Source organism: Antedon mediterranea, chromosome 4 (assembly GCF_964355755.1).
Source record: "Antedon mediterranea chromosome 4, ecAntMedi1.1, whole genome shotgun sequence".
NCBI lineage: Eukaryota > Metazoa > Echinodermata > Crinoidea > Comatulida > Antedonidae > Antedon > Antedon mediterranea.
In genome coordinates this window covers 18,405,469-18,475,550 of record NC_092673.1, presented here as the reverse complement: position 1 = coordinate 18,475,550, position 70,082 = coordinate 18,405,469, and the positions used below count along the sequence as shown (strand labels likewise).

Genomic DNA, 70,082 nt, shown 5'->3' with positions numbered 1-70,082 from the left:
GCCTTAAACAGTCGCTTTCTGTAAGGTGACAACTTAGCTTTACCAGTATGTCTATCCTGAATGTTGTTGTCTCTCATATACTTTGATACAAGATCTTTGGCCTGTTGGATTTCAGATGTATTTGTAATCTCTAACAGCAAGTTAACATTGGTTGGTGAGATGAAACCTTTGTCTTCAAGTGTATTGAGTAAGTCATGTCCATTGAAATCTTTATTTGTAAGGTCCCCGACATCCAATTGATCAAATAGTAGGAACCTCAGCCAATGGTATCTTTCACCATCAAAGTACCCACTGAGACCACCTTTTAGGTCTTGGAAACTGTTCAAAGTTTCAGAATCTGCCATTGTATTTCCTGCAAATGAAAAATTAATGAAATATTGAAAAGCTTCATTTGTCCATTATCATAATAACATAACAATAGAAATTCTTCTTAAAGATTGGCAAATATTAGTACGATAAAAAACCGATATATATAATATATAATATAAACAAAAAATTAAAATATAGAACACATACATTATTGCACAAAATCTTTAAAAAGCGATTAAAAGTTAAAATATGATAAAATGCATATGGACAATTTGGTGTCTCATTATCCAGATATAATAAATGACCGCTTCTTCTATATCTCACTTGTCTGCTTAATTCTTAAATAATAATGACTTTAAATGTTTTTTTTTCTTCTTGTTTTATGTGTAATTCTTAAACTGTTTAAAATTTATAATATTTATTTGAAAAAGTATGTGAAATTTATAATTTGTAAAAATTTAGCCTTTGGAAAAAATCTCCAATTCAGCTTTTTTGGATTGGAATAAAATAAAATAAAGATACCAAGAGATATATATCATTATTGTTTCCCCCAATTCTGACCAAAACCAGTTTGAGATGCTGTAAATATTCAATTTGTTTTATTTTCTCTCTCTTATTTTCCAACATATTTCAATCAATTACCTTGATCCGTTTTTCTTCCTTTCCTTTCTTTTGGCCCACTTTCGTCTGCAAATAAAATAAAAATATTTATCCACTTTACAAGATGTCACAGCTATTATCAATAATGATTCTGATAGTACTACTACTGGTAAGAGGAATGAAGATATCACAGCTAATAGCAGCATGTTGTAACAGTGTATAGATTATCAATAATGATTCTGATAGTACTACTACTGTTAAGAGGAATGAAGATATCACAGCTAATAGCATCATGTTGTAACAATGTATAGATTATCAATAATGATTCTGATAGTACTACTACTGGTAAGAGGAATGAAGATATCACAGCTAATAGCAGCATGTTGTAACAATGTATAGATTATCAATAATGATTCTGATAGTACTACTACTGGTAAGAGGAATGAAGATATCACAGCTAATAGTAGCATGTATAGATTATCAATAATGATTCTGATAGTACTACTATTGGTAAGAGTAATGAAGATATCACAGCTAATAGCAGCATGTTGTAACAATGTATAGATTATCAATAATGATTCTGATAGTACTACTACTGGTAGAGGAATGAAGATAGCACAGCTAATAGCAGCATGTTGTAACAATGTATAGATTATCAATAATGATTCTGATAGTACTACTACTGGTAGAGGAATGAAGATATCACAGCTAATAGTAGCATGTTGTAACAATGTATAGATTGTCAATAATGATTCTGATAGTACTACTACTGGTAAGAGTAATGAAGATATCACAGCTAATAGTAGCATGTTGTAACAATGTATAGATTGTCAATAATGATTCTGATAGTACTACTACTGGTAGAGGAATGAAGATAACACAGCTAATAGCATCATGTTGTAACAATGTATAGATTATCAATAATGATTCTGATAGTACTACTACTGGTAAGAGTAATGAAGATATCACAGCTAATAGTAGCATGTTGTAACAATGTATAGATTGTCAATAATGATTCTGATAGTACTACTACTGGTAGAGGAATGAAGATATCACAGCTAATAGTAGCATGTTGTAACAATGTATAGATTACCTATAATGATTCTGATAGTACTACTATGGTAAGAGGAATGAAGATATCACAGCTAATAGCAGCATGTTGTAACAATGTATAGATTGTCAATAATGATTCTGATAGTACTACTACTGGTAAGAGGAATGAAGATATCACAGCTAATAGTAGCATGTATAGATTATCTATACTGATTCTGATAGTGCTACTACTGGTAAGAGGAATGAAGATATCATAGCTAATAGCAGCATGTTGTAACAACGTATAGATTATCAATAATGATTCTGATAGTGCTACTACTGAGGAATGAAGATATCACAGCTAATAAAACCATGTTGTAACAATGTAAATAAATCCCTGTCATTTGATTGGTTGATTGTTGGTCACATGGAGTGCAATAGTAGGCACTATTAAAATGATTGTTTAATAGTACTTTTTTTCGTGTACAAAAAAAAATAATTTGCATTTGGATCAAAAAGGCATTTAAATTAGCTTTAGATTGTTTGTAGAATTTTGATCAATTAATGGGAACATCTCTACAAGATGTGGAATCATTGGAAAAAACATAATTAGCCTAGATGAGTTCCAGTTGCCTGTCGAAGTGTCTGCTGCCTTTCAGCCTAGCTAGAGTAAGAGTAGGCCTAGGCCTGTTAGTATTAGGCTAGGCCTAGTCTAGGCGTTTTAGCCTTTCTATGCCTAGGATTGTTTGGTTGTTTGTTGACATAATTAAGAATACAGTAGGTGTGTTTATAAATCCATATAAATATAATATTTAATATTTAATATATTATAAAAAAACAAATGTTACTGTTTTAATCAATGTGAATCAAATGTAGGCATTAGGCTAGGCTTACTTTTTATTTGATTCAAATGACAGGATTCTATTTAGATGTTATAAAACAAATAATGAATGTTTTATATTTTTGTAATGGTACAAATAATGGAATTTGGTGATTGATGAAAGGTTATATATATATATCAACTCGACTTCGCCTCGTTAAAATATATCCTTTCATCATTTACCTCATGCCATTATTTGTACCATTACACTCATAAACATTCATTATTTGTATATTTTTCTGTAATTACATTATGTAATAATCATATTGTTCATTCATTTGTTGTTTTTTGGTCAAATAAATAAATGAAAATAAATTTGTATCTATATTACTCTTACCTCCAAATAGCCGCTGGTAACGTGTAACATCCATCGTAACAGACTTGCCAGTTTTGGTGCATGTCAACTTCTCGTCCTGGAAATTTTCAAGATTTTGAATGTGTTTCTTTTCTGATGTATCACTACATACATCACAAAGTATGCATCTCTCATACTGAATCCCTCTTCTACCACCATCTTTAGTAGGTTCAAATGACTTCTGGATCGTTAACAAAACCTACAAATACAATATGACAATAAAAACACAAAAGTTTCACAATACAAGAAAAGGGAAAATTAAACCAATAAGAAATAAAAAAAAGAGATAAAAATCTAAAATAAAAATCTGAATTATCACTTTCAAAATATGACATGCCTCAAATGTTATAAATCCAAAGATTTGGCACCTAACCAAAAAATACTTCATTAAAGTTTCAATTGCAAGCATTGAGGTAATGATTTGGTATAATAATTAATTAATAATGTTGACCGAAATCAATAAAGTTTATAAATAATAGATCTTAGCAATAATTAATAGTTTTCAATTCTGATATCTGGGGCGGATCTAGACATTTTCGGTTCCCAGAAGGAAAGGGCACTTCCGAGAATGAGTATTTGAACCATAAGCCCCCACCCCCACTCCCCCTTAATAGTCAGATGTGGTGAAGGGAATTTTGTTTAAAGATACCCCTAGATGGCTGGAAAAATTCATGATATATGGCACCTTTAGTTTGCCGGAAATGACATTCCACTGAGCGCGCTAGCAAAAAGCAAAACGATCCCATTCTTTCCACCTTCACCCAATATATAACATTTTTTGCGTTCAATGCGAACGTCAGGGCAAGCCCTGATACAGGTACTTCCGATATGATTATTCTAAACGCTAATAAGGCCCCCAAAAAATTGTTTTTGTTTTTTGTTACATAAATCATATCTTTCGCTACTATTTTTAATCTTATTTATAATGGTTTCACGTGCAAGTTATTCTCACAAATACGCATGCGTAACAGAGCGTAAGTAATGCAATTGAATTTAAGAGATCGTCTCAAGTATTAGACTTAATAGGCATATTCCCCACAATGTGGTGTGTGGCCCTCTGTAGTATGTGAAACTAGACAGTTTACTAGAGGTATCATGCTGCTTCTGATCAGCAATCGGAAATTTCTATTTGATTTTATTTATTTCAACAACAATTTTTTAGGGCCGTCCAGCAATGAAGCTCACATCTTGGGAAATTTCTTTTATTGTTTTGCCGCTGTGAATACTAACAAACACACAAACATGTCACACAAATAAAATATTGAAACTCTAAAAAAGGGCACTTTGAACATTGGAAGGGGGGGGGGGGGTTCCTGACCCTGTGGGAAACCCTTGGATCCCCCTTGAATATATGAAATAACAAACCTCTTTACAAACGTCAGAAGAGGGTTCATCCTTACTTGTTTCATTACAAGCAGGAGTTTTTTTAATAGTCACCTGAAAAAAAAGAAGAAAAGTGATGTGATATTTGAATTTGAGTTTATGTTTAGATTAAATTATGACTTGTTCACAACAAATTATATGATACAGTACCTTTAACAAGAACTTTCTTTCATCTTCCATAGTCACAAATTTGACAAGAGATAAGGTCACATGATGATCTTGGTCGAAGTAAAGTTCAGCATGATTATACAAGAGTATTGGATCAACACCTTTCTTTTGAAATTTGTTGAGGAAATCAATAATCATATATGGAAACAATACATCTGGCAGATATCCCTTAAAGTCGTAATAGATACTGATAGCTGGAAATTCATCAGGCGTTTCTGTCACTTCACTTGCTGTCTTGAAAGCAAGGCGTAGTGGAACATAAAATGATCGCTTTTCAACAGATTCCTGAAATTATTGATTTATAAAATGCCATTTAGATTAAGAAAATTAAGATCATTACCTGTACATGTTAAACATCTTCAGCTGAAAGTTTAACCAAAATGTCATAACCCTACAAATATTTTGAAATTTGATGTAAAATTTCACCATTAAATTACACAATCTTGTATGCAAAATATGTTATAAAATATAACTCAACAAAACCTACTGTAGATGTACTTGCCACATCTTGGCTGCTGGTTGTCTTTCTCTCACAAATGAAACCTAATTGAATCATCAGTGCTACAAGGAACTCAAAATTATTTCCTTTGTCAACTTTACGCTTTTTCCACAATTTTCGCAACAACTTTTCTTCCAGTATGCCCTTGTCAAGTTTAACAAAAGCTTTCTTAAAAATGGGCTTCTAAACCAAAAAAAGAAGTACCTCTATGATCAAAAACAATTTTTTCACAAGGAACAAGGAACTGCACCGAACTTTCATAGGGGTGACAGCAGAAACACATATTTACAATTTGGAATATACATGGGCCTACCTACTGTACTTACTGGAAACTTTGGTGGAAGGACTGTTACAAAAGCAGTAACAATTTCAACCAGCTGCATCGGATCTAACACCGCTTTATCTCTTAATAATTTGTTGTCATGCATGTAAACAATTTCACCAAGATCATACAGGAAGTTAAGGATTGATTGTTCTTTTTCAATACCATTCTTAGTTGCCAGTATTTTGAGCTAGAAATAATGGTTATAATATTAGATTTTTAAAACATAATTATTAAATAGGAAATCATATTCAGTTTTTATAGCATGGTAGAGATACATTTACCAACGTAAGGTATAAAGTATTTTTTTAATCCCCCCGATTAATAATGGATCGGTCCATTTCAGTGGTCAGAATGAAACTACTGTAGTAAACTCAGATTTTGAAATCCGAGTTTTCTATACATTTGGGTGTGGAGTTCCTCTGATTTGGCAAAATATGGTTAATGAAAGTATTAATTAAGTTCTAATGCTCAAAGTAAGATTATTAATGTGGTTACAAAATAAAGTTTACCTCTTCTAAAGGACACAAAGAAAAATGTGTTTTCGTCCTGAGGTCATGAAGGTCACATCGAAAACGCATCCACTTTAAAGGTTTATCTTTTTCTAAAGCTTTCATAAGATCATCAATAACCTCTTTGAGATCACTAAAGCTTTTATCTGTTGTTTCTCGGCTGTTTTCAATGGAAAAATATTGATATATATGTTCTTCATACAGTTTCCCTCTAAGTGCATCTTGAACCTTCTCAAAAATGATATTTGCCTGGTTGTAAATAGTTTATAAATATGTAGAAAAAATATATTATGTAATGAGCATATTACTGTAGTCATATATTGTCATTTATTTAAAATATTTAAAAATTGATTGATTGATACTATATGTCTATATGAAGTTGGTTAATAAGGTGTTTTTGGAGCAGTAATATGTTTTTGATTATGGTTATTTTTAAGGTACTGTAGCTATAGAAATATATTTAGTACTACCTCATCATTTTGTTCTTCTTCAGTCTTACCAAGCTTACCCTTATGTGTACCCACAATAAGGATAGTTGGTTTGTGAACTTCATTCTTCTTGTCTTCTTCCACAATACGACTATGAGAATAAACTGTCTGGATGTAAGATAATATGAACTGGAGGTTGGTCCAATGATGTTGACGCTTTTTCTGAAAAAAAAACCAAAAAATATCAAAAAAACAAAAATAAAATTGTTTTCTTGTTCCAGCACAACTACTACAATACCTTAATTAGTCTTACAATACTTACGCCATTAGAATCAATGACGATAGCACGATCTTCAAGGTTCACACTGAGATCAAACACTACGATGTAAAGTGCTTCTGATGTTACGAAGATCTGGAAAAAATAATGTGCTTGTTATTCAAATATTTTATTAATATTCTTAAAGGCCTATGAACAAGTACCATTTATTCGGTAGTGGTCCCTAACATAAATAAAGACTATTATTATATATTACATCTATGTAAATACGCAAACTTGATTGGTTGAAACTGCATCACATGACTAACGCTGCGAGGATCGTAAATCGTATATATACTCAAGAACGATGATATTGACTGAGTAATTTTCGCGTAATTATCGTTTCCCTGTCATTAATCATATAAATTCTCGAGTACGATGATATTGACTGTGTAATTTTCGTAAATAAACAAAAGTCATCTACTGGATCTTGTACTCGCGATGAAATTGTCCCTCCATCACAAGACAACGCTTCATGCGCTCCGCCACAGAACTTGCTGGAAGAAATTAATCAACTAAACTATTTAAACTATGCATACATAGCGCCCTCATTTGTTATTAATCCTCCCTAGATGTGATGAAAGACTGTTTGTGATTGGTTAATACTCACAATAGTAACCGGTATGCGCGCGACGCACTGAACATCTGGCAGGTGATTCGGCTCGATCGAAGAAGACGAATTATTATTTATTCGGCCTACCTGATAATATTATTATAATGTATTGATGGAAATTATTATGTTATTATTTAAACGACCTAGGCTAGTGAATATTTTGTTGCCAAGGAATCATTAATTAGTAATTATCTGTATATTATTCTTCGAAATGTAAGGTGAATGGGCAGCCTGTTTACATACAATACAAAAAGGAGGCCTAGCCTAGCTACCCGACCCAGCAGATATTCTACTTGTTGTTGGCTATGTAATATAACAGATATCGCCTTTTATATCGGTAAAATATAAGATTAGACATCCCCTCGGGAATGATATTAAGTTCTCGAGAATTATATATTTCCCTCAGCTGGCGCTTCGGGAAATATATATTCCCTCGAAATTTCTCCATGCTCGAACATAATATCATTCCCTCGGGGATGTCAAATCTTATATTTAAAGCCCCATTCCCTACGTTTTTTAGATCTAATTTAAGATCACAAACTATATTTAATGTAAAAATAATACTATATGGTCCTATTGCGATAACTTTTTTCGTCTTTAAATGGTTAAAAATGTGAAAAATAAGTCGATTCTAATAATTATAGCGGCCCGCTATAAATCCCAAAATGCATTGCGCGCGGATTGATATTTTTGTTTTTCACCTGTAATTCGCCCACTTTTCGATCGATCGTGAGGCCAAAACAAATGAAAGACTCCTAACTTTTCAGCGAAAATACCGGGTTTTCCCCAATTTGTATCAACGGAGTCTGGCAAAAATAGAAAGACAATTAATGCAGCAACTATACAACGTCAGGCTAGGTATATAGCTCGCGTACGATGTTCGTACGTTACCGATGTTTACCAGCTAGGCCTACAAAACTAAGCCTAGCTAGCTGCTAGGCTAGGCCTAAGACCGTCCACGAGAGGTCGATCGCCGCGAGCTACTTAGGTAGTGCATTGTTTCTCACTTTTTATCATAATTTACCATAAAACGTACATTTAAGACAAGAAATGACATGGTTTAATGTTTTTAAAGTGATATATATGTATTATTTTCCAAAAAACGTCCAAAATTGCAGGGAAGGGGTCTTTAACCTCTAAGCAGTCAATATATGTGTACTGCGATAGGTATATTCTACAACATTTTAGCAGGCCTATACGATATTGCTCCATATTTCTCTCTTAGGAAGATATCATGGAGGGTTTTAAAACGAAATGTTTGGTTGCATCGGTAGATTTTTAAGTGTCGGTGGTAAAGTTAGTTCCGGGTTCAAGGTGAGTCAACATCTTGTAACTAAGTTGGCCGTTACCCATTTTAGTTTTTTGTTTATTTTCGGACCGCGGGTGTGAAAGTATAGTAGTTAAATATATTCATAAAGCATTGGAGTATATTGTGGGGAATAGTATATAAAATTACATCAGGAGAACTGATGATAAGACCTTTTGTTTAAAATCAAGTGAATCCCAATAGCCGAGTTGTTTAATAAGCTGGCAGGTCTGTATAACTTTTCAATATCTGTGTCTCATTAGGACCATAGGATATACTTCTTCCCATGTTGAAAGCCGTCTAAAACTTCTTTCCGTCTTAGGCCAAAACGGCCCACTGTATCACGGAAGTTAGTTTCAAAAGATGTTTAAACTAAAATAATGTATTAATTATACCAATTAGGATGGTATTTATTTGAATAAACACCTCCCCAATAAAACATCACTTAAAATAACTTACACGATGAATACCATGGTATATCAATTGTCCACCATGATCATAGATGTTGAATGTTTCTTTCAATGTCTCTTCCTTATTTTCCTTAACTTTCTTGATCACATCTTTATCTAACTGCCGGTCTGTATCAAATTGAATGTCAGTACCTGTAGTTAAAACAGATTTTTTTTTGTAATACTCCAAAAAGCACCATTGTAGTAATCTCATTATCATAGTTATCATCACTATCATCATTATATAGTCATTAAAAATTCATCATTGTTGTTGTTATTGTTTGTTATTATAATCAATGTTGTAGTTTTCATCTTCATTATTATCAATGTTGTAGTTTTCATCATTATTATCATCATTATCAATGTTGTAGTTTCATCTTCTTTATCATGAATGTTGTAGTTTTTGTCATAATCATTGTCATCATCATCATTGTAATTGTCAACAATATATATACTCATAACAATCATTCTCATCATTGTTTTTGTATACATAATCATTATAGTCAATGTTTGAGTTGTCATTGTTTTAGTCATTATCTTTATAAATTATATAGTAGTTTTTAAATTATTTTACTCACATTTAATCATATAAATATACAATAAAATGTCTAAAAGTTCTTTAGTCAAGTTTGAAAATATTTCTATTAGAAAAACAACAATTAATTTATAACTGCAAATAATTAATTAATATAGCAGATACAGTATTACCTTCCAATTTAATTGTTGTAAAATGGTACGATCACGGTACAGTATAAACTCCACTATATTGTGAATGGGATCAAATCTCAGGATTGCACATGTTATGTTACAGTCATTAAAAAGGTTCATCATTAATATTACATAATTCTTAATACTATTGTTTAAAAAAACAGAATTTTAAAAGTTACAAAAAATAATCATTACCATGACTGCTCTGTTTGTCATGATCATTATCACTGCTCTGTTTGCTGTGGTTGTCATGATCATCATCTTTGCTCTGTTTGTCATGATCATCATCTTTGCTGTGGTTGCCATGATCATCATCTTTGCTGTGGTTGTCATGATCATCATCTTTGCTGTGGTTGTCATGATCATCATCTTTGCTGTGGTTGTCATGATCATCATCTTTGCTATGGTTGTCATGATCATCATTTTTGCTGTGGTTGTCTTTCCTACTGGTGTGTTTGTCATTAATATCATCATCATGGCCCTCAATATTTCCAGACTCATCATCATCTTTAGGTGGTTTCTGGACAACCTAACTCATATAATGAAAACAAACCTTATAAATAGTTAAATATTCTTTATAAATCATACTGTTAAATTATTGAAACAGTGCTCATATTCGAAACATGATCTCATAATCGCGTCGAGCATAGCTCATCGCCGATGAGCGATATTGATTTAAATATTCTTTATATTTTTACCTAAATAGAAAATACATTTACTTTCCAAACCACATTATTTTTGATTTGCTTGTTAAAGAATCATTGATTTACATTAAGAAAACAAACCCCTCAGTTTAGGCTAGTAATAATAGTATAAATGCGGATATGAATATTCTCATCCAGGTAGTGTAATTTTTATTTGGAAGGATATCAATCTAGTTCACTGAACTTACGTTAGTAAGTAAGTCCAGTGGACTAGATTGATATCTTTCCCAAAATAAAAGAAGTATAAATGCTCTTTGTATTATTTTAATGTTTTAAATAAAATGTTGTTGACATACCTTTTCAGTTTTCATTGTTCTCATTTTGTCAGCGACAAATTTCGTAAACTGTTTTGAGGGATCACCTGAAAATAACAAACAAAGTTATTTTTTCTGTAGGTCCTTGTGTTGATTTAAGTGAATAATATTTGATTATTAGGTTACCACTTTCAAACTACTTGATAATGTTAATTGCATGAAATACAATCCTGAAAGTAGCAAACCATCAAATGTTTTGCATCAGAAAAGATCAGGAGTAACAATATTTAATAAGTAAAAAAAAAAAAATCATGCAGAAATCAGCCAGTTACACGACTGTTCATATCAACATTAACATAGTATCCAATAATATACTACTGTATGTCAGTAGTGGTATTGATCTCCAATTATCTTTCAATAGTTTATCATAATTCACTGCAAGAGGGATGAAAAGCTAAATTAATTTATGTTTACCACTATCGTCATAATCTTCTGTCCATGTTGTGCTTACAGTTCTTATCACTGCTATGCCATCTGTCACATCATGTTTGGGGTTAAATCTGAAGTGAAAATCATTTGAAACCAATAAAGAACTTGGGTCACTTTTAAGTGCTGTAAACATTATGCTTGGAGTTAAATTTGAAGTGAAAATTATTTGAAACCATTAGTGAACTTGAGTTACTTTTAAGGCTGCAATATTAGGGAATTGGTTTTTAAAATGAATCATATTTCTTTAATAGTTAACTCACATATTTCATAGTTCATTTCACTGTCCTTTAACTAGTACTTACTTGTTTCCAAGACCAGCATTTATGAGGCATGTTTTACCTACTCCTTCCTGCCCAATCACTTTAAGCATTCCAAGATTGATTTTGACAGATCCCTCAGTCAATGCCTTAGTGTACACTTCCTGAACATCTGTACCATGAGCAGTAATAGCAGATGGAATATTCTCATCTGATAAAATATAATTTTATTATATAAAAACCAACCATGCCATATAAGGCTAAGAAATAAAAAATCAATAACTGTTTTCTTTTGTGATAAATAATTATCTATAAATTAAAATTTGTTTAAATCAATTAATGCAATGACTTCAAATGGCAATTAATCCAGCAAGAATTCATTTAATGTATAATAGCAGAGCCCCTCTTTTGGTAAGCAGACACTTTCCTGCACAACAGAGGCAATATATGTTTTACCACTACGGCCAACCCCTACTCAGTGGACACTCCTATTAAGATGACAATTTACATGAAATGCATGTCTACTTAGATGTTATATAAAACCAATAATGAATGTTTTATATTCGTGGAATGGTACAAATAATTTCATTTTCATAATCACGGCCTTGTGTACAGTCTAAGAAGGTGGAAGAAAGTAAGGTACAATAATCCAAAAGTACTAGGTTTTTAAAACAAAATATAACCGATATTCTACACAACATTTCAAGAAATAAACAGATCTGCATTGCAAAACGAGTTGTAAAACTATGGGATCAGTGGCTATTTTTTTAGTTGATAACAATATATTATTTTAATATGATAACTGAATTGTTAATTTTTTAGATCTGAATAATAATGATTGCTAGATTATGAAAACAATAAAGTCTAGTGTTTGCCAATCAGATTACAGGTCAAGCCTTTTATTTAAGAATATTGACAGATTGCAGTAACTCTCTATCATCTTGGACGTCTGTGAAAAAGTAAAATTGAACACTAACCACGAGACTTTTATCATACAGTCAACATGGTACTGTATAGGAGATAATTAATCAATATAAGCCACTCACTCCTTGGAAGTCTAAATCTACCCATAGTACTGTTTTTATAGTTATTTACAGTAGCCACAATATTATGTTCTAAAAGTTTGGTTCAACAGGATTTAAGATAAATAGTAATAAACTATAATACTGTACCAATCCTATTCATAGAATTCATTTAAATATAAACAAAATAGTGTTAGTCTTTAAAAAGATATACTTTGTATCCTTATGTTTATGTTTTTTACCTCCAAATAGCCGCTTGTAACGTTTAACATCCATCGTAACAGACTTGCCAGTTTTGAAGCATGGCAACTTCACATACTGGAAATTTTCAAGATTTTGAATGTGCTTCTTTTCTGATGTATCACTACATACACCACAAAGTATGCATCTCTCAAATTTAATCCCTCTTCTACCACCATCTTGAGAAGGTTCAAATGACTTCTGGATTGTTAACAAAACCTAAAAATATACATTGAATATTGTTTTCCAATCACATAAATAAATCCAACTACAAATACCAAATTAAGACACAATCAATAACAAAAACTTGATTACCTTTTGAATCCGCTGCACACATTTATTCACTCACATTTACAATATTATAGTTTAAAAAAAAAGTTAAAATGGTTTTAATATCTTCGATTTTATGTGTGAAAAGATATCTTTTTGATATTTTCTTTGATAGTTGGAAATGTTGGGGAGACTTGTGTCATCTAAGCATCATGTGTTTTTCTATTATTGAAATTACAAATTTACAGAATTATAAGGTCAAATACATTGAAATTGACTGATAATGAAAATAATTTTGGAAGAATTTCATCTGGTCGTGGAATAGGTATTAAATAAAATTTCTTTTGAACAACCAAAAATAGTATAAGCGAACTTACAGTACGTTTCGAAACCTATCAGGTTTCATTCTCAACTCAAGTTTCGAAACGTACTGTAAGTTCGCTTATACTATTTTTGGTTGTTCAAAAGAAATTTTATTTAATGAAAATAATTGTTAACCACTATTTTGATTACACTGCCCCAAAATAATTTTTAAACTTTAATTATAAATATTTAGTAAAAATTATTATCTATAAACAATCTTAGATAGTGCTCATGGTTTATCAAATAATATGATAACATACCTCTCTACATGCTTCAGATGAAGGTTCCTCATTAGTTTCATTAAAAGCATTTATTCTTTTAATAGTCACCTGGAAAAAAAGAAAGTACAGTAGTTGATATTTTGATATCTGCATTTGAATTATTATGCACATGTAGAGTAAATTCTGACTTAATATTTAACAACAAAAATAAGTAAAAGAAAGATTAGGATAATACAGGCAATTGTAATAAGTGTTACAAACTAAATGATAATTTGCAGCGGGTTTCAGCATTGTTTTGTGTTTGACTAATCAACTTCTATCAATTCAAAATAAGTTGGTTTAAATATTTATTGAAAATTCACAAGAGATTGTACAACACAGTACCTTTAACAAAAACTTTCTCTCATTCTCCTTAGTAGCAAATTTGACAAGAGATATGGTCAGATGATGATCTTTGTTGAAGTAAAGTGCAGCATGGTTATATGACAGTATTGGGTCAACGCCTTCCTTTTGAAATTTTTTGAGGAAATCAATAATCATATATGGAAACAATACATCTGGCAGATATCCCTTAAAGTCGTAATAGATACTGATAGAATGTAGATCATCAGGCATTGATTTCACTTCAGTTTCTGTCTTGAAAGCAAGGCGTAGTGGCACAAAGAATGATCGCTTTCCAACAGATCCCTGAAATTGTTGATTTGTAAAAATGCCATTTAGATTTCTTTTAATGAAAAAAAGATCATTTCCTGTACATGTTTAAAACATCTTCAGCAGAAAGTTAAATCAAAATATGTACGAATCCTAAAAATGTTTTTAAATTTTATGTAAAATTTCACTAATGAAATGAGTGTGTTTATCATACTAAAAACCATTTTTTATACATAATATTAAATGCAAAACATGTTAGAAAAGATAATTTAACAAAACCTACTGTAGATGTCACATGGCTGCTGGTGGTCTCTTTCTTGCAAATGAAACCTAATTGAATCATCAGTGCGACAAGGAACTCAAAATTCTTTCCTTCGTCAACTTTACGCTCTTTCCATAATTCACGCAATAAGTCTTCCTCCAGTATGCCTTTGTCAAGATTATCAAAAGCCATCCTAAACATAGGAAGCTAAAAAAAACACCACTAACTAGGCATACTTATAATTTTGTGTTAGAATCTGAAGGGGATGCAGAAATTATGTTGAGAAAAAATACCAGAATATGGATAAATACTTAGAGATGAAATGACATAGTTTAGTCCATTACACATCTAATATACAATTTACCACTAAATGTAACTGTCAGACATTGCTTTTGATACTACAGTGCCTATAGAAATTCACATATACCTCTATTAATTCCCCAAGGAACACTGAATTAACATTTTTATGAACCTACTTACTTGAAATTCTGGTGGAATGACTGTTACAAAAGCAGTGACAATTTCCACTAGCCGCATCGGATCCAACACCGCTTTATCTTTCAATAATTTGCTGTCAGGCCTGTAAACAATTTCACCAAGATCGTACAAAAAGTTAAGAAGAAAGGATTGTTGTTTTTCATCTGCAATACCATTCTTACTTGCCAGCATTTTGAGCTAAAGAAAGAAATTGTTTACTATTCAGATACAAATAAAATATAAGAAATATGAAACCATAGGTAGGTATACATTTATAATATTAGTTTTGTCCTTTACAGCCTGAAATGGTTTGAAGTACAAAAGAAATTTGTTTGTTTAATTGATAACATTTACTGCATAATGTTGGATCTGAAGGAAAATGTCACTCTCAGGATGGGGGAAACGTATACTGCGATTTTTCTCACAGAATGCCTTGTCAATCTTGCGACAAATATTCCATAAAAAATACTAGGCCGATGTGATGCTCTTATGATTTTTTCAGATAGGAAACCATACCAGCATGGATAGGATTATCACATTAACATTTATTTTACCATTTAGATTTAGAGCAAGATGTAAAATATGACAAAAATATTGCTATCTCTATATGACAAACTGAATGAATGAATGACAAAAACCATTTTAAAAATCAGTTTTCAATTTTAAATAATTTTAATATTTTATTTATTCATTTTGTTGATCAAGTGGATCAAACAAGGATAAAAACACAGAAAAGTACAAAAAGCAACTTATTTCCACTGTGGTCCCTATTATTATATAGTAGTTATATATATATAGTAATATATAATAGTGAGTGGAGTTTTTTGTTTATACTTTTTTAAATATTATTATTTCCAACATATTTCTAATCTGAAAACAAAACACTCAGGAATGATGCCAATTAAATTTACCTCAGTCAACGAGTCAAATGATGATTAAACTCACCTCTTTAACTGGACACAAAGAAAAATGTTTTTTCCTCCTTAGATCATGTAGATCACATCGAAAACGCATCCACTTTAAAGGAAAAGGCTGTTCTAATGCTTTCATAAGTGTATCAATAACTTGTTTGAGATCACTAAAGCTCTTATCTGTAGTTGGTTGGCTGTTTTCAATGGCAAAATATTGGTGGTAGACATGTTTTTCATACACTTTATGTTTAAGTGCATCTCGAATCTGTTTAAAGGCCTTCTTTGCCTGGTTGTAAACAATTTAAAAAAATGAAAACATGTTTTTTAAATGATATATAAATACTTCACAGACTACAAGACTATTGTATTAAATACATTCATATGAGAATTTCTGATAAAAATGTATTCGATACAGTATTCTAGTAGTCATAGTTACTTTACATTAGCTTTTAGAACAGAAATTGATTGATTAATTTTAATAATGGAAGTATTAACCTCAACATTTTGTTCTTCTTCAGTCTTACCAAGCTTACCCTTATGTGTACCCACAATAAGGATAGTTGGTTCGTGAACTCCCTTTTCTTTGTTTTTTCTCACAATACGACTATGAGAATCAACTGTCTGGATGTAAGATAATATGAACTGGAGATTGGTACAATGATTTTCACGTTTAACCTGGAAAAAAAAGACACTACACTTTATATCTTTATTTGATTAAAATAAAATAATTATTATATGTTTTTCTTAATCGTCTCACTCATCTGGTAGGTATTTTTTAATCACAAATACCTTTACCTTACATTGTCTTTAAATACTTACTCCATTTGAAGCACTGAAGATAGCACGATCCTGAAGGTTCACACTGAGATCAAACACTACGATATAAAGGGCTTCCGATGTCATGAACATCTAGGAAAAAAGAAATATGTACAAATATTATTTCCCTCTGTAATTGGTCCCTAAAAGGAAGTTTCTCAGATAAAACGTCAATACTCAAACATTGAGATCTTTTTGTCAAGTGTAATTGTTCTCTATTAAAAATTAATAGTGTATTAAATAAATATTTTTAACAAATTGTAAAATAAGTTTTTAAGCACTGTGTAAATAATCAATGTTGTTATTATATTGAAGAATAGAAGAATAAAATGTCTATGGACTTACAACCTTTATTTGAGCACTGTGTAAATAATCAATGTTGTTATTATATTGAAGAATAGAAGAATAAAATGTCTATGGACTTACAACCTTTATTTAAGCACTGTGTAAATAATCAATGTTGTTATTATATTGAAGAATAGAAGAATAAAATGTCTATGGACTTACAACCTTTATTTGAGCACTGTGTAAATAATCAATGTTGTTATTATATTGAAGAATAGAAGAATACTATATGTCTATGGACTTTATTCAAAGCAAATACAATCATAACTTACACGCTGTAGACCATGGTACATCAATTGTCCCCCATGATCCCAGATGTTAAACGTGTCTTTCAAGGTTTCCTCCTTATTTTCCTCAATAGCCTGAATTACATCTTTATCTAACTGCTGTTCTGTATCAAATGGAATAGCTTCAGTACCTGCAGTGAAATATTTATTTTGGTCACACTCAACACTTAAAATGTATAGCATCATTAATATTATCATCATTATTATTATCATCATTGCTCATCAGTTATCATTCTAATCATTTCCATTGATCTCATTATCATTGTTGTATTCATTATCATCACTGTTGTTGTCATTTTTGTAGTAGTAATCAATATTTTATTTTTATCATTAAAGTCAATATCAGTGTCATAGTAGATTTATAAAAGTGTTATACAGATTGGTTAATTGATTAAATAACCACAATGGAGTTTTTATGTTTCTTTAGCTACTTTAGATTGGGAAAATACATTTTTTAAATATCAGATTATTCTAAATGGTTGTGCATTGTCAATAACTTATGAGAAAAATTATAATTTTTGTAAATAATTGGTATTATTCTAGTTACAAAATACAGTAATACAAATTATAATAGTAACTGAAAGTTTTATTATTACAAAACAAAATTGTCTATTAGAGCAGAACATTAAATCACAGGAATTATAAGGCTAAACTGAAACGAGAACTTTACCAGCAAGGGAATTAAACTTTACTCAAACTCAGCTAATATAAAAACGTTAATTTATGTCTCTTAGAACTGCAAATGTTTAAAACAAGTTGTGCAGCAGCATAACATTAATACATTAAAATTCTTAGATATTCTTATCTTCAAGTATTATTGACAAGAAACTAAATTTAAAGGAATTCCATAGGCCTACCTTCTGCTAGAGATTCCTTGTCAACCTGGCACAAGAAAAAAACAAGATATTAAGCATTGTCTACATAATTCTAATCATTCAATGCTGTTTGGTTTAAGACTTATATAATTTAGCAGTATTAGAATTGTCATCTAGGCACTATTTAAATGAACTTACCATTTCTCTCAGTTTATCAGCGACCATTTTTGTATACTGTTTTGAAGGATTACCTGTAGAAAAATATAATCATATTGGTTTTATTAAAGATGTATTGTCCCTTGAAACACAAATCAAAATATTCTAAATTTAAATTGGCCATATCAAAGTAATATTAAAGTTATTCACTTCAAGTCGAAAATTCGAGCCAAAAACAACAAGTTTACGTAATTAACAGGTGAATTTATTTGATTACATTTAGTCTGGAAAATCGTCGCCAGCGAAACAAAGATTTCAAACCATGAGTATGCATTATGCATGATGCTAATTAGGATTGTTTACAACTTGTCACGGTTGAGAAGGTGTTTTCACACAGATCGCGAGGAAGTTTTATGATTATGCATACAGAGTAGCCAAACAAGCGCGTTGCATAATGAGATATGTTTTGATCAAAAACTTTGACTGGAAGTCAAAGTTATTTTTTGAACAAAAAACCGTCTGTATTTCAGTTAAATGATTTTTTTTTCGACTAATTTTTGGTGAAAGTACTTCAAAATGACCCGCTTTTTTTCAAAATTTTTATTTTTTTGGGAATTAGGGACAATAGATTTTTAATAGTTAAATATTAATAAATATCTATAATATTTAAAACATTTCACCAATTTTGTTCATTCACCAATCAATGTAACAAAGTATGCATAAGAAATGAAATTTAAAAAATTAGATGGTTGACAATCAGTCTCTATGTACATTATTCAGGTTAATCTAATGCTAATATGCAAATTAATATCCAAAACTATTTTCAATTTATGTTTCAATAAGTAGTATACTGTTTTACTGTGAGATCTTTATTCACTTATGCTGTCAGTGTTTATAATGATAATAATAATGTAAATATATTCATGTTTACCACTATCGTCATAATCTTCTGTCCATTTTGTGCTTACAGTTCTTATCAGTGCTATTCCATCTGTAACATCATGTTTGGTGTTAAATCTGAAGTGAAAATCATTGATGGAGTAACAGCAGTTTTCGGCTTGGGCTCATGCCAATTACTTGCTCCTGGCAAGATGAAATGTAAAACGTACTTTTAAGAACTTTTGCCGAATAAATATTATTACTGTATTATTATTATTTGAAATCAGTATTCAAATTGTGACACTTTAATACAAGTGGTTTATTGAAACAGGTGCAGAAACAAGGGGGAGGGACTAGGGGTGTGCACTCCCCCTTTTAACAGTTAAGATAAAATTATGAACTTTTTGATATCATGACATGACAGACTATCAATATTATATGTTCCATTTAAAATATCCAAGATCTTCTCCTGTGAAATGAAAGAAAATGGCTAGTTTGTATTCTTTAGTTAACTTTCTTTATGTTAATTTTCCTGTACTTAAATAGTACTTACTCCTTTCCAAGTAAGGCTTTTATGAGGCATGTTTTACCTACTCCTTCCTGTCCAATCACTTTAAACGTTCCAAGATTGACTTTGACGGATCCCCCTGTCAAGGCTTCATTGTATGCTTTCTTAACATCTGTACCACGAGCAACAATAGCAGATGGATCATTTTCAACTGATTAAATAAGATTTCAAAGTATATTTTTCAGTAACTCAAATAAAACCAGATTTAGTTCGTCACTATGACGAATTATAGGTTATATGCACTGATTTAAATAGATTTGTTTTATTTTCTTTTATTAATTAAAATAATAAAAAATGTACCAAATTAGGCTAAAATGGTGAATGCAATGATCTTCAAGATTATCCTATCATTAATATTCAATGACCTAAGAATGACATTTATTTGGTAGCCAATTTTGTATTTTGTTACTCCTTTAATTTTCAAAATTATTTATCAATTATCAATTAAATCGTCAACTATTTTATAATACTCATTTCTTCTTTAGTACCAAGACTATAAAACCGACTTAATAGAATTCTATATCATTAATTTTATGAATGGAAGTCTGATTTTGATTTGAATTTTATAATCATCTGAGCATTACCTTGTGAATCTGCCATTTCACTTTATTTACGCTGTCATCTGTAAAGAATAAATTGCATTAGATTAATTTCCATGTTTTTGTGTAACATAATATAACCAAAGAGGAAGAATCATTAAACATGTTTATGAATTTGTAAGTAGGCAGAATTCTTTTAAACTAAAGTTATTTGTCAGAATAGTATTTACTAAGGTTATTTTCCACTTCTATTGTGGGTAGTGGACATTTAATTCATGTACCTGTGTTTATATTCCTGTATTCGAGATTGGTCAATGTCAATTACAGTAAGAAGAAAACCATAATTTAAATGAGCATAATCCATTTTGCTTCTATGATAGATGCTACCTTTACTTTTTCAAACATTAAGAGCGTACCACCGAAAGTTTGGGATTTGTCTGAATCAGAAAATATTTTCTGAATGATAGTTTAAAATATGCAATGCACTCTGATATCCAGGCAATAATGCTGTTGAAGAAAAAAGAATGTTCAGAATAAAACCAGACCAGGAGATCATTACAGGTCATATGCAGTATGCCACTAAACAAGGCCATATACAGTACATGGCTGCAGACGCGTGCTCAAGTTAGGGTTTACCAACCAACCAACCTACATAGTGAGCTGTTGCACGCAACTAAAATCCATCATAATGGTATACTAGATGTTGGATGTGTTAGAAGATAGAAAAACATTATTTTCTATGATTAAAAAAATGGATATAAAATAGAAAAGAGGCAATAACTAACAAATTGTATGTGTTCCGTATTATAACTAAAAATTCACAAGTTTGATAAAAGTATGACGAATGAGGGCATACTTCATTTTACGGATCTGTTTTTTCTGTAATGTTTAGCTGTTATATGTACTACAATAATTTCAGACTTGTTCTGCTTTTTGTAAAGTTTTTTATATACCTGAATAAATAAATAAATAAAATTTTTATTTCGACATTTTTAAACACGTATCTGTAAATTTTATAGTTTATATTTGGATATCTTTATATGTTATGTATTTCATTATATTATATTTTATTGTAAACTATACTTAAATTTATGCTATAAACAGTTAATTACCATAGGTTTCATAGCTTTATTAATATATTTGTTTACGGGCGCTAACGGTAGCGTAATTGTATACATTTTTTTTAAAATATATTTTTCTGATCTTAAGTTAAGATTAAGCATTGTTTATTTGTATTTGATAGAATTATTAGTTTATTTTGTTCTGGTGAAACCAGGCTTAAAGCTCTATTCCAGGCTTTGCATCTTTTATTTAATACTTTGAATTAATCTGTAACAACTTATCAAGTGTGATGCAATGTGAAATAGAAACGAACGAATGGTGTATCGTAATTTCGGTCATACTTCGTCGCATTCGCAGTAAACAAATTACGACATGAGGTACTGTAGGTAAAAATTTTGTATAAAACTCTCATTTTCTCGCTCAATCCCAGATTTGGCACAACGCAAAATCAAGAAATGATCTTTCAAAAATATTCTGAACATACTGTGTGAATTTCATTAGGGTAGCCTACAAGCTTATGCCACAGTGAGGGTGATTTTTTACTTGACTATATGCCTTCCAAACTGCATTTTACCGCATTGACTACAATAATATCATATATAAATAATGCATAACAATCACAGGTTTTACATTGACTTTCAAATGTTTCTGTTAAACAGAATTTGTACTATTATTTTATGGTACGAATCATTGACCTGAAAATGACAATACAAAAACTGCCCTAGTTTTTAAAAACACAAACAAATTGGTGAAACACAAACATTTATGATGAATACAAATCAAGAAAGCTTGCAATAAAACAAACAATAAAAACAATTCCATTGAATCACACAATAACAGGGTGAGAAAATAAAAGGATGCATTTGTCATGGTTTTGAAAGGAAATGTTTGCAATAACTCTCTACTTTTCAATTCAATAAATTTTCCAACAAATGCAAACAAAGTACACATTGAGGATATCTTAGCCAAGGATTTTTCTTTAACGTATAATTTTAAATTTTGAAGTGAAATTTTTGTTTTTGGATCAGATCTTCTTTCGAATTGTGCAAATGCTTTATTGCTTTATTGTTTTATTATGTACAACAATTTCTTGTTAATTCTGAAAGATTTGATTGATGTTTCGGTTAGTTTTTTGTTTTAAAATGTTGTATTTGTTGTCTGAGGCGCCTTGATGCTAAGGTGGTTCCACCTTGTGAGGTGCCTCTGTGTAATAAATTGAATAAAAAAAAAAGTACACTGTAGTCAATCAAGAACACAACTAAAGCTTGCATAGAGTATAACCAATGTACATTAGCGAGTTTTTAGCAGATGGATGATGCCATCGTCTATTAATTTGCATGACAGACAGCACAGTTTTGCCAACAGTTGCATATTAAATTTACTTATTTGTTTTTATTTAGTTTCATGAGTGTTATAAAAATTACTGTTCTATTCAATGAGGCAGCGCCTAGTTGAATAGGCTTTAAGAAAATTCACATTTACGAGCTTAGTTCACCCTAAATTCTCAAAATGTTTTTAAAAAGTTAATAGTGCAATATTACCTTAGTCATTTAAATTGGTAATGCATGGATTGTAGTATGAAGTCAGCCAATCAAATGGCACAGACACACTTAGTAGCATAAAGTAGTACCAAATTAGTTACTTAAAATACAAACAATTTCTCTGAAAAAAATGGTAAAAATCCCATCTCTACCACCAACAACAAAGTATTACAGTATATTGTACTGGTGTAATTCTATAAGCCAAATTAAATAATATAAAAACTCACACTACAACAGAATCTGAACAACAGAATTGTTGGTAAACATAAAATTACCCTTCTAGGTTATACATGGAAATGATCCTTCATTGCCTGCTCCAGTCTGACTGAACAGACATCAAAGGACGCTACCAGCCTAGGAGGTGTTTATTGTTATGCAAAGTGCCAACACCCTTTTTGCTGAGTTCTCTGTGTCACATCACTTGCCAATCAATCTTGCATGTCACCCTATTTAATAGAATTATACACTGTGAGTTTTTCATATTAACATACAAACATCTGGACATTTTCCAGTCAAGTTGATTCTACAATCAATAAGAGCAATAGGCCCTACACACAGTTAACAAAAGCTAAGCACACACCATTTAATACCAACATATTATTTATTTACTAAATTATATTATGTATTCACCTATTACAAGTTACCATTTCTGAACCCATCCAAATTCCTCTTAGGAGGTTGTTTCCTAAATTGTATTGTAAATATTAATGTTAAATGACAAACAAAAGTGTACCTGTATTTTATGGTCCAAAGGTTACTGGAAACTGAAGGTGTTATATACAGGAGCACATAACAGCAGATCTGACAGTAGCCTTAGTTCAGCACACTTACATATTTATTTTCACATGATTAATGCTATAAAAATAACTGGTGATTTTGAATATAAGCACCATTGCCATCTAATAATTATACAGATAAAAAATGCACAATCATAACAACAAATTAAATATACATTTATTATTACACACATCTGGAGTGATAAGTATATCTTGAAAACCATGAGCTAATTTGTCCAAAGAACATGACTATAATGGGTATTTAATGCCAACATTGATCTGTGGGATCAATGGCTGCCAAAACCTGTCGGGACGGAACAATTTTGACCAGCAAAACTGGTTTGGTCTTGATTAAATCAGTCTGGTTATTAAGACTGTTTTTGGCTGCCAAATATGGTCCAGGCTTACAAATATATGGTGCGCAAAACTGGTTATAATGTACAGTATCTTTCAAAACAGTTTAAAAGAAGGCTTACATTAATTATAAAGCAATTATACCAATATTGATTAGGCTGAGAAAATAAAGGACCTGTATTAGTATCTACTGTATCTATTGTTTATTAAAAATAAAATCTAGCTGATAATAATGTTCATGTCCATGTGTGCCAGGCAGAGAAAAAATAAATTTGTTTGTAGTATTTATCAGATAACTAGATATTTTTCCAGCCAAAAAAAAAAAAAAACATGTCGTAAGTCTAGTAATTTAAATAAAATTGATAGAAGAAAAACGTGGACCGATTTTGGCAGTGGTGGACTCGTTTTGGCCACCAATATAGCCAAAACTGGTCTAGCTTTTACCCCCGACCATATTTTTAATGACATACCAATTATATAACAGATAATCCTCTTGTAACACATTCACAATTAACATTGCAATATAAATCATTATTATTTTCATAAATTGGGTGTGAATATGATTTTATTTTTTGGGAAAAATTCATGTACAGTATATAATTTGTAGATTTTGAACATTTATCATCACTGATTTTATCAGTGTTGATGATCAATACAAAAAATAACATCCAGCCATAAAAAACTATTGGTTCTGCTCTGCACTTGACATAAAATGTTGTTAATTGGTTCTTTACAAGTATTTATTGTAACATTTACAAAAGGATAAGTTTCAGTTTCAGTTTCAGTTTATTTTCCATTTCAATTTATGAACATAAGATAAACAACTTATATGGATGGATAACCGTAAGAGCGAAGCTTGTTAGCCGGTCACCCGTTAGTGCAGTGACATTACAGACAACATAAAGACAAGACAAAGGTGCAATACATAACAAGACATGTGAACACTTGTGTTTGCAACCCCTTGGATAAAATAATATATTTATATAAAGGAGAAAATTAGATAGTATATTTCTTTTTGATCATAAAATGATAATTTTTAACTTACTTTTGAAGAAGGTTAACATGAAGATTACATATAGTTATTTTTATTTTTACTAGTACATGGTAATAAAATCTGAATATCATCTTTTAGATAAAAAATGTAATAGATTTACATACACACACATATATATGTATGTTGTTTAAGTAAACTTAAATAATGTTACTCTACTAATTAAATAATATAACATAATATTACTGATACGTTGATAATAAACTGTGAATAAATTTCTTCTTAAATAAACTTAAGGTACATTGGTTCTTAATAAAATTGCTTATATCATTCCACAATATAGGTCCTTGCCGTTTAATGGTATTCATTCCCAGGTCTGTTCTGAAATTATGCGGACGCAAATCATTTAATGTTCTTGTATTATGAAAATGTGTTTCTTTTACCCTAGCCCAAAAAGTATTGAAATTACTTGGTAGATTATTATTAACAAAATTAAACATAAAATTTGCTTTTTGTAATTTATGAATATCATAGATTGTTAAAGTTTTTAATTTTAAAAATAAGGGTGCAGTATGGGCCAGCCAGGATGAGTTTGTACAGAGTCTAATTATTTTCTTTTGTTTTAAATGAATGGTTTTCAAATTGCAGTTGTTTGCATCTGCCCAAATAAGATTACAATAATATAAGTATGGGAGAACTAATGTGCGATATAAAGAAAATAAAATATTCGGTGCGAGAGCATGTTTTAGTCTAAATAAAATGCCAGTATATTTAGAAATAATGTTGGATATATATTCTGTGTGATTAAACCATGTTAGTGCTTCATCTATAATTACACCTAAAAATTTAGTATTAGAGACTGTGAAATAGTAGTATTGTCAATCATAATTTGAATATTGTGATATTGTCGTCTACTATGCTTATTTTTAAACATAATGTAATTTGTTTTAAGTATATTAAGTGATAATTTATTAGATTTAAGCCAGGAGGAAACTTTATTTAGTTCTTGATTTACTGTCGTAATGAGTTGTTTAATATTTTTATCAGAAACTACTTTGCGTTTCTGAGTATTGAGGTAAGTATATTACGATAGCGAGTAAATTTATTTTTATTTGTGAAGGTTGGCGATGAAATATACTTTTTATAGAGCTTATTTTTACGATTTATAGATTTTATAATGGTTTTAGTAATCCATGGATTTCGAGGAATGCGATTATATTTAGATTTTTTGTGCTTAGATTGTATAGGAAAACATGTATTGTATGTGTTTGTAATCTTGTCTGAAAATATATTATATGCTATTTCAGGCGATTGTTCTTGAAGTACATTGTTCCATTCAGTTGTTTGTATCGTGTCTATGAAGCGATATATATTTTGTTGTTTAAATGACCGTGATTGTGTGTATCCAATATTACTTTTGTGTTTAACTTTCAGGGAATTTGTGATTTGAAAAACAGGGTAATGGTCTGTAACATCCCATATAAACACACCAGATTGGATAGGATGTGTGATTACATTAGTAAAGATATTGTCAAGAAGAGTGGCTGATCTATGCGTTATTCGTGTTGGTCTATCAATAAGGGGAAACATATTGTTCATGTAGAACATATTTAAAAAGTCATTAATTGTTTTATTCATATTAACACAAAGTAAATCAAAATTAAAGTCCCCGGATACATAGCATTTCTTGTTCTCTTCTGTTACTTTTAATAAGGTATCATTAAGATCTGAAATAAATAAGTCTGTGTCTGTCCTGTGTGCGCGGTACACATTTCCAACAATTATATTTTTAGAGTCAGGATTAATGATTTCCACAAATATCGATTCAGAATGATCGTTATTAGTTAGGTTATTTTTAATTAAATTTAGATCTGCTCGGGTTTTAAAAGAAATAGAATTATGAATATATAAAGCCACTCCTCCACTTCTTCTGTCACGACGTGGGGTGTTAACCAGCGTATAATCCTCAATATGTATTAAATTACTTTGTTCAACATTAAACCACGTTTCAGAGAGGGCAATGATAGTGAAATTATGTTTAAGATTTGAAAGAAAATGCATTATACCTTCCTGATTCTGGTTAAAACTACGTGTGTTCAAGTGCAAAATAGAAAAATTGTCACTGGGATACTCTATTTTACAGGTTAAATCACATAGGTATTTACAGCTAGTGTTATAATCGGTATTTGACATATTTAAGTTGTCGTGGTGGATAGCAGAGTGGATAGCGTCTTCATACAAGAACGGGTTAAGTTTCAAGCTTAACATTTTATTGTAGTCAATTGTGTTATCAAAACAATACAAAGCAAATTTAAATTCATTGTCATCTACAAAATGGTTAAAAGGTAATATCTCTCCAGTACAATTAAAGCAAAACCAGTTTTCTTTTATATCAAGGTTCGGATAAATACATCTATTATGATAGTACATTTTACACAGTGAACAGAGAGTTTTGGGCTGCTGGCTATGAATTTGTTTAAAACATGTATTACAATTAATCATAGGCCAATGCAATGTGCAACAAACACAAACACAAAAACAAATAACACTTATTACAACTTATGTGGATTAAGTAATGAATAGGTAGGTACACAGTGTTCAGAGATAAGCATTTCAAGGATCACCATCAAAAGTATAATTGTAATTCAGTCAATTATAAATATAGGCCTAGTGATAGATTAAACCGTCTTCAATTAAAGTAAAAAGGAAATACAAAGGTGTTCATAACATTGTTACAGCTTGATTGTCTAGTTGGTAAAAATAAGTGGTGAAAACTCCGGATTACCTTATACGTACATACCGTGTTACTACAATATGACAATGTTGGATGGATAAATGGATTGCAGTGGCTTTTTTCCAACATCAAATCGCCAGCAAACATATTTTATACAATTTTTAAAAAATAATGTAGAATGTAAACAAGAAAAAAAGGAAAAAAAAAAAGTATGTTTGTTTCCATAAAATCCTCTTGAAAAGATATATAATCAAGGTGTCTTTATTTAATTTAATATAATTTATTTATTATTTATTTACAGAAATTGAAAACAAACACAGTAAAATAATAAATAATAAAATAATTTTAAAAAATAAAAACCAGCCTTTCTTGTAGTTAATTATTATTATTTATATTCAAGGTTTATTTTAAAATATTGCAGTTGCAGCACTAAAAATAGACGAGTTAGGTTATCCGCCGCGCAAACACCATGTGCACATCATACGTTAGAATAATTATTGCCCAAAGAAAAACAATTAAGCCATTGAAAAAATGTTAGTGTGCTCTCTATTGTGTGTCACGTCTAAGTATATACAGTATACGTCACTATATATTTTATACGTACTACATACAGTGCAGAATATGTGAAAATAACGGGACCCGCCTTTTCATCCAATTTTTACAATTTTTTTGTGAACAAGATGACGTCATCACAATTTAAAAAATGGTAAATCATGCGAAAGATAATTGATTGACCTAGACAATATAAAAAAATGGGGGGAAATGGAATACGGATAAGTGGAGATGCGCTCTATTAAATGTGATGAGCTATGACAAAAATCCTATATTTTATATTCAAGTGGCCATACGATGACGTCACAACGCATCTACTTCCAGAATATGTAATAAAAATAAACTGCACCATGTAGTTTAGAAACTATGACTGTTAAAAAAAAGGCATAATTTTGACGCATTTTTGTACTTTTTCATAAAAACGACGCGAATTGTCCAATTCGAAGTGCTCGTATGACATGATTTTAAGTCAAAATTGTTTAAAAGTCGGTAAAATTACTATAAAAGGCTGAAAAAAACATAATTCAGTACTTCTGCTGGATTAGATTTACCAAAATACCATGTTTTGGCTACTGTTTATTCAATATAATGGTTTTAAATTTATATAGCGCAAAATACAAGTAGTCTCTATGCAAGTGTGAAAATGAAAATAGAAAACTGAATAAATTGACCAACAACAGAAAAAAAGTTCGAAAAACGGAATCTCACATCACCACACTGTTTCACTAATTTTTCAAGACAAGCTAGATATTCTTTACTCCATGCTTACACCGTAACAATTTGTATTTGTAACCTATTACTATTGTTATAGCCTATGATACAATCTATTCATTGAAATATGAAATTTGCCTTGGCTTCTTTTTCTGTGGCTTATTATTATTATGTTACGATTTGTTGTGTTGATTGGTTATAGGCTGTACTTCTTCACCGGTTAATATACTACTTGATTTGATAATTGAATAGGCCCATTTAAAAAAAATTAAAAGCAATCCAAAATATGTGGCGGCAGAAATTTACGTGAATGAGAGATCTATTTTGTTAAGAAATCATGAAAGATATTATGGATTTTTATAGTAAAATAGTTTCATCTCAGTGAGATTGGCCGAAGATCATTCAACGAAGCAACAATCTTAACCTTGGGTACATTCGCCTTTTTCCACAAATTAGGAAGTTCATTAAGTGAATTGTTAACAATTTTACTGATAGGTATACTCAGACAGGTGCGAAGTCTTTAATCAAGCGGCTTGGCTGATCATCGAGATGCTCAGCTTTATCATGGGGGTTGCCAGATATCGATGACAGGCGGTTGGCTGCTAGTAGGAAAACGAACATATCTTGAAACAACTGAAAAATTCTTATTGTAAGTTCTGTGAAAGTGTGGTCACTAATAGCACCCAAAAAGGCATAGTAAGGCGGGTAGATCAGAAATGTTTCCCGCAAAAAGCATCTCGGAATATCTATAGGCCTAAACATGGCTGCAGTCGCGTGCTCAAATTCAAGTTAATGTTTACCGACCGACCGACCAACATAGTGAGCTACAGAGTCGCGTTGCACGTACGCGACTAGACTAAACATGTTGTCTGTGGCTTCACAAAAATTCTGCAAACAAATGGAAACAGACAGACGACGGTGCATCAAGACGTATTCTCTCATGCACGTTGTCACTTTCTGGTGCACCCTCGATTAATATTCACACAGCAAAATTTTTCTTTAGCGTCTTTTATTTCGTAAAGTGCCCTATCCAGTATTGCTTTTATTTTTAAACTTATTTTTTACTACTGTATTAAATATTAACTGAAAACTGTTACATGTCCCACTGCGCAGCAAAAAATAGCATTCACTGACTGTTTACATAAAGCTGCCCAAAGTATGCAAAATCAGAGAAAGTTTTGTTTTATATCACTATGTTTTATATCACTATGTTTCAGAGTAAAAACATTCCAGTATTTGATTTCTATAGTATTTTTTTTAACACACAAATAATTCTTTATTTTGTTTTACACACCAACAATAAATCAAATTAATCAAAATATAAAATTTATTATTACATTTCCTTTATACAAAAAAATCTTATTCACATTTTATGTTATAATATGGTATAATATTATCACCGTAATGAAAATGTATACAAAATAGCAAAGAAGTTAAAATATGGTATAATATAAAATCACCGTAATGAAAATGTATACAAAATAGCAGAGAAGTTCTATTCCATGATAATAAAATAAACCAAACTCCCAAACTATGCAGCTGCTCTGTCAATTCATGGAAAAGGTCAAAGGTGGTGAGCCAAACAGATCCAGGATATCTAAAATGGCACGCTAATAAATTGAGGAGGAAAACTATCTAATTTTTATATAACATCATATTACAAATATTTATAGAAATTTTAAAACGGGCTCAATCATTTTTAATTTTGGAGGTCAGTCCTATCCGGAGGTACATATGTAATCCGATTGCTCTTGTTTATATATTGTTTCAGTTCACATTTTCTGTTTTGTTTCTTCCCCTGTCAACCCTTTTAAAAATGATTTTCTATTTTTTAGCAGTAGCTTTATGCAAGGTATGTTTGTAAAAAACATAACAAAGTACTATGAATCGCTGATGATTTCCATATTTCTGTTGTTAAAACATACTTGGAATAAACATAGTTGTCTACATATATATGTTTATAATGTCTTAACATTGAATTGTCACCTAAGTTCAATGAAAAACCTCTTAAGTTCCTAAACTGTATTAGTCTTTTTTCAATTTCTATTCAATATGTCTATTCTAATAATGCTGCATGTCTATCCAGGTCAATGTCTTTTAGCAGTTGAATGAATTTTGTCCTTTCTTCAGTGAAAAGTCGTTGCCTTTCAAGTTCAAACATCAAAGCCCAAACATCATTAGGTTTACTTTTCACTCCACACACATGTCCAATGTTGGTTTGCTCATCAATACCTATCTTACGTCCAAATCCGATCAACTTTTGACACTTATCCCAGAAGTCAGGAATTTTTATTTGACTGAATCCAGGAAAGCTTGGTATCAATTGCTTGATCTTTTCCTCGTCCACACCCCCCATTCCTCCGATTACAACAGCTTCAAGTAGAACATCCACATTTGACGGGCTAATTATTCCAGGAGCTCCAAGTAACTCAAAGAGTTTGACTGGATCATCTTCTCTCTCTATGTCGGTTAGAGTAACTTGTTCGAACATTAAAAGGATGAATTTCAGTAAATTGATCTTCTTATGTTCTTTCCACCATGATGACACTTCCACAAGTAGTTTTCGATAGTTACTCTTGGATAGTACTTTAATTTTAAAAAAACAAAAAAACATGTTATTATTATGCATACTATTGAAGCATGTACCGTTTATTACACTGAAATATTATAACATAAAATCTTTATACAGTAGAACCCCTCCTTTGGAACACACCCCTATTAAGGGGACACAGCCATATTAAGGGGACACTTTCTCATGAAACAAGGGGAAATATTATATGTTTAGAGGACACTTTCTCATGAAACAAGGAGAAATATTATATGTTTAGAGGACACTTTCTCATGAAACAAGGGGAAATATTATATGTTTAGGGGACACTTTCTCATGAAATACTAAGCGGACAGGGACATGTTTGATAGTGCAAAATGTTTTTTTTATTACTATTAAGGGAACAACAATTTTCTTCCCCATTACAAAAAAAATACCAAACTTATTCATTTACTGTATATCAAAAAATGGATATCATAATGATTATGATAAAAATTATGATACTTTCTCTGGCTGGACAGTTTTCATTGGTGAAAAGTGGGCTGCTAAATTGTCAATTCTTCTCCCCAAAAACCCCTATTAAGGGAACAACTGTTTGGGTCGCAAAGGTGTCCCCTTAATAGGGGTTCTGTAATAATATAGTTGAAATTATTCAAAATTCAATTTAACAGGGCTATCTCAAAGAGGCCATGAAGACATTTGTAAAGTGGTTTTTGCCAGTGGATTGTTGCCTTCCATACCTACAAGATCATCAGATGCTATCTACTGTACAATATGGTGGGTAATTAAACCAAGAGTTCAAGCATATTACATCGCAAGTTAAAGCTAAAAGTCTATTTTCTTAACTGATTTGATTCTGTCTTTCCAACAACCCTCGAGCTTCAAAATCCAAAGTCAAACTCCAACCGTCTGCATACTTCTTAAGGAAAGGGTAGTTGTATTGTATGTCAAGATCCTTTATATCCTGATCACTGAGGGATTTTCCCCAATCAAAAAGATTGACTGTGTGTAGTGACACTACCTTACACTTTTTGATATTCTTGAAAGAAGAAAGCTTTTTTGTGACAGATGACTGAAAGTCAAATTGTCCAGTTACTTTTATTGTGTCATACAGGACAGCAAGATGTTGTTGATTCAATAGATCAGAATTGATTAAATGATCTAATAGTTCTCTTGTACTTGTAACCCTTTTCAATACTTCAACACCTAACCATTCTAAGAAAAGAACTTTTAGGCTGTTGAGGAGTCCATGGTCATCAAACCATTTTGCAAAGTCTGCAATCAACTGTTTAAAGTCACCCTTCGAGAGAGCTACACAGTTGAAGAGAAGCAAATATCAAATATTATATAACACCTAAATAAATTCCTGTCATTTGATTGGACGAATGTGGGTCACATGGCGTGCAATAGTACGCACTATTCAACGATCGTTAAATAGTACTTTTTGAAACATTTTTGTGTACGAAAAAAAAAACGTCTCGCGGATGAAAAAAAATCTAGTACACAAATTATCCTATGATATGGCTATGTACTGTGAAATACAACAGCGCCACCTGTCGTCTGGTCTGAGTTTCATTTGTAAACACCACCGCGAGATATGCAACAGCAGCAGATATTTGTGTACGATTTGGACATTATGTACTAATTTCATTCAAAAAGGCATTTAAATTAGCTTTAGATCGTTTTTAGGATTTTGATTAATTAATGGGGACATCCCTACAGGACGTGGAATTGTTGGAAAAACCATAATTAGCTTAGATAAGTTCCAATTGTCTGTCGAAGTTTTGCCTTTCAGCCAAGCTAGTACTAGGCTACTAGGTCTAGCCTAGGCCATGCTAGTATTAGGCTAGGCCTAGCCTAGGCGTTTTAGCCTTGCTAGGCCTAGGATTGTTTGGTCGTTTGTTGACATAATTAACACAAAAGTAGGTGTGTTTACGAAATCCATATAAATATAACATTTAATATAAAATTATTTAAAACAAAATGTTACTGTTTTTAATCAATGTGTGTGAATGAAATGTAGTAAACTTTGGCTAGGGCTACCTTTTATTTGATTCAAATAACTAGAATTTATTTAGATGTTATATAAAACAAATAATGAATGTTTTGTATTCGTGTAATGGTACAAATAATGGCACTTGGTGAATGATGAAAGGTTATATTTCAACTCGGCTCATCGCCTCGTTGAAATATAACCTTTCATCATTCACCTCGTGCCATTATTTGTACCATTACACTCATAAACATTCATTATTTGTATATTATGTAATAAATTCAGTAGTATATTTATAATAATCATAGAAATAATAATGTATTATTAAATTGACAGATTAAACAAAGATTACAGTATAAATTGTCTATATCTATAATCAGTTGTCCAAATACAACCCACTATTAATTTATTCTTCCTCAACATATTTTTGTGTTTATGACAAGCTGCCGACAATCATTTGTTTATAATTCAATTCATGTATTTAACAGCAAGTTTGTAAGATCTCCTTAGACTATCACTGGTTACGACGCTTATGTATTGTATCAAAGAATATATATCAGAAGAATGAGCAATCCACAGTTTTCCCTGCAACAGTAATGTTTTCTATGCGGTAGGGCGCCGTTTACGTTGGGACTTTTGCATACTAATCTACAGTAAGCCCGGACAACCAGAAGAGGTTTTATGGTAAAAAAAGTTATAAAACTACATGGCAATATCATGCTATTTGGATATTTAATTGTTCATTTTATGCAATTTATTTAGTAAAAAACTGTCGAATAGACAGTTCGCATCAACAACCGGGCATGTTGTTGTTGGCGCGTGTTCATGAACAGTTAGGTGTTGTTTCTTGTAGAAAATATAAATATTAATTAAATTTAACATTGTAGCCTATTAATAATATGTATTTTAAAGTAATTATATTATCATAATTCTATTTAATGTGACATGATCTATTTAAATCAAGTTTTCTTTCTGTATACATCCATGCATCCAGGCATGCTGTTAGTGATACAAATTACCAAAGCAAAAATCGCAGATTGCTCATTCTTCTGATATATATTTTGTTATTGTTTTCATATGCCTAATTATATTTTAATGTTGTTAAAATGACAATAAATACTATCTATCATATTATCCATCACTTCCTTGTCATTATCATCTTCGATCATCATCACAATAATCCTATTATAATCTTTCATTTTACCCTTTCTTATGTTTTTCTCCCTACCCATTCTATAAAATGTTATGAGTAACTTACCTTCACTTCGTTCACATTGCTGACTCCTTGATGATAGTCTCTGTTCTTGACTGAACAATATTGTCCGTTGTTGAAATGATGATGATCTCCGTTGCTGACTTGATGATGGTTTCTGTTGTTGCCTTGACGATGGTTCACATTGTTGACTTGACGATGGTTCACATTGTTGACCTGATGATGTAATCTCATTCTCTTTCTTTCCACCATTGCCTATACATAATCAGTTTAATAAATAAAAGATTTTGTACAATAACAATAGGTGATCATTTTATTCTATGATCACCTAAAAATGATCACCTAATAAAATAATCAATACATTATCAACTTGTATAGTATATAAACAATGATGGAAATTAAATCAATTTTTCATTTAAATTAAATTAAATTATGTAAAATTTTAAAATAAAGCAAGATATGAATAGTTACATTAAAATGGCCGCCCCCCGGGAGCAACGCGTTATAGCGTAATTTGAGGCCGTTTTAATAAGATTTAGGGTATCCAACTTGTTCCATTTTTTATGGTACATAAATAAAATACTGTGTGAAAAACACATTGCATGAAGTCCGTTGCGATGACTGTGTAAATACATTCTTTCAATTTTAAAAATGAAGTTCAATATGCCTATTAAATAGAAAATATACGCGAACGCAAAACCTACCCACGGGCCAAGAAGTATATCGTTAATCGCAGAGACAGAGACTGTCTGGGGGTGCGAAAAATGTAAATGCGCGAAACTAACACCCATGGGCTGATCGGTTAAACAATTTTGATTTGGTTGGGATGGAGCTAAGAACATTTAGAAAAATAGAGTTGTTAGGAATCTGGAAATTGGATTATAGTATTTCGAAAAAAGAAACAAAATATATAAGTATGGACCAGCCCTACCATTAGGGTTGAGCTGCTAAGAAAATTGTGAAAAATAAAACTGTCAGGTCCCTGGAAAGAGGCCCCTATTGATAAGTGAAACAAAATTATAAGTCTATAGGACTAGCCCGCCATGGATGGTGGAGATAAGGAAATTGTGAAAAATAGAGCTGCTAGGTTCCGGCAAAACATTGAAATAAGAAACGAAATTATAGGTCTACAGGACCAGCCAACCATGGTTGGGTTGGAGCTAGAGTTGCTAGGTTCCGGAAATTGGACTTATTATACAAAATATATACCGGTAAGTCTCCAGAACCAGCACTACCATGGTTGGGACGGAGTTATAAAAAAATTTTTTAAAAGAGTTCTAGGTCCCCAGACAATGCACTGACTGTATTGTACTTCGAAATAAGAATGACCAGCTCTATAATTGGGGCTGAGCTAAGAAAAGTTTGAAAACTGGAGCTGCAGGTCTTCAAAATACACTTAAATACTTAAAAAATATCAGGCCTAGGCCTAAAAAACTGGCTCTTTTTGCCTTTTATTTGGAGGGGAATGCGTCCGCAAGCGTAGACCCTTTTCCGTCGGGGAAATAAGTTTATTTATATAACATGCGTGCATACCATCTGGACTTTCGATGTACAATGAGGAGTTCATGACATACAGGACATTGGAAATGTAATAACTTAGCTATAATAAGATGTTGGCTAAACGAAAATGGCATGTTTTTGTTTAATAATGTAGGCTACAGTAGGCGAGCCTACAGTGAAACGTACATTTTAGGCCCCCCGCCTAAGTATAAGGCTGGCGCCACCACTGTTGAAAAACAAAGGCCCCACTTCCAAAATCGTGCAATTAATTATCAATTATAGCAGATTTTTTGGTCATTTTACTTCTATTGACTATGTTTAAATCGATCGAATATAGTGTCCGATGTCTCTGTAAGCTGATTAAAACAACCGAAATTGCTCTGAGAGCCAAAGCTTCCAAGGCCCCTGGCCCCCTTGCCGGCCCCCAGCCTACAGTGGCTTGCTGCGCTCGCAATATAATTGGGGTCAAGAAAACCCCCCCTCTGATGCATTCTGGCTACGGGCCTGATTTACACATGAATAAATATGCATTTTTCATACATAAAACAAAGAAAATCTAAAAAGTTTTAATACTAGAACTATAGGATAACCATATATGCTGCCTTTGATGAAAATAATACTTTCACACGTGCAATCAAATGACGTCATGGTCAGTAAGAGCAATAATATCGTGACAATACAACGATGTTATTTTTTTTATTGACCATGACGATTCTAGTCTGTGAGTAGAATAGGAGGGAATAGTAGGTCACATATTCAAGACGGCATTTCCGGTGAAAACTTTGCATTGTATCTGTATTAAAAAAACCTAAATTTATTATATATATTTTCTAAGTACTACTAAAGAGTATTATTACCTTGCCTAATACCTCGGTTCCATGCACCTGCACCAGACAACACACCTGTACTGGAAGACACACCTGCACCTGAAGACACACCTGCACCTGAAGACACACCTGCACCAGAAGACACACCTGCACCTGAAGACACACCTACACCGGAAGACACACCTGCACCAGAAGATGTGCCTGCACCAGAAAACACACCTGCACCTGAAGACACACCTGCACCTGAAGACACACCTGCACCAGAAGACACACCTGTACCAGAAGACACACCAATACCAGAAGAAACACCTGTACTGGCATGAGATGAAACAAATTAGCTAAAAATTACAGTAAATATATTTGCTATAAAGTATCGTGGTTTAAAAGTCCTTTTCTCATAGGCGTGCTAGCAGTTAGTAGTTATAGATGCCTGCAACTTTGCCGGAACTTACCATAAAACTTTTCACATTGGCCGGAATTTAACCTATATTGTAATTAATTAAATTCTAAAATTGTAGTCTGGTAATGTTTGTTCACTACATATAATATGACCTTGTCATGTTGAAACACTGGTTTTCTTGTCTGATCAGTTAAGGTAAGCAATGTTGGACCTGGTTGGAGCTTGGATGGGAGACCATCTAGGAATATCAGTGCTGTATATATGAAGCTGGGGTTCCATCAGGCATTTGAAATCAACACAGAGGCTGACCATTATGGCAGCCGCTGCATCTATTATCTGCCTCAGACGTATTGGCTCATGCTGTTCTTTTAGTCAAGGTGAAAACAGACTTAATCTACATCATTACCATAATTAAAATTATAACATACCTAGATTTGGTCTTGATGTCTCAACATTACCTATAACAAATAAAATATATAATTATTATTTCAATAAAAAAAGAAACCAGATTTATATATATGTATAGAAAAACTCGACCAGTGATATTATCCTGGAAATTAAATAATAAAAAAAAAAAATTTCAATGAGGAAATCTGAGAGAATGAGAAAAAAAAACTACCCAACCGATATTCGGAATAAGAATATTCCGTTTGATATAGGAAGAATTAAGGTGTTTTAGGATTTATAGCAATGTAACCAAAGTGTATTGTAGTGCTAGATAAAAAACAAGCCAACACTTACGCCCGTATTCTTAAACTGGACTTTAGTCGTAGTTCGAGCTAAAACTAAAAAAATGACGTCATTTTAATTCATAAACCGAACTTCAACTAAATCGCCGACTAATTCAGGCTAACCTCGACTAAATCGAGACGGATTTTGATCGATTTTTTTAGTCCTGAAGGGGGCAGGCTAAATGGTCGACTAAATGGTTTTTAAACGATGTTTATAAAAAACGTAACAGTCATTGAGTTGTTATATTGGCCAGATATTGAAGAATGAAATATCTATATTTATATTAGCTTAATTAAATATACATTGGTATAAGTTATAATAATGAAAATCATCTTTATTTAGAACTGTATACAAATTACATTATTTTCTTCACGCAAGTCCGACTTGAGCTACGTCACGCCATAGCGACAATGGGAGATGCGGCAATTCACCACGCGATGGAATGTTTAGGGGGCCTAGCGCTTTCTTGTCACGCTATGAAGTGCGTGGTTCGTCGCGATCATACTTTGTTGGGGGCCTAATATAAAAGTTACCGTACCGCCGTGGTTCCTAAATATATTTTGAAGATTTTATTTGTTGTTAATCAAATATACTTCACTGTTAAATTAATACTGATCTTGTTCTAATAATTAACGATTAAAATTATTTTTCATATATATAGTCCTGATGCGTAAAAAGTGTTGTAAGAAATGGAAAGTAATATCAATGCGCAAAATTTCTTCTGCTCCTCAAATACTCTCTTGTCATTGGCCAATGTATAGCCTTTGTTACCCAGACGTGTGCAACTCGACTAAAAGCTCGACTTCATTAAGTCGAACTGCAAACTTCGACTACTTCGTTTTTGAATCGAATTTGAAGTAATAGCTCGAACTACGACTTTTTCAAGTCGAACTTCGAACTACGACTAAAGTCCGGTTTAAGAATACGGGCGTTACATTGTTTCCAACCCATATTCTAACTATGGTACAGTCAATAATGGGTGGTTATTGTCATGGATGGTTAATGTCTGATTACCGTATTTGAATACTACATTTTATTTATTACAATCATCTTTCTAAATTTAGACTTACTGTTAGCATTTTATATACTTACAATTCACTTCCACTGGATCAATATCATTTGACTCTTGTGAAAGTAATACTGTTGCCTTTAGGACTTTTGCTGAAGAATTACTTCTTCTTAAAAGAAATTTCTTGGATGGTCCTGTACGCCATAGGTTTTCCGCCTTGACATTCTAGGGAAACAATGAAGTCATGCTAAGATAAATTATATTATATTAAATTATTATTACTATTATATTATATTATAAGGCATTGTAGTTAAATTGATTGCTGTGGTGAATAAATATTATACTATTTATTTATATATATTTTTTTAAATATTTTTTTTATACTGGTAATGCTTTCATTTTTTCTCTCAATAAGAAATCTAAAAAAATGTGTGTGTATCCTCCAAAGAACTAATCACAATTTTGTATTCCAAGAACTTAGTATCATGGACCAGTATGCTTAATTGGATAGCAATGGATTTTTGGTTATTAATGATCAAGTTATGTCGTATTACTGCAAATTTAATGCATATTCTTTACCATGGCAACTTTCAGTACTAAAAATATTATGATTATTCATAAAATTATAAAATTATAAAAAAAATATTCTTACTTCTTCATCCTTCTGAACTTTCCATTCCTGATTTGATAATGCTACAGTGATTTTCATGTCCTTATACATGACAAGTATATTTTCAGGTACTATTAAAGGCTGCTCACCAATTTTTATGTGGTCTTCTTCAATCATCTGAAATATGTATATACTTATAGTAGTAATATACAGATATATTTGTAGTTTTTTTTGTCTCTTAATTATTTGAGGGAAGTGTACATGGCAATCATCACTTCTTCACAGCATATTTTATAATTATTAACAGATCAATTCAATTACATGATTTATCAATACCTTAATTTTTAAAATAATTTTAACTGTAAGTACAGTAATGTTAATCAACTGAAAAGTAACAGTAACTTCACTCTTTGCAGAGGTGTTCTTAAAAATATGGAACGTAGTGCATGAAACCATTTGAGGGAAGTTTGTTCCAGAGTTTTATCACTCTTGCATAAAAAAATGTTGTCAATTCGTAAATATATAAGTGACCTTGTGTGTAATGGGCCCTCAGGATTGGAGATATTGAACACTGAAATTTAATATTTTCAATCTTGGTTTTGAGATGTTGTTACATTTTTCCTGGATTAAAACTGATTGAAAAGGCTTATTAAACAAATCACCAATCTCTTGATTTGAAGTAGTAAAGGTTTCATTTATTTTTTTAAATGAGCAATATCAGGTTTAATAGAACAGTTACTTAAGGTTTTTTTTAATATTAAGAGCACTATCTCTCTCAAAATGGTACTTAGGTGAACGAATTCCTGCCACTGATGAATTTTGGTGGGGGTTGGATTAGGCCTGTCTAGTTTCGATTTTTGCCATTAAGCGGTGATAATTATTATTTACACATTTCATGAATTCAAACTTGAATATACTAAAAATATCATTGACCAAAGTGTTTTAATCACCAAGGTAGCCATGATTTACAAAATTTATTATGTTCCACGAATAAGTGTGATTAATTAAACGCAATCAGTTGATACGGTTGGCCGGCTGTCGAGACTAAACACTGTAATTTGGTGGCTCTGCATAGTATTTGTAGATCCAACCATTACGTTACACAACAGAGGAGGTTGCATAGTTGATACGTGATGTAACAACTCATGAAACATGGCTCTCAAATTACTGTTACTTTTTGCTTCAAGTTGAGGAAAGAGTTATAGCCTATCGTGTGCATCTCATCAAGAAACATCAGTCAAATATGAGCATATACCATTCAGCGCTTTCGAGGGAGATACGTAAAATTATGAAACTAATTTAGTAGCATTAATATATAGATGCATGTTTTAGATTCGTGTAATTGTACAAATAATGGCATTTGGTGAATAATGAAATGTTATGTTCAACTCGGCTTTGAATCATAACCTTTCATCAATCATCTCATTGTTTCTACCATTACACTTATAAACATTGATTATTTATGTACTATTGCACACCATGTGACCCACAATCATCCAATCAAATAGCAGGAATTTATTGAGGTATTAAATTATCCAATTTATTAGTACATTATTCAAATACAGTTTAAAAACAAATTATAGCAATTACCTTTTTATCTGATGGCTTACAAAATCTTGTTAGAAGTTGATAATCATCATTTGAAAGCATCTTTCCAAAAACTCCTAACAACATTTTTTTCTTACCAAACAAATTCCTTAGATGACCCATTAGTGTATAAAAACAGAAATGTTTTAAAGTTACATAACATCGACCGTTGTTTAAAGTAAAATGAACGTCCTTTCTATCATTTGTCAATGCTATTTGTTTCCATTCATCTTGAATGCGATCTTTAACAAGTAGAGTGAATTTCCAATTCTCTTCATTTACAGCATCGTGTGGAAATGACAATAAAATGGGCTTTTTGAAGCTGGTGCCTTCTGGTCCACATTTAACAATAGGTGATATTATTGATTCATGAGAATGAAGTACAGGCATGCCTGTTTCCTCAGAAAAATTTTCTAGCGATACTTTAACTGTTTCCCCTTCAATTGCTTCAGAATGTATCTCCAACTTGATGTCTTCATCCTTAAGATGAAGTGTTTCACCAGCAGATCCCACAATTACTTCCATAATTTGATCTGAAAAATAAAAATCTAATGTAAGATATTGGTATTTGATAAATAGCCATTGCCACAATTGTCTTCATTACACAATGCAAATTATTTTATTTCAACCTGATTTATCATACACATGTGTTTATTTATATCATGAAGAAATTATTTCTCAATGGTTATATTTATAGAATAGTTATATTTCATTTTCATTCATTTTTTATTGTGGCCAGTTTCTGCTGTGGTATCAATACTACACCAGCTTATTAATAATTATATACAATATATTATACAGAATATACAATACTCATTCTATTGTAAATATTTACACTGTGTTTCTAAATTAATGTTTAGTCTTTTACTTTCTAGATATGATGAACATTAAATATATATATTATAATAAGACCTGTTAAGATCGGATAAAGTGGTTTAAATAGAAATTGTGGCTTTGTTTTTTTTAAATATATACTATTAGTTCATGTATTTCTTTTTCTTTTTTGTATTTAATGTTATATCTTCTGACTTACATTACTCTCTACCCTCATGACTGAACTACTTTTCATTGTATTTATATGCAATTATATTTATTAACAAACTAGTTTTATGTTTTTTATGTTATAATATTGAAATTGAATTGAACTTTCCAGGATTAACAGACAATTTCATACAATCTTTATTCCTATTATTCCATTACACATTTTCTACATCTGCATTCATATCTATGCATATAACACACTGTAATGGTTAATTGTTTACATTGATGAGTGTGTCATACAGTATAATAATAAATTATTATTGTGCACACATTAAATATGCTAGTAAAGGACTTAACCATTTGAAGACGCAAGGTTTCTTCTACCCCAAGTGACTGAGGCTAAATAAGGTATTTTTAATAGGTTTAGGAAAAATGAAAAAATCCATTTTTATGACTATATAACTTTCTGCAATTGTTGGATTTATTATGTGAAATGTTTTGGCCTTCCAAAAAATTTTTGTTTTGCCTAGTTCAAAGGTCAAATGCTCAAAAAGTGCAATTTAGTGACCCCAAAAAGTCAACCCGTACATATACGGGCCTCATGTCTTTAAAAAAGCGCAGAATTGGTCAAATGGACAGTGGGACTGCTTTTAGCAGTGTTGTAGGATAGGCTTATTTGCTGCTTTCCAATGAAAAAACCAACCAATTTGCCTATTCTGTTATTTGCCTTAACCAATCCTGCGCCTGATTGCATGTCCTGGGACAGTAAATTACCCCGTATGGATGCGGGCCATGTCTTTAAAGGGTTAATATCTTATTGAGTATATGCTTTAATGATATGCTGTGTCATGGTCATGTGTTATTCTAGTTATTAGTGCCGATTGTTAAGAGTAAATCAGGTGATATTACTAATAACAACAATTATACCCCTATGCTTTAGCTTCTGTATTATCTAAGTTTTTTAAATTTATTTTGATCAGTCACTGTGGTAACTCATTTGAATCCAGCGACTACCAATTTGCATTTAAAGCAAAACACTTGACTGATACTTGTATCTTTGTATTAAAACATGTCATTGACTACTACAATAGAAATGGTAGTCCAGTTTTTGCCTGCTCTCTAGATGCCAGTAAGGCTTTTGATCAAGTCAATCAATGTGGACTCTTCATAGTAAGCTCATTAACAATGGTATGAATCTTTGTATTGTTAAATTGCTCAAATGTTGGTATGAGAAACAAAGTTTTGTGATACATTGGGGTAACTCTGTTTCCAATCCACATTATCCAATGGAGTTAGACAGGGTGGGGTTATGTCCCCTCTCCTGTACAACATATATATTCCATTTACAGTATCTAATGTAGTTAGACAGGGTGGGGTTATGTCCCCTCTCCTGTACAACATATATATTCCATTTACAGTATCTAATGGAGTTAGACAGGGTGGGGTTATGTCCCCTCTCCTGTACAACATATATATTCCATTTACAGTATCTAATGGAGTTAGACAGGGTGGGGTTATGTCCCCTCTCCTGTACAACATATATATTCCATTTACAGTATCTAATGGAGTTAGACAGGGTGGGGTTATGTCCCCTCTACTGTACAACATATATATTCCATTTACAGTATCCAATGGAGTTAGACAGGGTGGGGTTATGTCCCCTCTCCTGTACAACATATATATTCCATTTACAGTATCTAATGGAGTTAGACAGGGTGGGGTTATGTCCCCTCTCCTGTACAACATATATATTCCATTTACAGTATCTAATGGAGTTAGACAGGGTGGGGTTATGTCCCCTCTCCTGTACAACATATATATTCCATTTACAGTATCTAATGGAGTTAGACAGGGTGGGGTTATGTCCCCTCTCCTGTACAACATATATATTCCATTTACAGTATCTAATGGAGTTAGACAGGGTGGGGTTATGTCCCCTCTCCTGTACAACATATATATTCCATTTACAGTATCTAATGGAGTTAGACAGGGTGGGGTTATGTCCCCTCTCCTGTACAACATATATATTCCATTTACAGTATCTAATGGAGTTAGACAGGGTGGGGTTATGTCCCCTCTCCTGTACAACATATATATTCCATTTACAGTATCTAATGGAGTTAGACAGGGTGGGGTTATGTCCCCTCTCCTGTACAACATATATATTCCATTTACAGTATCTAATGGAGTTAGACAGGGTGGGGTTATGTCCCCTCTCCTGTACAACATATATATTCCATTTACAGTATCTAATGGAGTTAGACAGGGTGGGGTTATGTCCCCTCTCCTGTACAACATATATATTCCATTTACAGTATCTAATGGAGTTAGACAGGGTGGGGTTATGTCCCCTCTCCTGTACAACATATATATTCCATTTACAGTATCTAATGGAGTTAGACAGGGTGGGGTTATGTCCCCTCTCCTGTACAACATATATATTCCATTTACAGTATCTAATGGAGTTAAACAGGGTGGGGTTATGTCCCCTCTCCTGTACAACATATATATTCCATTTACAGTATCTAATGGAGTTAGACAGGGTGGGGTTATGTCCCCTCTCCTGTACAACATATATATTCCATTTACAGTATCTAATGGAGTTAGACAGGGTGGGGTTATGTCCCCTCTCCTGTACAACATATATATTCCATTTACAGTATCTAATGGAGTTAGACAGGGTGGGGTTATGTCCCCTCTACTGTACAACATATATATTCCATTTACAGTATCCAATGGAGTTAGACAGGGTGGGGTTATGTCCCCTCTACTGTACAACATATATATTCCATTTACAGTATCTAATGGAGTTAGACAGGGTGGGGTTATGTCCCCTCTCCTGTACAACATATATATTCCATTTACAGTATCTAATGGAGTTAGACAGGGTGGGGTTATGTCCCCTCTCCTGTGCAACATATATATTCCATTTACAGTATCCAATGGAGTTAGACAGGGTGGGGTTATGTCCCCTCTCCTGTACAACATATATATTCCATTTACAGTATCTAATGGAGTTAGACAGGGTGGGGTTATGTCCCCTCTCCTGTGCAACATATATATTCCATTTACAGTATCCAATGGAGTTAGACAGGGTGGGGTTATGTCCCCTCTCCTGTACAACATATATATTCCATTTACAGTATCTAATGGAGTTAGACAGGGTGGGGTTATGTCCCCTCTCCTGTACAACATATATATTCCATTTACAGTATCTAATGGAGTTAGACAGGGTGGGGTTATGTCCCCTCTCCTGTACAACATATATATTCCATTTACAGTATCTAATGGAGTTAGACAGGGTGGGGTTATGTCCCCTCTCCTGTACAACATATATATTCCATTTACAGTATCTAATGGAGTTAGACAGGGTGGGGTTATGTCCCCTCTCCTGTACAACATATATATTCCATTTACAGTATCCAATGGAGTTAGACAGGGTGGGGTTATGTCCCCTCTCCTGTACAACATATATATTACATTTACAGTATCTAATGGAGTTAGACAGGGTGGGGTTATGTCCCCTCTCCTGTACAACATATATATTCCATTTACAGTATCTAATGGAGTTAGACAGGGTGGGGTTATGTCCTCTCTACTGTACAACATATATATTCCATTTACAGTATCTAATGGAGTTAGACAGGGTGGGGTTATGTCCCCTCTCCTGTACAACATATATATTCCATTTACCAGTATCTAATGGAGTTAGAAAGGGTGGGGTTATGTCCTCTCTACTGTACAACATATATATTCCATTTACAGTATCTAATGGAGTTAGACAGGGTGGGGTTATGTCCCCTCTCCTGTACAACATATATATTCCATTTACAGTATCTAATGGAGTTAGACAGGGTGGGGTTATGTCCCCTCTACTGTACAACATATATATTCCATTTACAGTATCTAATGGAGTTAGACAGGGTGGGGTTATGTCCTCTCTACTGTACAACATATATATTCCATTTACAGTATCTAATGGAGTTAGACAGGGTGGGGTTATGTCCCCTCTCCTGTACAACATATATATTCCATTTACCAGTATCTAATGGAGTTAGACAGGGTGGGGTTATGTCCCCTCTCCTGTACAACATATATATTCCATTTACAGTATCTAATGGAGTTAGACAGGGTGGGGTTATGTCCCCTCTCCTGTACAACATATATATTCCATTTACAGTATCTAATGGAGTTAGACAGGGTGGGGTTATGTCCCCTCTACTGTACAACATATATATTCCATTTACAGTATCTAATGTAGTTAGACAGGGTGGGGTTATGTCCCCTCTCCTGTACAACATATATATTCCATTTACCAGTATCTAATGGAGTTAGACAGGGTGGGGTTATGTCCCCTCTCCTGTACAACATATATATTCCATTTACAGTATCTAATGGAGTTAGACAGGGTGGGGTTATGTCCCCTCTCCTGTGCAACATATATATTCCATTTACAGTATCCAATGGAGTTAGACAGGGTGGGGTTATGTCCCCTCTCCTGTGCAACATATATATTCCATTTACAGTATCCAATGGAGTTAGACAGGGTGGGGTTATGTCCCCTCTCCTGTACAACATATATATTCCATTTACAGTATCTAATGGAGTTAGACAGGGTGGGGTTATGTCCCCTCTCCTGTACAACATATATATTCCATTTACCAGTATCTAATGGAGTTAGACAGGGTGGGGTTATGTCCCCTCTCCTGTACAACATATATATTCCATTTACCAGTATCTAATGTAGTTAGACAGGGTGGGGTTATGTCCCCTCTCCTGTACAACATATATATTCCATTTACAGTATCTAATGGAGTTAGACAGGGTGGGGTTATGTCCTCTCTACTGTACAACATATATATTCCATTTACAGTATCTAATGGAGTTAGACAGGGTGGGGTTATGTCCCCTCTCCTGTACAACATATATATTCCATTTACAGTATCTAATGGAGTTAGACAGGGTGGGGTTATGTCCCCTCTCCTGTACAACATATATATTCCATTTACAGTATCTAATGGAGTTAGACAGGGTGGGGTTATGTCCCCTCTCCTGTACAACATATATATTCCATTTACCAGTATCTAATGGAGTTAGACAGGGTGGGGTTATGTCCCCTCTCCTGTGCAACATATATATTCCATTTACAGTATCCAATGTAGTTAGACAGGGTGGGGTTATGTCCCCTCTCCTGTACAACATATATATTCCATTTACCAGTATCTAATGGAGTTAGACAGGGTGGGGTTATGTCCCCTCTCCTGTACAACATATATATTCCATTTACAGTATCTAATGGAGTTAGACAGGGTGGGGTTATGTCCCCTCTCCTGTACAACATATATATTCCATTTACAGTATCTAATGGAGTTAGACAGGGTGGGGTTATGTCCCCTCTCCTGTACAACATATATATTCCATTTACCAGTATCTAATGGAGTTAGACAGGGTGGGGTTATGTCCCCTCTCCTGTGCAACATATATATTCCATTTACAGTATCCAATGTAGTTAGACAGGGTGGGGTTATGTCCCCTCTCCTGTACAACATATATATTCCATTTACCAGTATCTAATGGAGTTAGACAGGGTGGGGTTATGTCCCCTCTCCTGTGCAACATATATATTCCATTTACAGTATCCAATGTAGTTAGACAGGGTGGGGTTATGTCCCCTCTCCTGTGCAACATATATATTCCATTTACAGTATCCAATGTAGTTAGACAGGGTGGGGTTATGTCCCCTCTCCTGTACAACATATATATTCCATTTACCAGTATCTAATGGAGTTAGACAGGGTGGGGTTATGTCCCCTCTCCTGTACAACATATATATTCCATTTACAGTATCTAATGGAGTTAGACAGGGTGGGGTTATGTCCCCTCTCCTGTACAACATATATATTCCATTTACAGTATCTAATGGAGTTAGACAGGGTGGGGTTATGTCCTCTCTCCTGTACAACATATATATTCCATTTACAGTATCTAATGGAGTTAGACTGGGTGGGGTTATGTCCCCTCTACTGTACAACATATATATTCCATTTACAGTATCTAATGGAGTTAGACAGGGTGGGGTTATGTCCCCTCTCCTGTACAACATATATATTCCATTTACAGTATCTAATGGAGTTAGACAGGGTGGGGTTATGTCCCCTCTCCTGTACAACATATATATTCCATTTACAGTATCCAATGGAGTTAGACAGGGTGGGGTTATGTCCCCTCTCCTGTACAACATATATATTCCATTTACAGTATCTAATGGAGTTAGACAGGGTGGGGTTATGTCCCCTCTCCTGTACAACATATATATTCCATTTACCAGTATCTAATGGAGTTAGAAAGGGTGGGGTTATGTCCTCTCTACTGTACAACATATATATTCCATTTACAGTATCTAATGGAGTTAGACAGGGTGGGGTTATGTCCCCTCTCCTGTGCAACATATATATTCCATTTACAGTATCTAATGGAGTTAGACAGGGTGGGGTTATGTCCTCTCTACTGTACAACATATATATTCCATTTACCAGTATCTAATGGAGTTAGACAGGGTGGGGTTATGTCCCCTCTACTGTACAACATATATATTCCATTTACAGTATCTAATGGAGTTAGACAGGGTGGGGTTATGTCCCCTCTCCTGTACAACATATATATTCCATTTACAGTATCTAATGGAGTTAGACAGGGTGGGGTTATGTCCCCTCTACTGTACAACATATATATTCCATTTACAGTATCTAATGGAGTTAGACAGGGTGGGGTTATGTCCTCTCTACTGTACAACATATATATTCCATTTACAGTATCTAATGGAGTTAGACAGGGTGGGGTTATGTCCCCTCTCCTGTACAACATATATATTCCATTTACCAGTATCTAATGGAGTTAGACAGGGTGGGGTTATGTCCCCTCTCCTGTACAACATATATATTCCATTTACAGTATCTAATGGAGTTAGACAGGGTGGGGTTATGTCCCCTCTCCTGTACAACATATATATTCCATTTACCAGTATCTAATGTAGTTAGACAGGGTGGGGTTATGTCCCCTCTCCTGTACAACATATATATTCCATTTACAGTATCTAATGGAGTTAGACAGGGTGGGGTTATGTCCTCTCTACTGTACAACATATATATTCCATTTACAGTATCTAATGGAGTTAGACAGGGTGGGGTTATGTCCCCTCTCCTGTACAACATATATATTCCATTTACAGTATCTAATGGAGTTAGACAGGGTGGGGTTATGTCCCCTCTCCTGTGCAACATATATATTCCATTTACAGTATCCAATGGAGTTAGACAGGGTGGGGTTATGTCCCCTCTCCTGTGCAACATATATATTCCATTTACAGTATCTAATGGAGTTAGACAGGGTGGGGTTATGTCCCCTCTCCTGTGCAACATATATATTCCATTTACAGTATCTAATGGAGTTAGACAGGGTGGGGTTATGTCCCCTCTCCTGTGCAACATATATATTCCATTTACCAGTATCTAATGGAGTTAGACAGGGTGGGGTTATGTCCTCTCTACTGTACAACATATATATTCCATTTACAGTATCTAATGGAGTTAGACAGGGTGGGGTTATGTCCCCTCTCCTGTACAACATATATATTCCATTTACAGTATCTAATGGAGTTAGACAGGGTGGGGTTATGTCCCCTCTCCTGTGCAACATATATATTCCATTTACAGTATCTAATGGAGTTAGACAGGGTGGGGTTATGTCCCCTCTCCTGTACAACATATATATTCCATTTACAGTATCTAATGGAGTTAGACAGGGTGGGGTTATGTCCCCTCTACTGTACAACATATATATTCCATTTACAGTATCTAATGGAGTTAGACAGGGTGGGGTTATGTCCCCTCTCCTGTACAACATATATATTCCATTTACAGTATCCAATGTAGTTAGACAGGGTGGGGTTATGTCCCCTCTCCTGTACAACATATATATTCCATTTACAGTATCTAATGGAGTTAGACAGGGTGGGGTTATGTCCCCTCTCCTGTGCAACATATATATTCCATTTACAGTATCTAATGGAGTTAGACAGGGTGGGGTTCACTCAATCGCAAATTACTAATATAATGTTATGTTGCCTCTTTAGATCTTATTGTATTAATCTTTATTGTGCTGCCCTTTGGTGTGACCATCTAAGACATTTAGATCTCTTAATGTATGCTAAAATAATGCTCTGCGCCATATACTGAATGTCTCTAGAATCAGTAGTGCCATCAGTATGATGTTTATTGAACATAGTGTCCTTTCCCTTAATGAGTATATGCAAAAATCTATCTAAGGTTTCATGCAATGTATGTTGAATAGTTGTAAAATTCTTGTTGCTTGTGTTTGCAAACATATGTATTGTAGATGGAGAAATATCATATATATTTAAGCTTAGAGTTTGCAAATTTTCTTTTTTCTGTTTGTACGTTTGTTGGTATGGATGAAATTTAAGAATGAAATAAAAGAAATTGAATTGATTAAGCACTTTTTCCCCTCAAACTCTTTTTTGAAATACTCTATTATTCTGTGGATAGCTACAGTGTAGGCCAACAGTTTCTGCTTTGTTTATTTATTTTTTTTGCATATTGGATTTATTGGATTTTTAATCAACATTATTATATTATCAATTAGTTACTTAGCATTTGCAAATGTCTGGTGCCCAATAAATGAACTTTCAGTGAGAAATTGTTACTAGTAGTAAGCCAAGGTATCTACAGATATGCATTGGTTGACATACAGACAGTCCTGTTTAGAAAGATAGTAGAATACTTGATAATTCAGGGAAAAGTAAATTCTGATGATGATTCTTAAACTCACCATTCTGTTTTTCAACCTTTAGTTTCTCAAATTGATCACTAACAGGACTTGTTAAATCTGAAAAATTACCAAAAACAAAACAATTACATATAATTTTGTTTATAAAAGAACTATATAAAATTTCACGTCAGCTTGGCAACACTTTAAAATATTCATGACTCAGATCATTGGAGAGGGGGAATGACAAGGGGGATTTGATCCTATTGAAGCAGGGGCGCATCTAATGCTAAATTTGAGAGGGGTCAAGTATTGTGGAAGGGGGACCAGTATACAAAAACAACAATATCCCACTCATATTTGAACTGTATACATAATTGAAAATTCACAACATATATTAACATTATACACATAGAATTCAGTATAACAATCTGCGAACCAAAGATGAAGCATCACTGCTATGGCAAGCAATTTTATCAGTTACCTCCAAGTTAAACTTAAGACAAATACCTTGAATTTACCTTGATACAATACATTGCATTGAAGTACAATTGTATTCAACTAAGTATACTACATTTGACTTAAGTGCAATATATTTGACTTAAGTGCAGTACATTCTATTTCCACTGAAGTTGAATTGCATTTAACACTACTTGTAAAACTCAACTGCAATTGCGCATAATTGGACTTAAGTGTAATATATGATTGGTTTTAGCCTATAAAAGTTTGTCAACTTTCACATTCAGGTATGGTTCCCTTTTTAGTTAGTACTAGTAACAGTACCACCAAGGCAAGGCTAAATATTTATTTATATTACATGTGTAATGTATGTAAATACGTGAACGTGATTGGTTGAAACTGCATCACATGAGTACCACTGCAAGGATTGTAAATGGTATATACTGTATCCTCGAGTATGATGATATTGACGGAGTAATTTTCGAGTAATTATCGTGTCCCTGTCATTAAACATATAAAATCCGTGTAAATTTTCAAAGGGATTTAGGAGTTTTGATTGATAGCGCCAGTGCGCCCTCATGGGCTGGCGTTGTTCGTTCGTTGTTGCTTTGATTTCCATGTTGTTGTATTGAGTTATTGACAGTTATTAAAATACATTATTCGCATTACATCGGTCTATGTGTGATCTGTAGAGTTGTGGCATATAAACATCAACCTTATTGGCGTAGTAAGTTACATTTTTGTTTGCAGGTTAATTAAAAATCTCTATAATGTTCCAATCTTTGTTTATGTTATTGTTGCTTATTTGGGTATTATTATAGTTTATTATGTTTAGATTCAACCTGTTAGTGGCGGTTTCATTGCTGTTGGTTGTCAACTGAATAAAATAAAAATAAAATAAATAAAATTCTCAAGTATGATGATATTGACTGTGTAATTTTCGTGTCATCTACTAAGACTTGAACTCGCGAAGATTAGCCCACATCATCACGAGACGACGTTTTACCCGCAGCGCTACGCAACTTGCTTGAAGAAATTAATCAACTATTTAAACTATGCATACAAAGCGCCCTCATTTGTTATTAGCCTTCTCCAGAGGCGAAGAAAGACCGTTTGTGATTGATCAATTGAACATCCGGCGACTTGGCTCCTCGAAGAATACGAATTATTATTTATTGGGCCTACCTGATAATATTATTATTATTATAATTAATGTAGGCTTATTGATGGAAATTTTTCTGTTAATTTAAACAACCTGGTCTAAGTGAATACTTTATTGCCAAAGAAATCATTAATTAGTAATTATCTGTATATTATTCTTCGCAAGGTAAGGTGAATGCAACGCCTAACTAGGCAGATATTCAACTTGTTGTTGGCTATATATAATATAACAGATATTGCCTTTTATATCGGTAAAATATAAGATTTGACATCCCTCGGGGAAAGATATTTTGTTCGAGGGAATATCATTCCTCGGGGATGTTAAATCTTATATTTTACCTCTAAGCAGGCAATATCTGTATAACATTACATAGCCTATGTAAATACGTTCACGTGATTGGTTGAAACATGACTACCGCTGCCAGGATCATAAATTGTATATATCCTCGAGTACGATGATATTGACTGTGTAATTTTCGTGTGGCAACACTCGCGTTTGGCGATAAATAAACAAAAGTCATCTACTGAGACTTGAACTCGCGATAATTTGTCCATCTTCACAATACAACGGCGCGCTGAACATCCGGTGATTCGGCTCCTCGAAGAAGACGAATTATGATTTATTCGGCCTACCTGATAATAATATTATTATCAGTAATGTAGGCTTATTGATGGAATTCAACTGTTAATTTAAATGACATAGGCCTAAGTGAATATTTTATTGCCAAGGAATCACTAATTAGTAATTATCTGTATATTATTCTTCGCAAGGTAAGGTGAATGCAACACAAACTAGGCAGGCTTATTACAAAGGAGGCCTTGCTACATCCAACCCAGCAGTAGATATTCAACTTGTTGTTGGCTATAAATATAACAGATATCGCCTTTTATATCGGTAAAATATAAGATTTGACAACCCCTTGGGAATGATATTATGTTCTCGAGAACTAGCGCTTCGGGAAATATATATTCCCTCGAACATTCCCTCGGGGATGTCAAATCTTATATTTAACCTCTAAGCAGGCAATATCTGTATAATATTCTATTATTCTGTTTGTACTCTATAGTATTATTGAGCTCAATTTTTCAATAAGTTAACTGCTCAAATATTATGTATTGCTTTGCATTATACTATTTGCTTGGGAAGTTGTACACAGGGGAAAATTGGGGGGGGGGGGGGGGGGTTAGGGGGTTGTATATTCTTTTAAATGTCATTGACACGCCACCCATTTACATACAACAATTTTACAGGAAGATGAGGTAAAAACATTAAAAATCGTTAAAATCTTTAATTATTGAACCAAGTTCAACTTCAACTGACCAATCAAATAGTTCACAAATCACGTCATCACAGTTTGTGAAAAAATATGTACGCGCTGACAATTCTTGAATTTTTAAAAACACAACAATGTTTAAGTGTAAGTCAAAATAATTATAATATAAAAACAATTTAATTTAATGTTTCTTTAGTGTAAAGCCTAGATTAATAATCGAAAACATGCCCTAGGCTGGATTGAAGCATCAAAACCCATAACTTTTTCAATTTTCACGCGACCACAGCTGCCGTGGCCGGTCTTGGTTCTGCAACACTTTACGTCCGCGTGTCACTTTACCGCTCAAGAGAACTATGAACGATCATGTAAATATTACCAATCCGGATCGATCATCGTTATTATTTTTTTCAACTTTAACAATTTGAAAACTCAACTCAAATCAACGAAACTCGCTGTAACGTTACATCGACAAGAAAACAGGCTTTAAAACCAAACTATATTTATATACCATATTCCACTTATATTCCCAGTTTCATGGACTTTCTGCATTCTCTCTCCTGAGGACGATCAACGAATATTGATTGAAACGTCGAGAAACTCAATAGTCCTTTTTAAAACTTATATACACGGTGTATCGCAAACTTTGTATCAACATATATTTAGATAATTATATGACAAGAATCGACCGACCAAAACGCTGCTATCTCCGGGCGTTTAGAAAAAAAAAATTGTTTGTCCCATATCGACAATCTAAAAAAAAATCTACATTTTACATTTATATGCAATTAATAAAGTTCAAATAAAAATGACTAGATCCGCTCCTGGTATAAGATAATACAATTGTAGGAGCGAAGGTAAAATACATTATGCATGATGTTTAATTTTACATACAGAGAAATAGTATTCTAAAGCAGGCTTTAAAATGAGTCCATTGTCGAAACAAAAAATGGGATTAACAAGAAAATTAGATTTTTAGTCACGTGCAACGCCACTCTACAACTCACTATGTCGGTCGGTTGGTAAACACTAACTTGAGCAAGCGACTGCAGTCATCTATATGGCCTTGTTAAATTCAATATTTATCTCCTCCTATCGTAAATTGTTTGCCTCGATTGCGAATACATATTTTAAATAATACCATTATATATAAAATAGATTACATTTATATGCAATTAGTAAAGTTCAAATATTCCTTAACAATGCGCATCCCGTGTATTTGTCTATACAGGATTTTTATTAATTTTATTAATTTATTTTTTGTATGTTTTTTTTGTAACTAGCTTATAGTGGGCCTTTTATCACAAGCCCCTTTGGGTTTCTTGGAGGTCCCTTTCATCTTCACATCTTTATTTTGTTTATGTATAATTGTTTTGATGTATTGATGAATAAAGAGATTGATTCGATGTGAAAAATGACGTTCCATAAAAAAAAAGTGTGGCCTAATTTATTCAATATTGTTAATTCAAAGGAATTTTAAAGTTTGCATTTTTGTGTATTTTTATCGTAATGGCAAAATAATTTTTCTAATTTATTTGCAATGTTCAAATCATAAAAAATAAGGTTTTTACATCTTGCAACATATCACAACTTCCATGTTTACTACAATCCCAGTGGATTATTTAATCTATTGTCATCTGAACCTGTGAATGATATCATAAATGTTAATTTTCTTTATCTGGACATTCTTCTTCATTTGGGACAAGAAATCAAATCTTTATCGTTTGTAATGAAAACTAGTTGATTCCAAAATTTTAATAATTAAAACTTCACTTACTTTTAAAGAAGTTTAAAATTTCAGTTTTTCTCTGGTCCCCTATCCGCCTGTTACTTTCTAAAACAGAGACAGGTGTATTTCCATCCTATTAAAAAAATGGGTTTAGTTATTAGTAGTTTTTGAGAAATTATTGATATACAATATAACACACTTTAATTACGCATCACATACATACAGTATCATGTCATGGCTCAAACATTTACCATCTAGAGATTGGATGAAAGAGCATCACGTGATAACACGTAGATTTACTATTTTTTTACATTGGTTGTAAATTAGGACGTGAATAGAAATTACTATTTGCTAATAAATTACATCAATTTGTACAGTGCGCCACCTATAACTCCTGTATCCAAACCAAAACTTGAGTGCTGCTGTTTATAGTCTACCGCCTTCAACATTGAAAGATGGAGGAGAGAGGAGAGAGAGAGAGAGAGATAAATTGAATAAAAGTTTACTTTGGAACAGTAGGTAAAATGTTTGAGCCATAATATAAAACAACAAATAGTTTTACTATAAACTTTCAAAGCAAATAATATTTGGATACTTCCAGATACAAATGAAATATTAAAACAACAACAACACATTACAATTATAGTTGACTTATAAATGAATATCTAAATCAAAACAAAACTACTCCTCAGATATATATGTAATGGAGTGTCACCATCCTGGAAAGGAATCATACTGAAGTTTATAAATACTGACAACAGACATTATGTGAAATTGTTTTTTTTTTTGGTAAATACAAACAACAACAATTACTGCTGAATGGTTCACTTCATCAGATCTATACAATGTTAGCTTATTACACTAGCAAATCTCTGTACATTTACCTTATTTTGCAATGCTACTGGTACCCCATGCTGAATGAGACAAGTCACTATTTCTAAGGTAGGGTCTTCATGTCTCAGATATGAATGTAATGGAGTGTCACCATTCTGGAAAGGAATCATAATAAAGTTTATAAATACTGACAACAGACATTATGTGAAATTGTTTGTTTTTTGTCAATACAAACAACAACAATTGCTACTAAATATTGTGGTAAATAATCATAATTATCATTATTAATAAATGAGTAGAACAAAATAGAATGGTTTACCACAGCATATCTATAGAATGTTAGCCTATTACACCAGCAAATCCCCGTACATTTACCTTATTTTGCAATGCTAATGGTGCCCCATGCTGAATGAGACACGTCACTATTTCTAAGGTAGGGTCTTCATGTCTCAGATAGTAATGTAATGGAGTGTTACCATACTGGAAAGGAATCACAATAAAGTTTATAAATACTGACAACAGACATTATGTGAAATTGTTTGTTTTTTTTTTCAATACAAACAACAACAATTGCTGCTAAATATTGTGGTAAATAATCATAATTATCATTATTAATAAATGAGTAGAACAAAATAGAATGGTTTACCACAGCATATCTATAGAATGTTAGCCTATTACACTAGCAAATCCCTGTACAATACCTTATTTTGCAATGCTACTGGTGTCCCATGCTGAATGAGACACGTCACTATTTCTAAGGTAGGTGTACGTACACTCCACAGATATGAATGTAATAGAGTGTCACCATCCTGGAAAGGAATCATAATGAAGTTTATAAATACTGACAACAGACATTATGTGAAATTGTTTGTTTTTTTTCAATACAAACAACAACAATTGCTACTAAATATTGTGGTAAATAATCATAATTATCATTATTAATAAATGAGTAGAACAAAATAGAATGGTTTACCACAGCATATCTATACAATGTTAGCCTATTACACTAGCAAATCCCTGTACATTTACCTTATTTTGCAATGCTACTGGTGCCCCATGCTGAATGAAACACGTCACTATTTCTAAGGTAGGTGTACGTACACTCCACAGATATGAATGTAATAGAGTGTCACCATCCTGGAAAGGAATCATAATGAAGTTTATAAATACTGACAACAGACATTATGTGAAATTGTTTGTTTTTTTTCAATACAAACAACAACAATTGCTGCTAAATATTGTGGTAAATAATCATAATTATCATTATTAATAAATGAGTAGAACAAAATAGAATGGTTTACCACAGCATATCTATAGAATGTTAGCCTATTACACTAGCAAATCCCTGTACATTTACCTTATTTTGCAATGCTACTGGTGCCTCATGCTGAATGAGACAAGTCACTATTTCTAAGGTAGGTGCAGTATATCCACTCCACAGATATGAATGTAATGGAGTGTCACCATCCTGGAAAGGAATCATAATGAAGTTTATAAATACTGACAACAGACATTATGTGAAATTGTTTGTTTTTTGTCAATACAAACAACAACAATTGCTGCTAAATATTGTGGTAAATAATCATAATTATCATTATTAATAAATGAGTAGAACAAAATAGAATGGTTTACCACAGCATATCTATAGAATGTTAGCCTATTACACTAGCAAATCCCTGTACATTACCTTATTTTGCAATGCTACTGGTGCCCCATGCTGAATGAGACACGTCACTATTTCTAAGGTAGGGTCTTCATGTCTCAGATAGTAATGTAATGGAGTGTCACCATACTGGAAAGGAATCACAATAAAGTTTATAAATACTGACAACAGACATTATGTGAAATTGTTTGTTTTTTTTTTCAATACAAACAACAACAATTGCTGCTAAATATTGTGGTAAATAATCATAATTATCATTATTAATAAATGAGTAGAACAAAATAGAATGGTTTACCACAGCATATCTATAGAATGTTAGCCTATTACACTAGCAAATCCCTGTACATTTACCTTATTTTGCAATGCTACTGGTGCCCCATGCTGAATGAGACAAGTCACTATTTCTAAGGTAGGGTCTTCATGTTTCAGATATGAATGTAATGGAGTGTCACCATACTGGAAAGGAATCATAATAAAGTTTATAAATACTGACAACAGACATTATGTGAAATTGTTTGTTTTTTTTTCAATACAAACAACAACAATTGCTACTAAATATTGTGGTAAATCTATATATAAATTTACGTAAGGGCAAAATTCGGTAAATCGCGCCTTACTTCTAGAATGTTTACTCGATGGTATATAAAGATGGTTCGTACTTTCGATACTGATTTTAACCACCTGATGTAACCCTGTTTACTAATTAAATGGAGTTCGATAATTAGTTATTGACGATTAAAACGAATTTAGGTTCAACGATTTGCCCCAAATAGGGGTGTTTTCCGATCGTGGTATACACTGTCCAATGCATGTCTATCTTGAAAAATACCCGCATACAATAATACGAGGATGCTTCGCATTTTCCTATCTCCTCCTACGATAATTGTTTTTAATGGATGAAAACCGGTTGAACAGCTCGAGTACAGCATCATAATGTTGAAGACAGACCTATTTTCTTAAAAACATACTATTTTGATAGATTTAATATACATTTATACAAATGTATTGATTTCCGATGAATGGAACATTCCAATAATAACTCTTTGCTTTAACACAAGTACCACCAGCTGTAGGTAAATTTATTGGCCCGTGGGGAATTAACCTAAAACCTATATATAGATAAGTATTGCAATACTTGGACATTACTGTAAATACGTATTAACATTTGTGGTCGCCATTGAATTTAATGTGAGTGTGGGTACTGTTAGATGTATAACACAATCATGTACAAATAAACGTATTACTGTGAGTGCCCTACTGTTATATAGAACGTACAATATACAAATAAACTGTAGTACTGACAGTTGCTTCTCAGCGTTTGTATTAATTAATAATTACAAAGAATATAAACGTTGTAGTGGTACGTGTATCGTTACATGTACTATGCTATTTCAATGGACTATAACAGTGACAGTTTTAACAAAGTATTAAGTCGCAAATGTGTTACTGTATCAAGTGGTATATTATTTATAGGCCTATGAGTAGGCCCTACTGTTATATAAAACGTACAATATACAAATAAACTGTAGTACTGACAGTTGCTTCTCAACGTTTGTATTAATTAATAATTACAAAGAATATAAACGTTGTAGTGGTACGTGTATCGTTACATGTACTATGCTATTTCAATGGACTATGACAGTGACAGTTTTAACAAAGTATTAAGTCGCAAATGTGTTAATGTATCAAGTGGTATATTATTTATAGGCCTGTGAGTAGGCCCTACTGTTATATAAAACGTACAATATACAAATAAACTGTACTACTGACAGTTGCTTCTCAACGTTTGTATTAATTAATAATTACAAAGAATATAAACGTTGTAGTGGTACGTGTATCGTTACATGTACTATGCTATTTCAATGGACTATGACCGTGACAGTTTTAACAAAGTATTAAATCGCAAATGTGTTACTGTATCAAGTGGTATATTATTTATAGGCCTATCAAAGTGAAAAACATATTTCGTTACTGAGTAGATAAATAATATATTAAAACATTGTTCTTCTTTGTACCCATATCCTCTTCCCCATCCCTCAAAACTAATGTTACACACAAAACACAAATTGGGTTTGTTTAAATGAGTCCAAATAACAAATTTGGACTCATTTTGTGACAAGTTTCTCTTTCGGAAGTAATTCCCAGTGTGCTAATTTCAGTTTAATACATAAATCATCGTGTCTATTTATTCGTTTCTGTAAACAATAATAACTATTATCGTCCTGCAGTACGTACATTAAAAAAAGCATTTTTTTACGCTGAAATTACTGTGTATTCGAGAACCATCTGTGGGCACGACCTAGATGGTACGCGAGCGAAGCGAGCGTACCATCTAGTAATCATAATTATCATTATTAATAAATGAGTAGAACAAAATAGAATGGTTTACCACAGCATATCTATAGAATGTTAGCCTATTACACTAGCAAATCCCTGTACATTACCTTATTTTGCAATGCTACTGGTGCCCCATGCTGAATGAGACGCGTCACTATTTCTAAGGTAGGGTCTTCATGTCTCAGATAGTAATGTAATGGAGTGTTACCATACTGGAAAGGAATCACAATAAAGTTTATAAATACTGACAACAGACATTATGTGAAATTGTTTGTTTTTTTTTTCAATACAAACAACAACAATTGCTGCTAAATATTGTGGTAAATAATCATAATTATCATTACACGTCACTATTTCTAAGGTAGGTTGTGTATATTCAATCCTCAGATATGAATGTAATGGAGTGTTACCATCCTGGAAAGGAAAGCATTTTTTTGTAAGGTAAGAGAGGGAGCAGGTTATTAATTAATAATTATTTGTTAATAAAATCAGATTCTATTAATTTTTTGTAACATAAACCTTTTTTATTTGTTATTTTATTATTAATCAATGTAGTCCCATTTTATTTCATCTTTACAATTAATTAGACCATTGTCAATCATTGTTATCTTTACAGCTACATATGAGCAATTTATATTTGTTTTACGGTCAAAAATATTTAAACAAAATTATACTGATTCACCTGAATCTATATATAAATTTACGTAAGGGCAAAATTTGGTAAATCGCGCGTTATTTCTAGAATGTTTACTCGATGGTATATAAAGTTGGTTCGTACTTTCGGTACTGATTTTAACCACCTGATGTAACCCTGTTTAATAATTAAATTGAGTTCGATAATTAGTTATTGACGATTAAAACGAATTTAGGTTCAACGATTTGCCCCAAATAGGGGTGTTTTTCGATCGTGGTATACACTGTCTAATGGATGTCCGTCTTGAAAAATACCCGCAGACGATAATGCGAGGATGCTTCGCATTTTCCTATCTCCTCCTACGATAATTGTTTTTAATGGCTGAAAACCGGTTGAACAGCTCGAGTACAGCATCATAATGTTGAAGACAGGCCGATTTTCTTTAAAAAATACTATTTTGATAGATTTAATATACGTTTATACAAATGTATTGATTTGCGATGAATGGAACATTCCAAATTATTTGGTTTAACCATACTTGCATACCTCCATGGTTTAACACAAGTAGGTCAATTTATAGACCCTTGGAGAATAAACAGAAATAGTATTGTAATGCTATACAATACTGCAAATAGGTATTAACCACGTTTGATCGCCATTTGAATCAAAAGTGTGTTGGTACTGTTAGATATAATATTAAACAAATATACTAATAAACTTTATCACTGTGAGTGTGGGTAGCCCCTACTTTTAGATTATAAACACATAATAATATAATACTTTAATACTGTCAGTTGTTTCTCAACATTTGTATTAATTAATAATTAAAATATAAACGTATTAGTGGTCTTTAAAGGTACTTTACTACAGTATTTCAATCGACCATGAGACAGTGACAGTTTTAATAAAGCATTAAATCGGAAATGTTTTACTCTATTTAGTGGCATATTATTTATGGGCCTATAAAAAAATATTTCGTTACTGAGTGGATAATAAAGAAATATAAAGAATAATTTAATATAAAGAATATATTAAAACATTTTTCCTCTTTGTACCTATCCTCATCCCCACCGCTCAACTCTAATGTTAGATATAATACAAAACCCTAAACTCTAATAGATACAAAATTGGGTTTGTTTAAATGAGTCCAAATAACAAATTTGAACTCATTTTGTGACAAGTTTCTAGGTGCTAATTGTGGTTGACTACATAAATCACTGTGTCTATTTGTTTCTGTAAACGACAATGTTTTATAGTCCTGCCGTACGTACATTTGAAATCGCCATTTTTTTTACGCTGAAATTACTATGTATTCGAGAACCATCTGTGGGCACGAACTAGATGGTACGCGAGCGAAGCGAGCGTACCATCTAGTATAAAAAATTACAAGTAGATTGTTTTTGTTCATTAAGAAAAAAGATAAATGTTATATGATGGATAACTGTATACTTTAAATCAGTTATCATAAATCATATAACTGTTTAGTTATTATTTTAATTTGGTTTCTTTTAATAAAATTTGATTTTTGTTAATGGGCTTACTTTAGCCTATTACTTAATGTAAGTTATTATTCATGTACACTGCCTTATTTTTCCATGTTACTGAACCACGCTGTGTGAGACATGTTACTATTTCTAAGGTAGGTACTGAATACATATACAAATATGCATGTAATGGAGTGTCACCATCTTTCTTTCGCAATGTTGCTGGTGTATAATATTGACAACAGACATTATGTGAAAATGGGGTTTTTTTGTCAACCCAAACCATAGCAAGAATTACTGCTAAATAATGTGGTCAATAATAATAATAATGAGAACAAAATAGAATATGGTAGAGAAAGTTGGTACATCCTTTCAGTACTGATTTTTAACACCCAATGAAACCAATATCATAATTAAGTTAAGTTAGATATTAACGATAACAAATTTAATTTAAACCATTTGCCTTGATGAAAATCATATCATATCATGAAGCCCGATACCATCCCATCATCAAATGTACCAAGACAGGAATTTGGTGAACAATACCATGCAATAAACAAAATTAAGGTAATTCTCAGGATGACAATTATATTTGACTACATAAATTCCAACATATCTGTATTTATTTGCTTTGTGTACAGTGCGACTTAGACAATTTTCAGTTATTTACTGAAGTTTATTTATTCGAGAACCATCTGTGGGCACTTAATTACCAGTATATCAAATTTTAACTGGCAACTTTAATAGAATCATTTTTTCCAAAAAGTCATAAGATAAGATACGGCACTGTTTGAAAAGAATAATTTCATATTAAATTTCTTTTTGAAATTGCATTGCTCAAACATTTTTACTAAACTAAACATTTTTCTTCCTTTTGTGCAAAATGTTTGTTTGGAAAAGGATCTCTTTTAAGCCCATATTCATACTGTATGTGATAAGACTGACAGAAGTATTTTGTTGTAAAGTACTGTAAGTAAAGGCCGGGAGCAGGTTATTAACAATTAATAATCCTTTTTTATTGAAATCAGATTCTATTTTTAACATAAACCTTTTTTAATTTGTTATTTTATTAATAGTCAATGTAGCATGTCCCATTTTATTTCGTATTTACAATTAATTAGACTATTGTCAATCGTTATCTAGTTAAAGTACATACAGTAATAATGAGCAATTTATATTTGTTTTAAGGTCATAAAAATGTTAACAACATTGTAAGGACGTTGGACTGCTGATCGTGAGATCGAGTTTCGAATCCAACTCTCGCTGCATTGCTTGTATCCTTAGGCAAGATACTTTACTTACGTTTGCCTCTCTCCATCCAGGTGTATAATTGGGAACCCGCTTAGATCAAGACACAACTTTGCGCTTATTACTAGCTGCGTTATGGGAGAATGTTTCCATAGGTGTTTGATCAGGAAAATGTTCAGCGCTTAGAGGTTTAACAACATTAGGCGCTATATAAATCCAGGATATTATTATTATTGTAGGTTACTATTATGAAGATTTTTCATTGAGAAAATTAAAGATTTATGTTATTTGATAGGTAACTGTACACTTTAAATCAGTTCATAAATCATATTAACTATTTAGTTTTTTATTTGGTTTATTGTAAGTCTTTACTTTTTCTCTAATTGTAACATTTTTCACAATATCATGTTTTGTATGCTTCATTTAGATTCTGCTAAGCTTTGATTTATTTATATTATTATTTTTAGCCTAATGTGGTTAATCAGTGCATGCAGGTTATACCCCCATCATCAGTGTGTATTTATATTATTATTTTTAGCCTAATGTGGTTAATCAGTGCATGCAGGTTATACCTCCATCATCAGTTTGTATTTATATTATTATTTTTAGCCTAATGTGGTTAATCAGTGCATGCAGGTTATACCTCCATCATCAGTGTGTATTTATATTATTATTTTTAGCCTAATGTTGTTAATCAGTGCATGCAGGTTATACCCCCATCATCGGTGTGTATTTATATTATTATTTTTTGCCTAATGTTGTTAATCAGTGCATGCAGGTTATACCTCCATCATCAGTGTGTATTTATATTATTATTTTTAGCCTAATGTTGTTAATCAGTACATGCAGGTTATACCTCCATCATCAGTGTGTATTTATATTATTATTTTTTGCCTAATGTTGTTAATCAGTGCATGCAGGTTATACCTCCATCATCAGTGTGTATTTATATTATTATTTTTAGCCTAATGTTGTTAATCAGTACATGCAGGATATACCTCCATCATCAGTGTGTATTTATATTATTATTTTTTAGCCTAATGTGGTTAATCAGTACATGCAGGTTATACCCCCATCATCAGTGTGTATTTATATTATTATTTTTAGCCTAATGTTGTTAATCAGTGCATGCAGGTTATACCCCCATCATCAGTGTGTATTTATATTATTATTTATAGCCTAATGTGGTTAATCAGTGCATGCAGGTTATACCTCCATCATCAGTGTGTATTTATATTATTATTTTTAGCCTAATGTTGTTAATCAGTGCATGCAGGTTATACTCTCCATCATCAGTGTGTATTTATATTATTATTTTTAGCCTAATGTGGTTAATCAGTGCATGCAGGTTATACCCCCATCATCAGTGTGTATTTATATTATTATTTTTTAGCCTAATGTGGTTAATCAGTACATGCAGGTTATACCCCCATCATCAGTGTGTATTTATATTATTATTTTTTGCCTAATGTTGTTAATCAGTACATGCAGGTTATACCTCCATCATCAGTGTGTATTTATATTATTATTTTTAGCCTAATGTTGTTAATCAGTACATGCAGGTTATACCTCCATCATCAGTGTGTATTTATATTATTATTTTTTAGCCTAATGTGGTTAATCAGTACATGCAGGTTATACCCCCATCATCAGTGTGTATTTATATTATTATTTTTAGCCTAATGTTGTTAATCAGTGCATGCAGGTTATACCCCCATCATCAGTGTGTATTTATATTATTATTTTTTAGCCTAATGTGGTTAATCAGTACATGCAGGTTATACCCCTATCATCAGTGTGTATTTATATTATTATTTTTAGCCTAATGTGGTTAATCAGTGCATGCAGGTTATACCTCCATAATCAGTGTGTATTTATATTATTATTTTTAGCCTAATGTTGTTAATCAGTACATGCAGGTTATACCTCCATCATCAGTGTGTATTTATATTATTTTTAGCCTAATGTGGTTAATCAGTACATGCAGGTTATTCCCCCATCATCAGTGTGTATTTATATTACTATTTTTAGCCTAATGTGGTTAATCAGTGCATGCAGATATCCCCATCATCAGTGTGTATTTATAATATTATTTTTAGCCTAATGTGGTTAATCAGTGCATGCAGGTTATACCTCCATCATCAGTGTGTATTTATATTATTATTTTTAGCCTAATGTGTTTAATCAGTGCATGCAGGTTATACCTCCATCATCAGTGTGTATTTATATTATTATTTTTAGCCTAATGTGGTTAATCAGTGCATGCAGGTTATACCCCCATCATCAGTGTGTATTTATATTATTATTTATAGCCTAATGTGGTTAATCAGTGCATGCAGGTTATACCTCCATCATCAGTGTGTATTTATATTATTATTTTTAGCCTAATGTTGTTAATCAGTGCATGCAGGTTATACTCTCCATCATCAGTGTGTATTTATATTATTATTTTTAGCCTAATGTGGTTAATCAGTGCATGCAGGTTATACCCCCATCATCAGTGTGTATTTATATTATTATTTTTAGCCTAATGTGGTTAATCAGTACATGCAGGTTATACCTCCATCATCAGTGTGTATTTATATTATTATTTTTAGCCTTATGTGGTTAATCAGTACATGCAGGTTATACCTCCATCATCAGTGTGTATTTATATTATTATTTTTAGCTTAATGTTGGTAATCAGTGCATGCAGGTTATACCCCCATCATCAGTGTGTATTTATATTATTATTTTTAGCCTAATGTGGTTAATCAGTGCATGCAGGTTATACCTCCATCATCAGTGTGTATTTATATTATTATTTTTAGCCTAATGTTGTTAATCAGTACATGCAGGTTATACCTCCATCATCAGTGTGTATTTATATTATTATTTTTAGCCTAATGTGGTTAATCAGTGCATGCAGGTTATACCTCCATCATCAGTGTGTATTTATATTATTATTTTTAGCCTAATGTTGTTAATCAGTACATGCAGGTTATCCCTATCATCAGTGTGTATTTATATTATTATTTTTAGCCTAATGTGGTTAATCAGTACATGCAGGTTATACCTCCATCATCAGTGTGTATTTATATTATTATTTTTAGCCTAATGTTGTTAATCAGTGCATGCAGGTTATACCAACATCATTAGTGTGATATTGCAAAATAATTGTAATTCATTATATAAAAAAATGTTATAATAACTAATAAAGAAAATTACAATCTCTATAATTTTAAACTTTAATTAAATTTCTTCTTTGATAATATTATAAAAATAATGTACATCTTGTTTTAAATACCTTATTGATAGATTTCACAAGATCTGGTTGCGTCTTACAGATTTGTTTAATTTTTTGCAAATTACTCCCGTACCACAAAGCTTCTTCTAATTTGTTCCTGTTAAAATGTAAGAAATAATGAATTATTACACTATTTTATGAAAATGATGATTGATGGAAATAATCAATATCATTATATTTGATGAGAATGAGCCCTTTAATTGTAATATTTATGATTTCATAATCTTTAAAGAAAGTTTTAAAGTATTGCTAACTATTCAAACATTTTAATTTGTTTTTAACAGTTTACATATTGGAGCTGGTTATTTTTGTTGGATTTGAAATAAAAAACAAACGTACCTTTCCATTTCAAAAATACAGCGTGTTCATTTAACAATTATTAATACTGATAGCTTCTAGTGTAAAAGTAAGCCTACACATTCTGTTCTGAAAATATGAAAGGTAAAACATAATTTCATCAGACAGAAACCTTTGCATTAAAGGCTACGACAATTCAATTGCACCTGTATGCTGGTGTTACTGAATGAAGATGACCTGTATGCCGGTGTTACTGAATGAAGATGATCTGTATGATGGTGTTACTGAATGAAGATGACCTGTATGCTGGTGTTACTGCATGAAGATGACATGTATGCTGGTGTTACTGAATGAAGATGATCTGTATGCTGGTGTTACTGAATGAAGATGATCTGTATGCTGGTGTTACTGAATGACGATAACCTGTATGCTGGTGTTACTGCATGAAGATGACCTGTATGATGGTGTTACTGAATGAAGATGATCTGTATGCTGGTGTTACTGCATGAAGATGATCTGTATGCTGGCATTACTGAATGAAGATGACCTGTATGCTGGTGTTACTGAATGAAGATGATCTGTATGCTGGCATTACTGAATGAAGATGACCTGTATGCTGGTGTTACTGAATAAAGATGATCTGTATGCTGGCATTACTGAATGAAGATGACCTGTGTGCTGGTATTACTGAATGAAGATAACCTGTATGTTGGTGTTCATGAATGAGGATGACCTGTATGCTGGTGTTACTGAATGAAGATGACCTGTATGCTGGCATTACTGAATGAAGATGATCTGTATGCTGGTGTTACTGAATGAAGATGACCTGTATGCTGGCATTACTGAATGAAGATGATCTGTATGCTGGCATTACTGAATGAAGATGACCTGTATGCTGGTGTTACTGAATGAAGATGATCTGTATGCTGGCATTACTGAATGAAGATGATCTGTATGATGGCATTACTGAACGAAGATGACCTGTATGCTGGTATTACTGAATGAAGATAACCTGTATGCTGGTGTTCATGAATGAAGATGACCTGTATGCTGGTGTTACTGAATGAAGATGACCTGTATGCCGGTGTTACTGAATGAAGATGACCTGTATGCTGGTGTTATTGAATGAAGATGACCTGTAAGCTTGTGTTACGGAATGAAGATGACCTGTATGATGGTGTTACTGCATGAAGATGACCTGTATGCTGGTGTTATACTGCATGAAGATGACCTGTATGCTGGTGTTACTGAATGAAGATGACCTGTATGCTGGTGTTAGTGAATGAAGATGACCTGTATGCTGGTGTTACTGAATGAAGATGACTGTATGCTGGTGTTACTGAATGAAGATGACTCCTGTGCTAGCATTACAACATATTGTACTTTAGATTTTTAAACAAATAAAGCCTATTGTGTACATTGTGCGATTGTAAAATCTAAGTTTATCACCAAGTTAATATTAAACTGGCCATGGTCTCATCTTTAAATATGAAAAAAATTATTTTGTTCATAATAATTGATTGACATATCTTGTTTTGTGGATTCATTTTCCCAAATGGCAATTATGACTTTTCTTTAATTAATACACAACAAATGGCTGCCATTCAGTTTGGCCGCTATACTTTACACCCCAAAAAACCAGCAAAAACATCCCTCTAGGCAATTGTGAGTATCACTATCAGAAAAACTTATCAGTTATTTGGTCAACAATTTTGTTAATATTCTACTATATAATCTATGAACCACCTATTGATAACACATTTTGAAATGAGCTTTACCTGAATATCTTGTTGCTAGGGGTAACAGACCCACATAAACACAGCAAATCATTATTATTAATCAATACCCTGGATTTTTCAAATTACAAATTTACTGTAGGTTTACCAATCATCTGTCTTATAATTATAAGTACAATGGCTATAATAAACCGTTCAACTTAAATAAGGTTTATCACAAATAGCTTGATATCACGGCATTGCACAATGCATGGTGGGAAGGAATCTGGTGTTCAATTATTTGCACTTAACCTTACTGCACAAAATATCTATCCTAATATTGCAGCAAACTGAAAAAATAGAGCTGTTAGTAGGTCCCGGAAAATGCACTTATTGTACTTCGAAATATGAAATGAAATTACCTATGACCAGCTTTATGGTTTGGGTTTAGCTAAGAAAATTTTGAAAACTAGAGATGCAAGTCTTCAACAATTGCATCTTATAATTTGATAACATCAGGCCTAGAGGCTTAAAAAAGTAGTCCGTTTTGGCTTAATATGGAAGGGGGGGGGGGTGCGTCCACAGACCATTTTTAGTCGGGAAAATCAGTGAACCTTGCAAGTGTATGCATGCATAACATCTGGACTTCCGAG

The 70,082-nt window shown here is 32.5% G+C and overlaps 1 long non-coding RNA gene across 1 annotated transcript; it reads right to left on the bottom strand.

The window, feature by feature from the left end:
* Positions 1-60,942: 60,942 nt before the first annotated feature.
* LOC140047937 (uncharacterized) lies at positions 60,943-67,828 on the bottom strand. The gene is made up of 3 exons (XR_011844998.1): positions 67,757-67,828; positions 67,418-67,514; positions 60,943-60,977 (listed from the first exon to the last, which is right to left on the bottom strand). It is a non-coding gene; the product is annotated as an uncharacterized lncRNA (long non-coding RNA).
* Between the last annotated feature and the right edge of the window lie 2,254 nt (positions 67,829-70,082).